The 72,089-nt window shown below is 34.1% G+C and overlaps 2 protein-coding genes across 2 annotated transcripts; both read left to right on the top strand.

The window, feature by feature from the left end:
* Window positions 1-15,705: 15,705 nt before the first annotated feature.
* LOC141400003 (uncharacterized) lies at window positions 15,706-17,634 on the top strand. Its single transcript, XM_073979400.1, has 2 exons — window positions 15,706-15,834; window positions 15,909-17,634. Exons 1-2 carry the CDS (start codon window positions 15,823-15,825, stop codon window positions 17,454-17,456), a joined length of 1,560 nt encoding a protein of 519 aa, XP_073835501.1. The 5' UTR covers window positions 15,706-15,822; the 3' UTR covers window positions 17,457-17,634.
* Window positions 17,635-27,568: 9,934 nt separating this feature from the next.
* Window positions 27,569-29,769, top strand: LOC141396979 (uncharacterized). Its single transcript, XM_073972727.1, has 3 exons — window positions 27,569-27,665; window positions 27,716-29,014; window positions 29,462-29,769. The coding sequence occupies exons 1-3, from the start codon at window positions 27,569-27,571 to the stop codon at window positions 29,767-29,769; spliced, it is 1,704 nt and encodes a 567-aa protein (XP_073828828.1).
* The last annotated feature ends 42,320 nt before the right edge of the window (window positions 29,770-72,089 follow it).

Here is a 72,089-nt window from a genome sequence, read left to right on the forward strand (position 1 = left end):
TGAGAAGTGTGCAAAATTTTAGTTCGATTGGTCAACTGCAACCGTGTTAAAAATCAGTTACCAGATTTGAACTAAACACACACCAAGGCAAGTTAAATAAAACACTGTAAAAACAGTCAATTCGGCTAGCCTATTCTATAAAAAGTCAATTGAGCTAACTTTTTCTATAGAAAATTCAATTCAGCTAATTTTTTTTATATAAAAAGTTAATTCAGCTAAATTTTCTAGAAAAAGTCAATTCAGCCAACTTTTTCTATGCAAAACGTCCATTGATTCAACTTTTTTATAGAAAAAGTCATCAATTCAGCCAACTTTTCCTATAGAAAAAGTCAATTCAGCAAATTTTTTTTATAAAAAACAGTCAATTCGGCTAACCTATTCTATAAAAAAAGTCAATTGAGCTAACTTTTTCTATATGTTTTTCCGTTTGTAACGCATTGAAATACTCATTTGCGACCCTATAAAGTATATATATTCTTGATCAGGGTAAAATTCTGAGTCGATCTGTGCACGTCCGTCCGTCCGTCTGTGGTAATCACTCTAGCATCCACAAAAATGGAGATAGGACGCTGAAATTTTGGGAAAATGCGTCTTTTGTTTGCAGGCAGTTCGATGATGGGCTACATCGGTCCACGTTTTGGTATAGAACCCATATAACGGTACCCCCCGATTTACGGTATTTTGCCGTTTTTAGTTACATTTTCAGACCGATTTAGCTATAATTTGACATTTAGGGTTCTTAAGTGTCAATAAACTTATATAACAAAAGTTGTGGACATAGGTCCACGTTTTGGTATAGCCCCCATATAACGGTACCCCCCGATTTACGGTTTTTTGACGTTTTTAGCTACATTTTCAGACCGATGTTGCTATAATTTGATATTTAGGGTTCTTAAATGTCAATAAACTTATATAACAAAAGTTGTGGACATAGGTCCACGTTTTGGTATAGCCCCCATATAACGGTACCCCCCGATTTACGGTATTTTGCCGTTTTTAGTTACATTTTCAGACCGATTTAGCTATAATTTGACATTTAGGGTTCTTAAGTGTCAATAAACTTATATAACAAAAGTTGTGGACATAGGTCCACGTTTTGGTATAGCCCCCATATAACGGTACCCCCCGATTTACGGTATTTTGACGTTTTTAGCTACATTTTCAGACCTCCCAATTTCTAGCCCACCAAAAATTGTCAACATACATAGTTAGATATAGGCACCATAAAAAAGGGCCTACGGAATGAAATATTTTATGTACATTATCTGACATTTTAACGTACCCACTTAAAGTTGGGGACAGGAAGGAAAACTAATTATTCCATTTTAGTTCAGAATATTTTATGGTGGAGGGTATGAAAAGTTCGGCCCGGCCGAACTTAACTCTTTTTTACTTGTTTTATATAAAAAGTTAATTCAGCTAAACTCTTCTGTAGAAAAAGGCAATTCAGCAAACTTTTTCTATAGCATCAAACTTTTTTTATAGAAAAAGTTAATTAGGCAGACGTTTTGCTATAGAGAAGATCAACTCAGCGAACGTTTTATATTTTTTCTATAGAGAAGTCAATACAGCCAACTATAGAAAAAGTCAATTCAGCAAACTTTTGTTAATATAAAATAGTAATGCAGCAAAATTGGCTGAATTGAGAAGTCTCCCTTGCCCCTTATGGGATTTTTGTGGAACAATTATATAATGCAGCAAAGTGAATTAAGCAAACTTTGTTTATAAAAAAAATCAATTAAAAGTCAATCCTCTTCTATGGACGAAGGCTATTCAGCACACTTTTTCTATGGAAAAAGTCAATTAAAAAAAATTAAAATGCAATGCAGCAAACTTTTTCTATAGAAGAAGGCAATTCAGCACACTTATTCTATAGAAAAAGTCAATTCAGCAAAATTTTGCTAAACAAAAAGTAATTTTAGCAAACTTGTTTTATAGAAAAAGTCAATTCAGCAAACTTTTATTATAGAAAAAAGCAATGCACCAAACCTTTTCTGTAGAAAAAAATCAATTCAGGAAACATTTTCTATAGAAAAAATCTTTTCAGCAAATTTTTTTTACAAAAAAGTGAATTCAGCAAACTTCTCCTATAGAAGAGGGCAATTCAGCAAACTTTTTCTATAGAAAAGCTCAATTCAGCTACATTTTTCTATAGAAAAAGGTAATTCAGGAAAATCTCTAGAAAAAATCAATTCAAGAAACTTTTTCTATAGGAAAAACTTTTCAGCAAACTTTTTTTACAGAAAAAGTGAATTTAGCAAACTTTTTCTATAAAAGAGGGCAATTCAGCAAACTTTTTCTCTAGAAGGAGGCAATTTAGCAAACCTTTTCTATAGAAAAGCTCAATGCAAACTTTTATAAAAATAAAAAAGTAATTCAGCAAATTGAATTAAGCTAACTTTTTTTATAAAAAAAGTCAATTCAATGTCAATCCTCTTCTATGGACGAAGGCTATTCAGCACACTTTTTCTATGGAAAAAGTCAATTTGGCAAATTATTCTATAGGAAAATGCAATGCAGCAAACTTTTTCTATAGAAGAAGGCAATTCAGCACACTTATTCTATAGAAAAAGTCAATTCAGCAAAATTTTGCTAAACAAAAAGTAATTTCAGAAAACTTGTTTTATAGAAAAAGTCAATTCAGCAAACTTTTATTATAGAAAAAAGCAATGCACCAAACTTTTTCTGTAGAAAAAAAAATCAATTCAGGAAACATTTTCTATAGAAAAAATCTTTTCAGCAAATTTTTTTTTACAAAAAAGTGAATTCAGCAATCTTCTTCTATAGAAGAGGGCAATTCAGCAAATTTTTTCTATAGAAGGAAGCAATTCAGCAAACCTTTTCTATAGAAAAAGTCAATTCAGCAAACTTTTTCTACAGAAAAAGTCAATTAAGGCAACTCTTTCTATAGAAAATGTCAATTCAGTAAATTTTTCTAAAGATAAAGTCAATTCAGCAAACTTTTTCTATAGAAAAAGTCAATTCAGCAAACTTTTTCTATAGAAAAAGTCAATTGAGCCAACTTTTTCTATAGAAAAAGTCAATTCAGCCAACTTTTTCTATAGAAAAAGTCAATTGAGCCAACTTTTTCTATAGAAAAAGTCAATTCAGCCAACTTTTTCTATACAAAAAATTAATTCAGCGAACTTTTTCTAAAGGAAAGGTCAATTCAGCCAACTTTTTCTTAAGAAATAGTCAATTAAGCCAACTTTTTCTTAAGAAGTGGTCAATTCAGCAAACTTTTTCTATAGAAAAAGTCAATTCAGCAAACTTTTTCTATAGAAAAAGTCAATTCAGCAAACTTTTTCTATAGAAAAAGTCAATTCAGCAAACTTTTTCTATAGAAAAAGTCAATTCAGCAAACTTTTTCTATAGAAAAAGTCAATTAAGCAAACTCTTTATATAGAAAAAGTCAATTAAACCAACTGTTTCTGTAGAAAATGTCAATTTAGCAAATTTTTTCTAAAGAAAAAGTCAATGCAGCCAGCCGTTTCTATTGAAAAAGTAAATTTAGCAAACTTTTTCTAAAGAAAAAGTCAATTCAGCCAGCCGTTTCTATTGAAAAAGTAAATTTAGCAAACTTTTTCTAAAGAAAAAGTCAATTCAGCCAACTTTTTCTATAGACGTTTTCAATTCAGCCAACTTTTTCTATACAAAAATCAATTTAGCCAACTTTTTCTAACAAAAAAGTCAATTCTTTTTCTAAAAAATAAGTCAATTCAATATTTTCCATTGAATGGAACAGCAAAACTTTTTCATTGATATAATATTTATTTTTTTCCACATCTTCATAGTCCTAATTAAAGTTACTTTGAAAATTAATGGGAAATTATTAAAGCCAATTTGAAAAAATAAAATGTTAACACAGTTCGTTGATGTTGCTTCGTTAACCTAAAAATTTTGTTTTAAAACTAAAAAAAAAACAAATTTAATCAAAATAAACGTTTTTCAATTGCCAACAAAAACGTGATTCATTCCCTTTAAGAAAGTGATAAACAACAACATCATCAACATTAGCTATGAAAGCGAATGTTGTTGGCCAGATTTTGTTTTTGTTGTTGTTAGATATTGGGCGTTTATGTTGTGATGTAATCATATCTGAGGCAGTCTATATTTTGATATCATTTTCAGCAACAAAATGGAGAAAGAGAAAAAACATTAAATAACACAAGCCTACTTCCCACAATGCGCAACAGTCTGTGGAGAAACAGAAGAAGAAGAAGAAAGATGCATTTTGGGTCTGGAAATAGATGTGTGTTTGCGAGCCTCTTTAGCGTTTAGCATATCAATTTCAATTCCGCCGGAAGTTACACAGGGATGATCAGATTACCCATCGGAGGCAAAAATATAGGAAATAACTTCTTTTTCTTCCCGGGAAACATGGTCCCCTCTGCTTGGCGAACAAATTTTCATATAAAAACTCCATGGATGCAAAGGAAATGCATCAGTTTTCCATTAACCAGCAAAACATTACATCACTCACAGCAGCAGCAGCATCAAAATGCGTTTCTTGTCATTTGAATTGGCCATGATAGTCAATCAGTTGTTTATTTGTCTGATTTGTGGCGGTTGTCAGGCTTTGAAGTTGCCCTGTAATCATGGAAAGCGAGAACTGAAATTTGGTAGTTATGGAGGATTCCAACCAAATTCCCAGCTGAATCAAGTGGATTATTATAGCAACTATTATCAGCAGCAGCAGCAACAACAACAGCTAAGGAATACCTTGGATGATGCCGGATTTACCAGGCAGAATGATGAAAAACCCGTGGTAGAACAACCTCCCCCAAACCTACTGGCGAACAATACACACATCCACAACTTACTGGAATTTAATAACCCACCCGGTCAAATGTTTCATTTGATTTACATGCCGCTGAATGTCAACAAGGCTGCAATGACCCAGGCTTTAAGCTTGTCGAATAATGGCGATTCTAACAAACAAAGTTCGCAAAATGTGCACTACACGGGTCCTCAACAATTTCCCCAGAATCCCACAACAAGTAACCTCCGAGCACAACAAGCTGCCCAAGGGGTTCAAAATCAACCACAACCTCCAGCAGCAACACCAACCATCAACCCCTTTACAAACCAACTTTTCAACTACAATCAACTGTACCCTGGCAGTGCCTATCTAACACCAGCATATGGTCAAAACTACAATACTCCGAACTACATCACACCACATATGAGGTCACCGGCTTCACTTCCAGCTCCAACATATCCCATGAAAGCCAGCAAAATGGAAGCTCCTTTCATACCTTCTCAATTTTTGGGATATTCTTCACCGCAACAGCCGTTGACGGCAACACAAGCACCACAGCAGCAACAACAAGCCCAACACAGCCTTACCACCCCAAGGCCTTTAACAAACAACAACTACAATTATGCTCAACAAACATCATCTCTAAGGTCGCCTGCAACTTCTTCTCAGGCTAATGCCATAAAGCCAGTAAATGAGCCCCAGTACCCGCCCTTACCCTATGCCAATACTGCCAATAATCTGGTTTATATGCCTGGAAATAATTTCTATGATTTCTATAAAAATATGGCAAGATTTTGAGGTTATGTTTTTTTACAAAGACCATTTTTATTATTTAATTATTTATAAAAAATATTTTTATTATTTAGTTAATACTTTTAATTTAATTTAGATATTATAAAGAATTAAGGATACAGCACAAACTTTCATTTTAAATAAAATGCTCATGAAAACCTTGGCTGAATTGGTATTTACTAGAGAAAAGCTTTGATTATTGGGCTTTTCTATAGAATTGATTGTTTAAATAGAAAAAGTTGACTATATTCACTTATTCTAAAAAGTTTGCTGAACTGATTTTTTTCTATAAGAATTGGCTAAATTTACTTTTCTATATAAAAATGTTGGCTGCATTGCCTTTTCCAATATGAAAAAGTTGGATTATTCGACTTTTCTTATGGAAAAAAGTTTGCTGAATTGACTTTTTGATAGAAAATGTTGGTTGAAGTGACCTTTTCTATAGAAAAAATTAGCTAAATTGACATTTTCTACAGAACAATTTAGCTGAAATAATATTTTCTACAGAAAAAATGGCTGTATTAATTTTTTCTATAGAAAAAGTTCGTTGAATTGACTTTCGCTACAGGAAAAGTTAGCTGAATTGACTTTTGCTAAAGAAAAAGTTAGCTGAATTGACTTTTGCTACAGAAAAAGTTAGCTGAATTGACTTTTGCTACATAAAAAATTAGCTGAATTGACTTTTTCTATAGAAAAAGTTAGCTGAATTGACTTTTGCTACAGAAAAAGTTAGCTGAATTGATTTTTTCTATAAAAAAAGTTAGCTGAATTGACTTTTGCTACAGAAAAATTTAGCTGAATTGACTTTTTCTATAGAAAAAGAAAGCTGAATTGACTTTTGCTACAGAAAAAGTTAGCTGGATTGACTTTTTCTATAGAAAAAGTTAGCTGAATTGACTTTTGCTACATAAAAAGTTAGCTGAATTGACTTTTTCTATAGAAAAAGTTAGCTGAATTGACTTTTGCTACAGAAAAAGTTAGCTGAATTGACCTTTTCTATAGAAAAAGTTAGCTGAATTGATTATTTTATAAAAAAGTTAGCTGAACTGGCTTTTTCTGTAGAAAAAATTGGCTGTATTGGATTTTTCTATAGAAAAAGTTTGCTGAATTGATTGTTTTCTATAAAAAAAATTTAGCTGAATTGACTTTTCTATAGAAAAATTATGCTGAATTGACTTTTCCTATAGATAAAAATTGCTGAATTTATTTTCGTATAAAAAAAGTTTTCTGAATTGATTTTTTTCTATAACAAAGTAAGCTGACGTGACTTTTTCTATTGAAACAGTTGGCTGAATTGACTTATCCTATAGTAACAGTTGAAAAATGTTTGCTGAATTGACTTTTTATATAGAAAAAGTTAGCTGAATTGACTTTGTCTATATAAACTGTTGTTTAATTGAATTTTTTGAATTGACCTTTTCTATAGAAAAATGTCGCTGAATTTACTTTTCTATAGAAAAAGTATTCTGAAGTGACATTTCCTTTAGGTAACTTTTGCTGAATTGACTTTTTCTATAGAAAAAGTTTGCTGAATTGATTTTTTCCTATAAAAAAGCTAAAACTTGCTGAATTGGCTTTTTCTATAGAAAAAATTGGCTGAATATAATTTTTCTATAGAAAATGTTTGCTGAATTGACTTTCTCTATAGAAGCAGTTAGCTGAATTGACTTTTGCTACAGAAACAGTTAGCTGAATGGACTTTTTCTATAGAAAAAGTTAGCTGAATCGATTTTTCTATTAAAAAGTAAGCTGAATTCCCCTTTTCTATAGAAAAATTTGCTTTATTGGATTTTTCTATAGAAGAAGTTTGCTGAATTGGTTTTTTTTTCTATAAAAAGGTTAGCTAAATTAACTTTTTCTATAGATAAAAATTGCTGAATTGACTTATTCTATGGAAAAAGTTAGCTGAATTGATTTTTCTATAAAAAAATTTAGCTGAAGTGGCTTTTTCTATAGAAACAGTTGGCTGAATTGACCTTGTCATAGAAAAGTTGGCTGAATTGATTTTGTCTATAGAAAAAGTTGTTCAATTGACTTTTTCTATTGAAACAGTTGGCTGAATTGACCTTTTCTATAAAAAAATTTCGCTGAATTGACTTTTTGTACAGAAAAAGTTGTCTAAATTGACTTTTTCAATAAAACAAAGTGTACTGCATGAATTTTTCTATAGAAACAATTCGTTGAATTGCCTTTTCCCATAGAAAAAGTTTGCTGAATTGACTTCTTCTGCAGAAAAACATGACTTTTTCTAAAAAAAAATTAACTGAAGTAACTGAAAGTTGTGTGAATTGTTGGCTGAATTGACTTTTCCTATAGTAACAGTTGAAAAATGTTTGCTGAATTGACTTTTTATATAGAAAAAGTTAGCTGAATTGACCTTGTCATAGAAAAGTTGGCTGAATTGATTTTGTCTATAGAAAAAGTTGTTCAATTGACTTTTTCTATTGAAACAGTTGGCTGAATTGACCTTTTCTATAAAAAAATTTCGCTGAATTGACTTTTTGTACAAAAAAAAGTTGTCTAAATTGACTTTTTCAATAAAACAAAGTGTACTGAATGAACTTTTCTATAGAAACAATCCGCTGAATTGCCTTTTCCTATAGAAAAAGTTTGCTGAATTGGATTTTTCCATAGAAAATATTGCTGAATTGACTTCTTCTGCAGAAAACATGACTTTTTCCATAAAAAAATTAACTGAAGTGACTGAAAATTGTGTGAATTGATTTTTTTTCTACCGAAAAAGTGGGCTGAATTGGATTTCTACTTACTTACTTACTTACTTAGCTGGCCTTTTACAGAACATTTGTTCCATAAGCCGAACTAAGAAAAAATCTCCAATCCTCTCTGTTTGCTGCTGTATTTTCCCAATCTGGGATGTGTAGCTTTGTGATATCTCGTTTCACTTGTTCGCTCCAACGAAGCTTTGGCCTTCCAGATCTGCGAGAACCTCCATGCGGCCCGTATTTATACGCCTTTTTAGCGGGTTCATCATCACTCATTCTTATAACATGGCCTAGCCATCGCAATCGTTGTATCTCGATTCGTTCAACTATATTGATGTCATTGTATAGTTGATACAGCTCGATGTTCATACGACGCCGATATTCGCCGTCAACACAGATTGGCCCATAGATCTTTCGTAGAATTTTTCTCTCAAACACACAAAGCACTGCCTTATCTGCTTGAGCAAGTACCCATGCTTCGGAACCATACATTAGCACGGGTAGTATCAGTGTTTTGTACAGTGTTATTTTTGTTTGACGAGAGGTGGCTTTATTCCTAAACTGCTTACTCAGCCCAAAGTAGCATCTGTTAGCCAACACTATTCTTCTTCGTATTTCACAACTGATGTTATTTGTTGTGTTTATGGCGGTGCCGAGGTAGACGAAGTCCTTTACTACCTCAAAATTATAGGTACCAACATTCACAGATGGTGCGGTGTTTATGGACATATTACGCGTCGATACCATCAACTTGGTTTTTACGCCGTTTACTGCCAGACCAACTTTAGCAGATTCTCTTTCGACTTTTGCAAAGGTGTCAGTTACTTCCTTTACCGATCGACCCATGATGTCAATGTCGTCGGCATAAGCCAGTAACATGTGGCTGTTCGTGTATATTGTTCCATTTCTTTTGACCTTCGCGTCTCGTATGACCTTTTCCAGTAGGATGTTAAATAGATCACACGACAGGCCGTCTCCTTGTCTGAAACCTCTTTTGGTAGTAAACTCTTCGGAGAGGTTCTTTCCAATTTTAACTGAGGATCTCGTCTCAGTTAATGTCATTCTACAAAGTCGAATGAGCTTTGCAGGAATACCAAAATCAGACATGGCTTGGAACACCTTTGAACGTATAGGGCTGTCGAATGCTGCTTTATAATCGACGAAAAGATGGAAGGTGTCGATCTGCATTTCTTGGGTCTTTTCCAGGATTTGTCTCAAGGTAAATATCTGGTCAATTGTGGATTTGCCAGGTCTAAAGCCGCACTGATAGGGTCCAATAATTTCATTGACCATAGGCTTTAGTCTCTCACACAATATGCCAGATACTATCTTATATGCAATAGGGAGCAGACTTATGCCCCTATAATTGGAGCACACAGTCTTATCACCCTTCTTGTGGACTGGACATAGGATGCTCACGTTCCAATCGTCGGGTACGCGTTCTTCCTGCCAGATGGTGCTAACTAGCTGATGCATACACCTTATCAGCGTGTCGCCTCCGGTTTTGAACAGCTCGGCTGTTAGGCCATCTGCTCCTGCCGCCTTATTATTCTTCAGCCGGTTTATTGCTGTCCTTACCTCATCTTGGCTGGGCGGTATACATTCAATACCATCATCTGGGATTGGATCTGTGGTATCTTCGCCGTCTTCACTGCTATCGGATACCAACAGTTTGGAAAAATGTTCTTTCCATATCCTGAGCACACTATCTGTATCAGTTACCAAATTACCTTGTTGATCTCTACAGGAGGATATTCCTGTACCAAAGCCATCAGTTTGATGCTTCACTCTTTGGTAGAATTTTCGGACTTCGTTCTGTCTCCTGTACATCTCCATTTGTTCACACTCCCTCTTTTCCATTTCTCTCTTTTTCCTGCGGAAAAGACGTTTCTCCTCTCTCCTTTTCTCCCGATACCTCTCTCGTGCGCTACGCGTTGCTACTGATTGTAAAGTAGCCCTATATGCCGCATTTTTTTCTTCGGTAGCAGCACGGCACTCCTGGTCATACCACGGATTCTTTGGTGGAGGTCTCTGGTATCCAAGTACTGATTTTGCGGCTGTTTGCATGGAGTGGGCAATATTTTGCCATTGTGCTGATATGTTATCGGGACGAGAAGCGCTATCATTAAGCAATTGGGTCAGTTGAGTGGAATATGCTGTGGCTATCTGTTGTGTTTGCAGCTTGGCGATGTCCAACTTTCGTGTTGTGTCTGTCCGTGCTTTATTTGCAACGTTTAGACGGGTACGTACCTTTGCTGCAACGAGGTAATGGTCCGAATCTATGTTTGCTCCTCGGAACGATCGTACATCCAACACGCTCGATGAATGTCTTCCATCTATCACAACGTGATCAATTTGATTTATTGTTCTTTGGTCTGGAGACAGCCAAGTGCCCTTATGAATATCGAGATGCTTAAATCTGGTACTGCTAACTACCATGTTTTTTGCCGCTGCGAAGTCTATCAGCCTCATTCCATTGTCTGATGTTTCACTATGTAGACTGAATTTCCCAACTGTTTGTCCAAAGATATTCTCCTTTCCAATTTTGGCATTAAAATCGCCTAGAACAATTTTAATGTCATGGGCAGGACAACGGTCGTATGTTTCTTCTAAGCTCTCGTAGAATATATCTTTGGTCTGTTCGTCCTTGTCTTCGGTTGGGGCATGAGCGCAGATAAAGCTGATGTTGAAGAATTTTGCTTTACATCGAATTGTAGCAAGTCTTTCATTCACTGGGGTGAAGCTGGAGACCAGATGTTTTAACCTCCGACCAACTACAAAACCGCAACCAAACTCATGCTTTGTGTCATGGCAGCTATAATACAGTGCGTCACCTTTAGGTGTTGTTGTGACATCTTTCCCAGTCCATCGTATTTCCTGTATGGCAGTAATATCGGCTTTGTACTTTCCAAGTACGTCTGCCAATGCGAAGACTGCACCTTCTCTATAAAGAGTGCGAACATTCCAGGTGCAGATTCGCAGATCATGGTCCTTAAAACGTTTGCGGGGTTCGTCAACTTTAGAGGGGTTTGTTTTTCTTTTCTTTCGTTTTTTCATAGTAGGCTGTTTTTTTCTAGGGGAGGGTTACTAACCCGACGCCCAAACCCAAGTTTTTAACGTTCTTATGGGTGAACGCGCGGCACATGTTAGCTCACTACCTTTAACGGGTGTTAAAGGCAGTTCCCCAGGTGACACCACGGGGAGGTCAGTGTCCACTTGAGATGAAAGAGGGACCAAGATAAATCCTGGGCTTTGCCATGTTAAAACCGGTCAGGACCGTTCCTTGGTATCTTCCATCCCCTACGTCACTATATTAAAAGTTCGCTGAATTGACTTTTTCGATAGAGAAAGTTAGCTGAAATGACTTTTCCTATAGAAAAATTGCGCTGAATTGACTTTTTCTATAGAAAAAGTTGTCTTAATTGACTTTTGCAATAAACGAAGTGGACTGAATGAATTTTTGTATGGAAATAGTTCGCTGAATTGACTTTTTCTATAAATAAAGTTTGCTGAATTGATTTTTTCCATAGAAAAGTTTGCTGAATTGAGTTTTTCCATAGAAAAACTTTGCTGAATTGACTTTTTCTGTAGAAAAACATGCCTTTTTTATAGAAATATTTGGATGAATTGACTTTTTCTATAAAAAAGGTTGGCTGAATTGTTTGTTGAAGTGAATTTTCCTATAGTAAATGTTTGCTGTATTGCCTTTTCTATGAAAAAAGTAGGCCAAATAGGCTTTTCCTACAGAAAAAATTGACTGAATTGACTTTTCCCGATAGAAAAAGTTGGCTGAATTGAATTTTTGCTATGGAAACAGTTGGCTGAATTGACTTTTCCTATACAAACTCTTTGCTCAATTGAATTTTTCTATAGGAAAAGTTGACTTTTTCTATAAAATTTTGCTGAATTGATATTTTCCATAGAAAAATTTATATTTGAATTGTCTTTCTATAGAAAAAATTGGATGAATTGATATTTTCAATACCAAAAGTTAGCTGAATTGACTTTTGCTACAGAAAAAGTTAGTTGAATTTACTTTTTCTATAAAAAAAATTTTGCTGAATTGACTCTTTCTGTAGAAAAAAGATGACTGAATTGAACATTTTTATAGAAAATGTTGTCTAGATGGACATTGACTATAGAAAAAGTTGGCTGAATTGATTTTTCCTATAGAAAATTTTTTCTGAATTGACTTTTCTATAGAAAAGTTAGCTGAAATTACTTTTTTTATAAAAAAATATTCCCTGAATTATTTTTTTTTTCTATAGGAAAATTAGCTGAATTGATTTTTCAACAGAAAAAGTTAGCTGAATAGATTTTTGCTATAGAATAAGTTCCTTGAATAGAATCTGAACTGTCTGAATTGACATTATTATAGAAAAGGTTTTCTGAATTTAGTTTTTGCATTTTCTATTTAAAAAGTTGGCTGAATTAAATTTTTCTATGAGAAATGGTTAAATAGACTGGTTAAATAGACTTTTTTTAGAAAAACTTGGCTTAATTGATTTATTCTGTAAAAATGTTGGCTGAATTGAATTCTGTTATAGAAATGACTGAATGACTGAATTGACTTTTCTATAGAAACAGTTGTCTGAATTGACTTTTTCTATAGTAAAATTTAATTCAGCGAACTTTTTCTATAGAAAAAGTCAATTCAGACAACTGTTTCAATAGAAAAAGTCAATTCAGTCAACATTTTCTATAGAAAAAAATCAGTTCAGCAAAAAAAGTTGGCTGAATTGACTTTTTCTATAGAAAAAGTTCGCTGAATTGAATTTTTCTATAGAAAAAGTTCGCTGAATTGAATTTTTCTATAGAAAAAGTTCGCTGAATTGAATTTTTCTATAGAAAAAGTTCGCTGAATTGAATTTTTCTATAGAAAAATTTCGCTGAATTGACTTTTTCTATAGAAAAATTCCCTGAATTGATTTTTTTATAGAAAATGTTTGGTGAATTGGCTTTTCTAAAATTGATCCTGAATTGATTTTTTCTATAGAAAAGTTTGCTGAATTGACTTTTTCTATAAAAAATTTTTCTGAATTGACTTTTTCTATGGAGAATGTTGGCTAAATTGATTTATTCTATGGAGAAATTTGGCTAAATTGACTTTTCCTTTAAAAAATGCGCTGAATTTACTTTTTCTATAAAAAAAGTTCGCTGAATTGACTTTTTCTATAGAAAAATTCGCTGAATTGATTTTTTTATAGAAAAAGTTCGCTGAATTGAATTTTTCTATAGAAAATGTGCGCTGAATTGAACTTTTCTGTAGAAAAATTTAGCTGAATTGATTTTTTCTATAGAAAAATTCGCTGAATTGATTTGTTCTACAGAAAAAGTTCGGTGAATTTTTCTATAGAAAAAGTTCGCTGAATGGAAAAAGTCCATACAGAAAAAAAAATCCTGAATTGACGTTTCTATAGAAAAGTTTGCTGAATTGATTTTTTTCTATAAAAACAGTTTGCTGAATTGACTTTTTCTACGGAGAATGTTGGCTGAATTGATTTATTCAATAGAGAAATTTGGCTGAATTGATTTTTCCTTTAAAAAAATTTCGCTGAATTTACTTTTTCTATAAAAAAAAGTCTGCTGAATTGACTCTTTCTGCAAAAAAGTTGACGGAATTTATTTTTCTATAGAAAAAGTTGACTAAATTAACTTATTCTTGAGAAAAAGGTTGCTGAATTACCTCCTTCTTGAAAAAAAAGTCCGCTGAATTACTTTTTCTTGAGAAAATGTTCAACAAATAAAATTTTTTTGAGAAAAAAATTCGCTGAATTAACTTTTTCGTGAGAAAAATTAAGCAGCATAAACTTTTTCTTGAGAAAAATTGTGCTGAATTAACATTTCCTTGATAAAAAATCCGCTGAATTAATTTTTTTTTGGGGAAAGTTTCGCTGCATTTTGACAAAAAGTCCGTTGAATTAACGTTTTCCTGGGAAAAAGTCCGCTGAATAAACTTTTTCAAGGGAAAAAGTTTGCTGAATTGCACATTTTCTTGAGAAATTAATTAATTGATTTGAATTTTCTCTTGAAATTGTTTTTCTATAAAAAGCCTTCGCTGAATTATTGTTTTCCACAGAATAATTATATGAGTTTTGGTTTTCTTTAGGATGAGGTTTCAGAACTTCCGTTCACTATAAATAAAATTGCTTAAATTCTTGTTTTCTATAGAAAAAATGGTTGTGTGGCATTTTCTGTTTTCAAAATAGTTTTCTTGTATATTACAAAAGAATTCTGTTATATATCTCATTATTTATGGTTTTATTTTGTTACCTCTTTGTTTTTGCTTATTTATTGCGTGAGGTCAAAGACATTATTTTACCACATTTAATTGCCACAAAGGAATAATTCTATGTTAATACCCAAACGTTGTTATGGTAATTAAGTCTTTTGAAGCGTTTTTCGTTTATATTCAACGAGAAGAAGAAGAAGTCGACGAAACTTCAAAACAAACACCAAACAAACAAAAAATTCCCATTTGCAAAGCACCAATGTGTAGCTGGTGATGACCTTGTGAATTGTGTAATAAAAGTGAATATGCATGTGGTAGACAAAGAGACAGACAAAGACGCGTAGACCCAAAAAAGCGATTAAAACCAATTTGCCACAAGAAAAATAAACAAATTTGGCAGCTGTGTTAATATGTTTACAATGAGTGGTGGGGTGAATAATTTGGTTTTAAATGTCAGAGGAAAAAAACTTCGGTTCTCACATGAATAAAATAAGAAAAGAAGATTTTTAAAGTTTTTTTGTGTTTTGAAAAGAAAGAGCAGTGGGACTTTCTGCTAATTATAAACCAACATAAATTTTGAAGTTTTGCTCTTGTATTTTCTTCCAATACTTCTTTCCTTGAATGTGTTTTAGTTGACTGAAAAGGTTCCACTGTCTACCAGTGGTCATATTATTGCCAAATTCATTATCCATTGGCCTCCTAAGAGACAGCTTAATATATCTTCCTTGCATGTGAAAACTGTTGCTTTTCCTCCTCACCAGCAATAAGGAACCAATAGTGGAAAAGAAGAAGAGCAATTGGAAAACATTGCAGATGGCCACGCACAATTGTTGCTGTTGTTGTTAATATTGTAAGTTAACAAGCAAATTAAAAAAAATTGTTCACTATTTCTGTTAAATTTCCATTTCAATCAACAATATGCCAAGCTGCCACAAGAGAGCTAAGCTAATGAGCTTTAATATGACACGCGCCAAAGAGAGGTCGATGTTTAACTTAGCGGTGGCAGTAAAGATTAGACCATACCATGGTGTTATGGTATCAACACACAATGGGACATCGTATACTCGCCTTGGCCATCGTAAAGTTGTCATGCAAAAGAGCAGCAGAGGCAAATGTGGCTTCTGTTTGGTTGTCTCTTGCTTTTCTGGTGAGAAAGAAACTGAGTAGGGTTTTGATTTCAGCTATAAAAGTCTGTCACACCGTGATGAGCATAAACACAAACCTTTTGCCATTGCAACCAAGCACTTGTGGATTACAGCGGTGGGTTGCTTTTGAATTGAGAAGGATTACGAATAGGCGGAACAAAGGATACCATGAAGATATTTGTAAGTTGGGAAAATGTTTCAAAAAAAAAAAATATTTTTTTGATGATTGTTTTTATTTTGTCTTGTCTTTTTAGTGTTTGACTTTATTATTGGTGGCTGTGGCTTATGCCGATGTCAGTGAGAAGAAATTGGAGAAAAAGTCCCCTGATCAGGCCTCGGATAAAAGCAGTGATTCTAAACCCAAGAGAGATGCCTCATTTTTGGTGGGCAATCATGGCAGCTATCATGGACCCTCTTATAAATATTTGCCACCCAGCCCTGTAGCCAGTGTTTATGATTCTTATAGTGGTCCGGCAATTGCTGCTTCCGTATCTTCCGGTCATCATCATCGCCATGGTTACCATTCCGGTGGCCATCATTCTGGTTTGGGAAGCGGTGTTAAATTTGTGGGCGTTAGCCATGGTTTTGCTGGTGGTGCTGGTGCTTCTTATCCCGGTAGCTATGCTTCTGGTCCCTCCTTTAGCAGTTCGTCTGTTGGTCATGGTTCCAGTTTTGGTCATGGATTTGGCCATGCCATTAAGAGTCATGGTCCCACCTATGTTATTGGTCATGCTGGAGCAGGTAGCGGAGGTCATGGAGCGGTCCATTCCTTGAGTGGTGGTCATGGTTTTGCTTCTAGTGGTTCCTTGGGTCCCAAAGTTATTTCTGCTGGTCCCAGCTACTCGCTGAGTGCTGGCCATATTGGTGCTGGTTCCGGTTTGGCAAGTGGTTATCATTATTCCAAGGGTATTGGCGGTTCTTTGTCATCTGCCGCTGGTCATGGAGGTGTATTCAGCTCTACCTCAGGAGCCTCAGCTGCTGGTCATGGTGTATTTTCAGGTTCTTCTGGTGCTGGTCATGGTATATCTTCTGGTCATGGTATTTCTTCTGGTCATGGAGGATTTTCATCTTCCGGCGCTGGTCATTCTGTGTCCAACTTTGCTGGTTCTGCCGCTGGATTCTCGGGTCATGAAGACCACCACTCCGACCATGTACACAATGGAAACCAAGAACATCATTACATTTTGAGTACCACTCAAGATTCCGGTGTTTCCGCTGGAGATTCTGGTTATCACTATCAAGCTCCTGAAGCCACATATTTGCCACCCCCAGCCTTGCCATCCACCAGCTATGGTGTACCAATTTCAACAGTAAGTGCCACATATACCCCCAACTATCACAGCCAAGGAGCATCTGTGGATGATGGCCCAGTTTATGCTGCCGGCCACAAGGGTTTGGGTCACTTCAGTTTCACATCCAACAAACCCAATGTTTTGCACACCAATATCATTGATTCTGGTTTCAAGTCACCCTCCTACAGCAAGGTGCCCTTCAAGCCTTCCACATTTTTGGGAGCCAAATTTGAGGGCTCATCAAATGGAGTAGAGTCGCACACACCCAATCAACAATATTTGCCACCCTCTAATGCTGGCGGCCAGGTGGAGGCCAGTGGTTATGATTATCCCGTACCCTCAGGAGCCACCTTGGAATATCATGATAACAGCTATCAGCAATCAGGCGGTGATGTCGGCCAACAACAACCTGAGGCAAATTATTTACCACCTCATCATGATGGCTCTTCACAAGGTACACCCAATGCCCAATATTTGCCCCCTGGCAGTGGTAACTCATATGGCCATTAAGCATTCGAACCCATTACCATCCCCGCACCACCATCCCCAACAAAATATCATTCATCTTTTTTAACTATCCTTCTTAACTTAACTTAAGTGCTGCATTTAATTTATTTTTTTATAAACAACGACAACACACACACAAAAATGTATTATAATTTAAGTGAATAAATTGTAAATACCTAAATGATTGAGCTTGTTCGTTCGCCATTGATTTATAATTCATCTCACATTTGGCACAATAAGAAAAACTTTCCAACTTTTTATGGTGAGTAAGCAAATCAAAGACACACAGCAGATTGATGGCTTAGATTAAATGCATGGCATTTGCCAACTACACAAAAAGGAATAACCATAAATAGCTGAATTTGCCATACTGGGCCAAAAAGTTTTTTGCTAAGAATATTTATTTATGACTTGATGTTGTCACACCACAACTGTGTTGGATTAATTTGTGTTGCTCACAGAAAACGTTGCCAACATATTAAATTAGTTTAACTATTGAAAGGGAAATCCAACAACAAATGCAAATTAGTTCAGTTGGTGGTTACAGGGAATATTAATTTTTTTCCTCATGAAAAATCTTTCACCTGTTACATGCAGGTATTTTCTTTTCAATAACATTGAAAAAGAAGTACATTTCTAAAGTCTTTTTTCGGGGTTGCATGTATGTGTCTTAAGTCTTTTGTTTGTTGATTGTGCCCCAAACCGCTTGTTTCCCAAGTCTTTGTGTATTAATTTTCGCTCTCTTTTATGTTTGTGTCTTAAGTCTTTTGTTTGAAGTTTTAATTCAAGTTCAGAGTTCGTGTCTTAAGTCTTTTGTCATGATTATTAAACAATTTAATGGTTGTGTCTGCTGGTCTTTTGTTGAAAATTATTTCAAGTTCGTGGCCCAAGTCTTTTGTACGAAAAATTTTCACAATTGAGTGCATTTTGTATCTAATTTCATAATTACTTTCCATTAAATCAATTCAACACACACACACACACATTGAAACCCCCTCATAAATCTCTCCATAATTAAAGTTGGCTTTTGAGCGACATAGTTGTTAATTTAATAGCTGTTATGTGATGTGATTTGTAATAGAAATTAAATAAAAATAAAAAAGTTTTAAACCTTATAACATCTAAGATTATCACACACACACACACGCATACACTCGCCATGACATGACGTCACAATGCATTAAACCACCGCTCATCTTTACACATATGCTGATATTTGTCCAAACCAATGGAAATTGTATATCCATCCACTGCCATTTACTTACTAAGAGATCTTTATTAGCTAACCAATGACAGAAAGTGAATGTCAGTGAACATTACCTTACCTTAACGTACCTTAGGAAGAAATAGAAAATCGTAACATGAGTAAAAGTAGTGGAGAAATTGTTTTAGTTGTTGTTGTTTTAAGAGGGTTGTTTACATACATATGTTCACTACACAAGTTATGCAAATGCAATAAAACTTTTTAATGGAGTAATAAACACAATATTATAAATCATGTTATTTAAATACAAAATTTAGCTAAATTTTAAAAATTTAAAATAAATTTAAAGAATTTCAAATAAATTTAAAATGTTAAAGAAATTTTTAATATTTATTTTCCTTATTTTAATAATTTTAAATTATTAGCTAAAATTTTTAGTAAATTAACATTAAATAGAAAAAAAATTAAATTAATTTGTAATATTTAAATAAATTGAAAACGTTAAGGGGATTTTACGATAAATTATTTCATTTATTCTAAATAAATTTTTTTATCAATAATTTTAAAAATGCTTTATTTAAATGAAATAATTTATTTTATGATTTTATTTTAATTTTTTTATTTATTAATTTTTTTAATACTAAAAATATATTTATTTTTGTTATACCCTCCACCATATGGAGGGTATAATTAAATTTGTCATTACGTTTGTAACACATCGAAATATTCGTCGGAGACCCTATAAAGTATATATATATTGTTGATCAGCATAAAATTCTATGTCGATTTGACCATGTCCGTCTGTCTGTTCAAATCAAGATACAGCTCGCAATTTTAAAGATAGAGAGTCAAAATTTGGTACAGAAGTTTTTATTACTTGCAGGATGGTTGGTATTGAAAATGGCTTCATTTTGTCGGTATCGGTCCACACCTTCATATAGCCCCCATAGAACGGTACCTCCAGATTTTCGGTATTTTGAAGGTTTTAGCTTTATTATCCTACCAAACTGGCTGAAATTTGCTACGTAGTCTTCTTTAGGGATATAAAACTTTCCCCTAGAATTTTGTCGGTATCGGTCCACACCTTCATATAGCCCCCATAGAACGGTACCTCCCGATTTTCGGTATTTTGAAGGTTTTAGCTTCATTATCTCGCAATTGTAACGATAGAGAGTTAAACTTTGGTACAGAAGTTTTTATTACTTGCAGGATGGTTGGTATTGAAAATGGGATATATCGGTCCACGTTTTGATATAGCCCCCATAGAACAGTACCTCCCGATTTTCGGTATTTTTAAGGTTTTAGCTTCATTATCCTACCAAAATGGCTGAAATTTGGTACGTAGTCTTCTTTAGGGCTATAAAACTTTTCCCCAGAATTTTTTCGGTATCGGTCCACACCTTCATATAGCCCCCATAGAACGGTACCTCCCGATTTTCGGTATTTGAAGGTTTTAGCTTTATGATCCTACCAAAATGGCTGAAATTTGGTACGTAGTCTTCTTTAGAGGTATAAAACTTTCCTCCAGAATTTTGTCGGTATCGTCCACACCTTCATATAGCCCCCATAGAACGGTACCTCCCGATTTTCGATATTTTTAAGGTTTTAGCTTCATTATCCTACAAAAATGGCTGAAATTTGGTACGTAGTCTTCGTTAGGGGTATAAAACTTTCCCCCAGAATTTTGTCGGTATCGGTCCACACCTTTATATAGCCCCCATAGAACGGTACCTCCCGATTTTCGGTATTTTGAAGGTTTTAGCTTCATTATTTCGCAATTTTAAAGATAGAGAGTCAAACTTTGGTACAGAAGTTTTTATTGCTTGCATGATGGTTGGTATTGAAAATGGGATATATCGGTCCACGTTTTGATATAGCCCCCATAGAACGGTACCTCTCGATTTTCGGTATTTTTAAGGTTTTAGCTTCATTATCCTAAAAAAATGGCTGAAATTTGGAACGTAGTCTTCTTTAGGGGTATAAAACTTTCCCACAGAATTTTGTCGGTAACGGTCCACACCTTCCACACCACAAAACTGTTCGCCAAAAATATGTCTGTACAGGTCCACGCTTTCATATTGCCCCATTTCTGACTAAAATTCGTCGGTATAGGTCCACGTTTCGCCCTATTGAACGGTACTTCCCGATTGTAATACTGAAGATTGTGACGTCAATATCCAACCGAAATGGCTGAAATTCGTTATTCGTCTTCCAAGAGTTATAAAATATTCCAGAAGTGTATTATCAGTATAGGTCCACGTCTTCCTATATCCCCATAGAAGCGTACTTCTTGATTTTCGGTATTTTTTAAGTTTTAGCCACTTTCTCTTACCGAAATATAGGACATTTGGTAGTTAGTCTTCTTTGAGCCTAAAAACTTTCCGTCAGAAATTTGTCGGTATAGATCGACGTTTTGAAATAGCCCCCATAGAACGGTGCCTCACATTGTTTTACCGAAATTGTTGAAATTTAGTATTAAGTCTTCTTCATACACGAAAGGAAACTATTTCTTCCATTTTACTTCATACAACTTGTGGTGGAGGGTATAACAAGTTCGGCCCGGCCGAACTTAATGTCGTTCTTACTTGTTATCATTAAATTAATTATTTTATTTATTAATTGTTTTAAATTTCTTTAATAATTTTTCATTAGTTAATTTTTAATATTAATAATATATTTTATTTTTATTATTAAATTAATTATTTTATTTATTAAATTTTTTAAGTTTCTTTAATATTTAATATTTATTTTTGTTATTAAAGAAATTTAAAATAATTTATTTAATGATAAATTAATTATTATAAATTTCTTTAATAATTATTCATTAATTAATTTTTAATATTAATAATATATTTATTTTTATTATTAAATTAATTATTCTATTTATTAATTATTTTAAATTTCTTTAATAGTTTATATTTAATTTTTGAAAATATATTGAATTTTATTTTTTGTTTTTTAATTAAAAAATAATTTTCAATTTCTTTAATGTTTTAGATTTATTTTTACTTTTGAAAATAATATTTTATAACTTTTCTAGCAAAGTGCCCGCTACTTCGTATGCGGAAAGGATATAAAACACAAATAAACAATATATAATGTGGAAATGGCGAACACTGAAAATTTTGTTGCATTAATACCAGTTTTAATCAATATTTATTTTTATTTTAGTACTGTTCGTATATCACCTTTACACATTAACAGCGAGACCAACATTGCACACCAATACTCATCCAAATTGTACCAATCTTAGTACCATTTCGTATTCTTCGTACCCATATGTAAGATCTTCAAAAACTACCTCAATCCTTCACTTTAACAGTAATCTTAATTCCGAATTTCACGACTCCAGCCCTATCCGTTAAACCAAATCCAAATTGTAACAAATTTTGAACAATTTAGAACTTTCGTACCCATATGTACGAATTTTCCTTCCTCAATACAACAGGCCTACAATAATCATAATTTCAAATTGCAGGATACTACCGCTATCCGTTCACCTAAATCCATATTGCACCAAATTTAGTACTTTTCGTAACAATAAGTACGATTTTTCAAAACTACCTGGAATTTTAGGATTCCAGCTCTATTAATTCAACCAAATCCAAATTGTATGACTTTCCAAAACTACCTGAATCCTACACTTCTACAGTAATATTAATTAACGAAGTCAACCGAAATATTGGAATAAAAATAAAAATTTTAAACTAAACATAAACAACGTCTTTTCACTGACCTTTAGCCGAAATATACATCAAATATAAATTACCATATAGCAGGTCAACAATACATAACAACAACATTAATTCCAAATTTCAGGATTCCACTTCTATCCGTTCACCCCAAATCCATATTTTACAATATTTAGTACCATTATTTCAGGCCTCAAGCCTGGTTCACCCAAGTCCCCATTGTACCAAATTTAGTACTTTTCATACACATAAGTACGTATTTCCGAAACTTTCCCAATCCTACACTCCAACTGTAATCTCAATTCCAAATTTCAGGTTTCCAGCTCGATCCGTTCACCCAAATCCCTATTGTACCAAATTTAGTACTACTCAGTACTTTTTGTACCCACAAGTACGAATTTAGTACTTTTCGTTGCCATAAGAACGCATTTCCAAAAGTATCCCAATCCCACACTCCAATAGTAATCTTAATTCCCAATTTCACTATTACAGCTCTTTCCGACCACTTAAATTCATATTGTACCAAATTAAGTACCATTTAGTACTTTTCGTACCCAAAAGTACGAATTTCCATCCTACCTCTATCCTACACTCCGACAGTAATCCTAATTCTAAATTTCAGGATTCCAGCTCCATCCGTTCCCACAAATCCAAATTGTACCTTATTTGGTATTATTTAGTACCTTTCGTACCCATATGTACGAATTTCGAAAACTACCTCCATATCTCAAACCTACACTCCAACAGTAATAGTAATTCCAAATTTCAGAATTCCAACTTTATCGGTCAAATACAAATTGTACCAAATTTAGTACCATTTTGTACTATTCGTACACATGAGTACACATTTTTAAAACCACCTCCTTATATCAACTCATCTTCTAAACCTTGATTTTCATTCCAAATTTCAAGATTTTAGCTCTATCCGTTCACGTAATACCAAGTGGTACTAAATTTAGTAAATTTTAGTACTTTTCGTACACTTATAGTTCGAATTTCCAAAAACCCTTTGGTACACCTTTCTAATACCTAATACTAAGGGTACCATATTTAGTACCTTTTAGTACTTTTCGTACCGTTCTAGTTCGAATTTCCAAAAATCCAGCCTTATCTGACACCTTGGGACCAAGAGTGACACTCCCTCAAAATTTCAAGATTCTAGCTCAAGCCGTTTAGCCTGGGCGTTGATTATGAATCAGTCAGTCAGTGAGTCATCATTACTGAACTCTTTTATAAGTATAGATTTATATTTTTAATTTATTTTAATTCATCATAATTACATTATAAATAAAATAATTGACCTGTTTATCGATACAGAGTCGGCGGCAAAGGGAACTGATGAAGTTGCTTGCGCTTAAAGATAATTCCACAATATTTTAAATTTATGTAATTTTAAATTCCCAAAAAAATATGTATTTAACAATTAAATATATATTTTTCATTAATTTAATAATTAAAAATAATAAATAAAAAAATATTAATAGAACACATAATTAAAAAAAAATAAAATTTAAAAATTAAACTTTTAAACTAAATTTTATTTATATTTTTTTTTAATTAATGAAATATTCGTAATACATTTAAAAAATTTTAATTTATTTTTATTACAAAAAATATTTGTTATACTGAATTTAGTGAGAAAATATTTCAAATTCCTTAAAATTTTAAGAATAATATTTTTTAATTTTAATTTTATTATTTTATTTTATACTGATTTCTCCGTTTATTTATTACTTTAAATAAATACTTGATATTAAGAGCAGTAGAAGTTGCTTATGCATAAAAATAATTCTTTAACATTTTAAATTTATTACGTTATTTCTAAAAATATATTTATATAACAATTAAACAGTTAATATATTTTTCATTAATTGTTTATTGATACAGAGTCGGCGGCAAAGGGAATTGATGAATTTGCTTGCGCATAAAGATTCTATTATATTATATTCTATTATATTTTAAATTTATTTTATTTAAAAATTCCAAAACTATATGTATTTAACTATTAAATAATTTTTTTATTAATTTAATAATTTCAAATGATAAAAAAATATTAATAGATCTCGTAATTAAAAAAATCAATTTAAAAATTAAACTTTTAAAATTAATGTTGTTTCAAATTTTTTTATTCATAAAATATTTGTTACTCACTTTTTTTATTTTTTGTACAAAAATATTTTTAATTATTAAATTAGTGAGAAAATATTTTAAATATATTCAAAATTTTGAAAATGATATTTTTAATTATAATATTGTTATTTTATACTTATTTCTCTATTTATTTATTACTTTAATTTAATACTGGATATTGAGAGAGTAAGAATTTGCTTACGCATAAAGATAATTCTTTAACATTTAAAATTTATTTTATTTAAAATTTCTAAAAATATGTTTATTTAACAAGTAAACAATTAAGTATATTTTTTCATTAATTATTGATCGAAACAGAGTCGGCGGCAAAGGGAACTAATGTATTTGCTTGCGCATAAATATAATTCTATTATAATTAAATATATTTTTCATTAATTTAATAATTTAAACAAATATTAATAGATCTTATAATTAAAAAAGTTAAAATTTAAAAACTAAACGATTAAAATTAATTTTGTTTCTTTTTTCAATTAATGAAATGTTCGTTGTACATTTAAAAACTTTTAATATATTTTTATTTAAAAAAAATATTTTTAATAATTTATTTAGTGAAAAAATATTTCAAATATTTTTAAAATTTTAAAAATAATATTTTTTAATTTTTGTTTTATTATTTTATTTTATACTTATTTCTCTAGTTATTTATTATATTAAATCAATACTGGATATTAAGATCATAGGAAGTTGCTTACACATAAAGATAATTGTTTAATATTTTAAATTTATTTTATTTAAATTTTCTAAAAATGTTCATTAATTGTACCTAGGGTACACACAAATTTTGGCTTATACATATAGCGCTTCAACGAAAGGCGTGGGGAAGGTGGGGCACTTCCTCCTCCGAAATTCATAAAATATACACAACAACGGCAAACATTGAGCTTTTGCAGCAAATTTGATGGAAATCGGTTCAGTAGTATTGGAGATATAACATTTAAAAAAAAGGTGTTGTTAATGTCAAAGTCCTGTGTCATAGATGCCCTTTTTGGCTTTTGGCAACTCAGGCTTTCTGACATTCTATGTAACTATTTTTCTTCGCACTACCGCTCACCTACACATACATGTATGCGTTCTGTCGTCTGTGCTTTCTCGGACTTTCTTACTTTCTTTTTGTTCAACACAAATCACTTGCTATTCAACCATCCATTCGGTAAGCATCGATTTCCATCAAACTTATTTTCTACTGTTCTCAATAAAAAGAGCAAGATTCTGTTCAAAATCACATATTGATTCTGCCTGTGTTTTTATTTTCTTTTATCTTTTCACGAAATCCATCTGGGAGAAATATTGTGTTCCAAACAATATTTCTTTGGTTCGGGTATTAAGCTTTTCTTCCATTTCTACAGGAAAACATCCAACGCTCATACTTGGTGTTTTCATTTGGTCCATTCGAGCCGTATACAAAACCAGCTCCCGAAATTACTGTTCCAGCTTGGATTTTCATCCTATACATCCTAAAATTTTTCCATCATTTCATCCATCAAAACTAAGGTAAGTTTGTGTTTTCGTTCAATTTCAAAAGTGCAAATTTTTCTACAAACAAAAAGTGCATTTGCCGTCGGCAAAACAACATTTCATATTTCTTTCAATACGCGGTTTCGGTGGAAGAGTGTTCTTTCGTTCTATTTTCTAAGAGAAAAGTGCAATTGTGTTTTTTTTCTATTAAAATTTCCTATTCATAGGTTATTTTAATAAAGATTAATATTTTCTCTTTATTTCATTAAATTTCATTGCATTTGTTGTTGCATAAGAGAAGTTTTCTACTCTTTTCCTTCATTAAAACATAATTGCATTATTTCTCATCCTTTTGTGCTTCATTCCCGCATAAATTCGAAATTCGCGCTGCATTACTTCGTGTGTGTTAGTGCTGTTTTACATTTAAGCGACTTGTCTTACGATTTTTTGTCTCCTCTTTGCTCATCTTCGTAAATTTCACACACAGGGTTGCATTTTTTTGTAACATGGTACCAAGTGTACATTTTGTTAAAAATACTTAATGTAAAAAGAAGGTATTTTATAAAAATATGTTATACAAATTTTAAAATGCTTATAACAAATAATCATTTTATGCTTTAAATGATTTTTTATGCACAAAATTCATTGCAAAACTAAATTTTGTTTCAATTTCTCTTACTATGTTTTGCAACTCTGCCTAACAAGAATAACCACCACAAAGAGGAGACAAAAAATCGTAAGACAAGTCGCTTAAATGTAAAACAGCACTTATTTACCAACAAGTGACAACAACAATTCTTATATTTTCTTTATTCTCTCATTGTATTCCTTCCCGCTGGTGATATTTCAGTATTTTTGTTGTTGTTACTTGTTTTCTATTCCCTCTTATACGATCATATGCTAATAGGGTTCTACGCATCGATTTTCGACTCTTAGAGCACAATCAAAATACAGGGTTGTCAAAATCGACAAAATTCGACTTTGATATTTTGAAATTCGACTTTCACACTGGGGTCTCGAATTCAATTTTTTCTTTCCCAAATAACTTTAGTTATTTGAATTTTTTCATATTTTTTGATATTTTCTATTCAAAAACAATTAAAATTATTTAATTTTCCATTCGCATTGATACGATAAAATATTTTTTGAAACGTTATTCAAGTTTTTGAAAATATTTTAATTTTTAACGTATAATTATTTTTTCATAAGTGTGATTTTGGAGTACAAGTGTATTTATTTATCATAAAAATACTTGTGTAAAAGGTCTAATTTATTATCAAATTCTTGAATTTAGATTTTTCCACAATTTCAAGGATTTTTTAATATATTTCTGCCGTTTTAGTTGTCCGCTTTCTCTAAAGCTGAAAGAAAAACCGCATTTTCCAGAGTTCTTTGGTTTCATTATCACATTTATACTTTTCGTTTTTGTTCATTCTTTTTTCGATTCGAAGTTATTCTCAAAATGTCGCTTGATTCTTTCATTCGCTTAGCTGACACCCTCGTGGGATTTGATGCTGATCTTGCTAATAATATTCTTCCAGTCAACTCTATTCACTTAATTCGGCTCCATACCGATGAAATAAAGTCCTTATGGACTAGAATTAAATCAGAGTATGACACTTTTGTTAAAGAATACGTTTCAGAAGCCCACGACGAAGAAGAATCAGGTGACGAAGATCAAGCTTCTGAACTTGATACAATTCGCTCTAAGTTCAAAACCATTTACCTAACTTATTGTAAGTGTATTGCCAAATTGTCAGAAATTTCAGACGAACTGCAGGCAGCTGCCGCTCCTAAGCAATCTCCCGCCCAGTCTAGTCCAGCTCCTCAATCCCATTCCTCCAACTTTCCCACTAGTTATTCTTTCAACTTGCCGCCATGCGATACTGAAGTCTTTTCCGGGGATTACATGACATGGCCCACATTCCGGGACATGTTCACGGCTATGTACATAGATAATTCCCGTCTCAGTCCTGTGGAAAAATTATTCCATTTAGTTCAGAAGACCGAAGGCGAAGCAAAAGAGATCGTTCAGAAGAGCCCTCTAACCAATAGCGGTTTCTCTCAAGCTTGGTCCAATCATTCCGATCGCTATGAAAACAAGCGAGTTCTCGTTAATGGCCAGCTTAAAGTTCTATTCAATTTGCCCATTGTTCATTCCGAGTCTTCTCAGGGTTTGAAACGCCTTCAGCGCGATATAAACTCTTGTATTTCCGTTCTGAAGACTTATGATATTGATGTGGAGAGTTGGGATCCGATTTTCGTTTACTTATGTTCAAACAGGCTTCCTGATTCCACACTCACGCTTTGGGAACACACTCTTTCTGATAAGTCCAGTATTCCACGGTGGGCGGAATTGGACACATTTCTGACCAATAGATTCCGTACGTTAGAGTCTGTTTCCGAGATGCGCAGAGGTGTTCCTGGTTCCAGTCATAAGGAAAGTTCGTCCGACGGGAAATCTAAGCCGTCAAAAATATTCAATTCGTTTCAGAGTAAAGTCTCCGATCCAAAGTGTCCCTTGTGTCCGAATGAGGTTCACATTATTCGAAAATGTCCAAATTTCCTACGCATGAATCCTGAGGCTCGCAGTTCTGAGATTAAACGACAAGGTTTATGTTTCAACTGTTTTTCGAAAACACACTCCCTTAAGAATTGTCCAAGCAAGCATAATTGTTATACTTGCAATAAGCGACACAATACTCTTCTTCACAAGAGTCTATTCAATTTCGCTTCCTCCGTACCGTCAACTGTGTCCGACATAGCTTCAAATCTCAATCCCAACTCCGCTTCCTTCTCTCATTCAGCTATACAGTCCACTAGCAGCGGAGCCGGGAATGTGCAAAACTACTTTTCATCCAACATTCAGGGAGTTTTGTTGGGTACAGCTATGGTACAAATTGTACATAAGGGAGTTACTTATTCAGTCCGTGGCTTGTTTGATTCCGGTTCTGAAGGCACATTCATCACAGAACGTTTATTCAATAAACTTAAGTTACCATACAAGCGCACAAATGCACAAATTTCAGGTTTGAATAATTCCAATTCTGCCAGTGTACGTAAGCAGTGCACTTTCATTCTTTCTTCCAAACTTGATCGCGATTTTGCGTTGACAATGTCCGCTTTTGTTCTTCCAAAGCTGTCAGGTAATCTTCTCAGCAATTCTCTCCCGACATCGTCCTTCAAAGATCTTCCTAATATAGCGTTGGCTGATCCACATTTCTTCAAGAGCACTCAAGTCGATTTGCTTTTTGGAAGCGACGTTCTACCGTCTCTGATGCTTTCAAATTCAATGTCTGGGGTTTGTGGCTCTCTTCTTGCTCAAGAGACTATCTTCGGATGGATCTTGACAGGTCCAATTGGCAATATTTCGTCCAGGTCAGTCAACATTGTTTCAAATTTCTGCAAAATCTCTTCGCATAAAGAGGATTCACGTTTCCTATCTCCTTCCGATTATTGTTGTGAAGATCTTTTCAAATCCACTAAATCCACCAATCCACTTCCAGTTCATCCAGATGATTTCAAGAGTTCAGTTCCCGACGTGGAAGTTCATGATTTCCAGTTGGCAAAACTAGGTGTAAATTCAGCACCTTACCTTACTCGTTGGGAAAAACCTAAAGCTATTCAAAGAACTTTCGGTTCTCGATGGCAGAACGAAAATTCCGAGCCCCACGTCAGCGTCGATTCTGTAGTAGCCGTCACCGATGACAATCTTCCATCGAACGTGTGGCGCCTTGGGCGCATTTCAAAAGTATACATGGGTTCAGACGGACGTGTACGAGTCGTGGATGTAGTTACCCAACGGGAACTATAACCCGGCCCATCACGAAACTCGTCGTAATATCCGCCCAAACCTAGTACTTCTTTTTAGTACTATTCATTCGTTCTGATGTCCAAGCTATAACAATCCGTTATATTCGTTCTGATGTCCAATCTATAACAATCCGTTATATTCTTTCTGATGCTCAATATATAACAATCCGTCATATTCGTTCCTGCTACGTATACTAGAGCCATATGTCCAGCAAATCTAGCCACCCCGTGCTATATCCATCGCCCGCTCCAGAGAACCAGAATCCGGCGTTGTCTTGCCGCATCTACCAAAGCAGTCATCCGTTGGTCCTGATCGTCGCTTTGAAGACTCCTGCCATCCATCCATATTGCAATGACGACTCCAGATGCTTTCAACACTCCTTCATGGACATTATATTCCACGGCACCACATTCAGTGAAGTTCCAGTCCTGCTTTTACTATAGTTACTTCTATTCTGAAGTAACTCGTTTCTATTCTGAAACATTATTATTTCTATTCTGAAATAATACTCCTCTATTCTGAGACTGAACATTCTGAATTCCAAAGAAAAATTTGCACTGATCTGTTCTTATTCCTATTTCTATGGACGAAACACAAACTTTCCTTTTCAGCTACATATATTTACATCAAACATTCCAATTTTTTCTTTCAATAACTTCAGCTACATTCATATTATATTGTAATCCGCAAAAGTGCACACGACATATAATTTCTGACTTTTCTTTCATTGCAGTCAGACTGCAAGGTGGGCGGTAATGTTAATGTCAAAGTCCTGTGTCATAGATGCCCTTTTTGGCTTTTGGCAACTCAGGCTTTCTGACATTCTATGTAACTATTTTTCTTCGCACTACCGCTCACCTACACATACATGTATGCGTTCTGTCGTCTGTGCTTTCTCGGACTTCCTTACTTTCTTTTTGTTCAACACAAATCACTTGCTATTCAACCATCCATTCGGTAAGCATCGATTTCCAACAAACTTATTTTCTACTGTTCTCAATAAAAAGAGCAAGATTCTGTTCAAAATCACATATTGATTCTGCCTGTGTTTTTATTTTCTTTTATCTTTTCACGAAATCCATCTGGGAGAAATATTGTGTTCCAAACAATATTTCTTTGGTTCGGGTATTAAGCTTTTCTTCCATTTCTACAGGAAAACATCCAACGCTCATACTTCGTGTTTTCAGGTGTGGTCGGGTCTTTAGTCCCCAAAGAAGTCCTACACTGTAGATAATTGGAAAAAAAATGTCGCGTAAATTTTTTTTCATAAAAACCTAAGTTGGCTTATGACAGCATTTAATTTTTGTTCATAAGATATGGCGTTTTTTAAATATTGCAAAGGGAAGTGCCCCGACTTTTTCAATATTTAATAAATATGCATCCTATTTCCACCGGAGGCCATCCCTCTACATTCCCTGACAATTTCAGGAAAATCGGTTCAGTAGTTTTGTAGATGTAACATATTTTAAAAAGTGGGCGTGGTCAAGTCTTTGGTTCCTAAAAAAGAGACACAACCTCAATTATCTCGCAACTTAATTTCCAAAACGCCCCCATCCGAAACTACATTTGTAGCCTATTTTCACCGGGGGCCATCCCTGTACCCATGGCAATTTCAGGAAAATCAATTCAGTAGATTTTTGTAGAAAAGATTAAATTTAAAATTGGGCGTGGTCAAATTTTCTTTACACAAAAACCTAAGTTGGGTTATGACGAACATTTCAAAAAAAGAATTACCCAAATCGGTCCAGCCGTTCACAACTGATGCCAATACCAACGAACGACATTTGATTTTTATTTATATAGATTTCCAAAAAAAAAAAATATATATATATATATATATATATATATATATATATATATATATATATATATATATATATTTATCAATTAAAAATATTGTACATTAATTTAATAATTTAAAAATAATAAATAAAAAAATATTAATAGATTTCATAATTAAAAAAAAAATAAAATTTAAGAATTAAACTTTTAAACCTAATTCCTTTTCTATTTTTTAATAAATGAAATATTCGTAATATAATCTTTAATTTAATTTATTTAATTATTTTTAATTAATTTTTATTTAAAAAAATATTTTTAATTATTAAATTAGTGAGAAAATAAAATTAATTTTATTTCTATTTTTTTAATTAATGGAATATTTGTAATTTGTTTAAAAACTTTTAATTTATTTTTATTAAAAAAATAATTACTAAATTAGTGAGAAAATATTTGAAATATCTTTAAATTTTTAAAAAGTAAGTGATATCCAAAACTTCAAAAAAACTGAAGGCATTACAATTCATGAAGGAAACCCCCCTTCGATTGTATATGTGTATGTATTGAGAAAATGATTCCTAGACAAGACACTAGGGTGACTTGATAAAGAAAAAGACTTCCATAAATACTTCATAATTACAAAATTGTAAAAATGTTTGTATAAATAGAAGTTATCAAAATCAGCCTTTGTCTTCTAGCCATTAGCATTCAAATACGCCTGATGAGCCTGGCTTAAACCACCAGGCGAAACGATCGTAGCGTAATGGTTGAGTGTGTGGTATTTCGCTAGAATTCATTTTTCAATACAAAACTCCTTAGGCCATATTAGCTCGATTAATCCAATTAATTAATTAAAAACTTTCATAAATAATGGCCTTCGTCCTAAAAAGACAATAATAAATAAAAAAAGTAATATCTTTTAATTTTAATTTTATTATTTTTTTATACTTATTTCTCCATTGATTTATACTGGATATTAAATTAATACTGGGTATTAAGAGCATAAGAAGTTTGTTTTTTATATTTCATTAATTTTATAATTTAAAATAATAAATACAAATATTAATAAATCTTATAATTAAAAAAAATAAAATTTAAAAATTAAACTTTTAAAATTAATTTTATTCCTAATTTGTTTAATGAATGAAATATTCGTAATTTTTCAATATATTACTTTAAATTCATACCGTTTCATTGGAAAGTTAATTATACCCTATACCACAATGTGGAAAAGGGTATAATAAGTTTGTTTTCCCAAAAATTCATGTAACGCCGCGAAATATTCGTCGTAGACCCCTCATGTGGTATACCAAACTTCATATCTCGACGAGATAAAGCGATTTAGCGATGTGTGTCCGTCCGTCCGTCCGTCTGTCCGTCCATTAAAAATTGTAATCAAGCTAGAGGCCGCAATTATGGACCGATTGTCACGAAATTTAGTATGGAGGTCGGGTTTGGACCAGAATAGAACTGATTAGTTTTTGGCGATGATCGTGAAATGTTAAAGGGATGAAATGGACCAAAAACAAAATTTTTGCTCGATTTTGTAGCCGCTCTGTAGGTCGCAATAATAGTCCGATCGGCGCGAAATTTTAAACGTAGTTTTGGTTTGAGATGAAGAAGTAGCGTGCAAGTCAACGGTATGATCGGATAATATTTAGCGGGTTAAATTGATCAAAACTTTTGTGTGAAAATTGGTAAAATTTCTAATGCACATCTTATAACAGCTAGCCCGGAAAGCTAGTGCACAGGGATAGTGGTATAGGGTATCACATGGTCGGCCCCGTCCGACTATAGTCTGTTCTTACTTGTTTGTTTATAGATTTTGTAGTCGATATAAAATTCAGCAAACCTTTTTTTATAGAAAACGTCAATTCAGCAAAGTTTTTCCGTAGGAAATATCAATTCAGCGAACGTTTTCGGCAAAAAAGTCAATTCAGGACCGTTTTTCTGTAGAAAGTCTCAATTCAACGAATTTTTTTCTATAGAAAATGTCAATTCAGTGAACCTTTCCTATTGGAAAAGTAAATGCAGCAAAATTTTTTCTAAACGAAACCCCAATTTAGCGAACCTTTTCTTTTGAAGATTTAAAATCTATGATTTAAGATTTAAAGTCTATGAAAAAATCTTCGAACTTTTTTTATGTAAAAAGTCAATTCATAAAATTTTTATGGAAAAATCTATTCAGCAAACTTTTTCTTTTTCTATATAAAATTGCGAAATTTTACTCTGAAAAAGTCAAATCAGCGATCTTTTTCTACGGAAAATGTCGATTCATTGAAAATTTTCTTTGAAAAATGTCATTTAGCGAACTTTTTTCCATGGAAAATGTCGATTCAGTGAAATTTTTTTCTATGGTAAATTACAATTTAGCAAACTTTTTTCCATGGAAAATGTTTATTCAGGAAACTTTTTTTCTGGAAAAAGTCAATTCAAAACTGTATCTATGGAAAAAATCAATTCAGCCAACTTTTTCAATGGAAACGATGAATTCAGCCAATTCAGCGAACTTTTTCTACACTAAATATAAATTCAGCGAAATTTTCTTTGAAAAAAGTCAGTTTTTGAATGTAGAGAATTATTTTGAATAGAAAAAATTTAATTCGGTGAACTTTTTCTATATTAAAAGACAATTCAGCGAATTGTTTCTTTAGAAAAGTATCAATTCATCGATATTGTTCTTTAGAAAAGGTCAATTCAGCGAACTTCTTTTATGTAGAGAGTAAATTTAGCTAATTTTTTTTCTATAGAAAAAGCCAATTCAGCAAAATGTTCCTTTAGAAAAAGTCAATTTAGCGAAGAGAAAAATCCTTTCAGCTAACTTTTTTTTTAGAAAAAATCAATTCAGTGAATTTATTTAAAAAAAAAGAAACAATTTTTCTATAGACAATATAATTTATGGAATTTTTTATAGAAAAAGTTAATTCAGCAAACGTTTTCTTTAGAGAATTTCATTTTAGCAAACTTTTTCTATAGAAAAAGTCAATTCAACGAACCTTTTTATGGAAATGGCGAAGTCAGCGAATTTTTTAATACAGCTTAAAGTTTCTATAGACATGTTTAATTGCACGGTCTTCTTTAATAGAAAAAAAAACCTAGTTCGAGTTTAATGTTTCTATAGCAAATCTCAATTTATTTTTGTTTCAAAATTGTTTTTCCTCAAAATGTAATCACTAAGTATCCAACACTTTAAAGAATCCAATTAAAAGTAATTAATAATAAATATTTTTTCCACTTCCCATAACTTATTTTATTAAAGCATTAAAAATCATTCAACCATTTAAATATATCAAATGCTTTAAATTAATTTAATATATCACCCGTTTAGTTCCACAAGACCACCAATATAACAAAGCAACAACAACAACAAGGCGGTTACAAAACTGCATCACAATATTTCTGTTTCTGTTTCTTTTTATGATTTTCTGCTTTAAACCTTTCTGGTTAAGTGGTTAAGGTTTATCTGCATATAAACCACAGTAGAGTAGTACCATGGAGAGTAGTTTGAGAAAAACCATAAACGGCAACAACAACAAAACTATTACTTAGTTTCTATTATTTAACACTTTGATGTGGCAAAGTCATGGCCGCTATTACTTGCAATGTGTGTGTGTGTGAGTGTTTGTGGGGGTATGTGCGATTGTGCGAATTGCATGTAATATGGTAGAGTCGTTTTTACAACGCATCATTGATATTTGTTCGATATTTTGAGATAATGATGAAAGCTGCGGTAGCAGAAGTAAAAATAACAGCAGCATTTCTCCTCTAGAGTTGACAGTTTTCGTTGTGTTTTTAGGATATTCACATTTGCTGCAGTAAATGTTAGCTGAATTGTGTTTTCATTTTGCTGAATTGACAATTAATAGAAACAACTGGCTGATTTGAGTTTTCCTATAGAAAAAATTTACTTTTTTATAGAAAAACTTAGTTGAATTAGCTTTTTTCTAGAAAAAGTTAGTCGAAGTGATTATTTCTAAAAAAAAGTTGGCTGAATTGATTTCCCCATAGAACAATTTAGCTGAATTGGCTTTTTGTATAGGAAATGTTAGCTGAATTGATTTTTCTATATACAATGTTAGCTGAATTGACTTTTTATATAGAAAAAGTTCGCTGAATAGATTTGATCTATAGAAAATGTTTGCTGAATTGAATTTTTTATATAAAAAATGTACGCTGAATTGAATTTTTCTACAGAAAAAATTAGCTAAATGTAATTTTCTATAGAGCATTTTCTATACAAAATATTCGCTGAATTGAGTTTTTTTATAGCAAATGACGTTTTCTATAAATAATGTTCGCTGAATTGACGTTTTCTATAGAAAAAGTTGGCTAAATTGACTTTTTTATGGTAAAAGTTAGCTGAATAGACTTTTTATAGAAAAAGTTCGCTGAATTGACTTTTTCTATAGAAAAAGTTCGCTGAATTGACTTTTTCTATAGAAAAAGTTCGCTGAATTGACTTTTTCTATAGAAAAAGTTCGCTGAATTGACCTTTTCTATAGAAATAGTTCGCCGAATTGATTCTTTCTATAGAAATAGTTTGCTGAATTGACTTTTTCTATAGAAAATGTTCGCAGAATTGACTTTTTCTATAGAAAAATTTGCTGAATTGACTTTTTCTATAGAAAAAGTTCGCTGAATTGACTTTTTCTATAGAAAATATACGCTGGATTTTTCTTTTTCTATAGAAAATATTCGAAAATGTCAATTGAATTGATTTTCTATTTAAAAATTAGCTGAATAGAATTTTAATATCGGAAATAGTGGTAGCTGAATTGGCTTTTTCTACAGAAAAATTTATCTAAAGTGACTTTTTATATAGAAAAATGTAATTTTTCAATAGAAAATGTTAGCTGAATTGACTTTTTCTATACAAAATGTTTGCTGAATTGAGTTTTTTTTATAGCAAATATTCGCTGAATTGACGTTTTCTATAAACATGTTCGCTGAATTGACATTTTCTATCGAAAAAATTGGCTGAATTGAATTTTTCTACAGAAAAAAATAGCTAAATGTAATTTTCTATAGAGCATTTTCTATACAAAATGTTCGCTGAATTGAGTTTTTTTATAGCAAATGACGTTTTCTATAAAAAATGTTCGCTGAATTGACGTTTTCTATAGAAAAAGTTGGCTAAATTGACTTTTTTTATGGTAAAAGTTAGCTGAATTGGCTTTTTATAGAAAAAGTTGGCTGAATTGACTTTTTCTATAGAAAAAGTTCGCTGAGTTGATTTTTCTATAGAAAAAGTTCGCTGAGTTGACTTTGTCTATAGAAAAAGTTCGCTGAATTGACTTTTTCTATAGAAAAAGTTCGCTGAATTGACTTTTTCTATAGAAAAAGTTCGCTGAATTGACTTTTTCTATAGAAAAAGTTCGCTGAATTGACTTTTTCTATAGAAAAAGTTCGCTGAATTGACTTTTTCTATAGAAAAAGTTCGCTGAATTGACTTTTTCTATAGAAAAAGTTCGCTGAATTGACTTTTTCTATAGAAAAAGTTCGCTGAATTGACTTTTTCTATAGAAAAAGTTCGCTGAATTGACTTTTTCTATAGAAAAAGTTCGCTGAATTGACTTTTTCTATAGAAAAAGTTCGCTGAATTGACTTTTTCTATAGACAAAGTTCGCTGAATTGACTTTTTCTATAGAAAAAGTTCGCTGAATTAACTTTTTCTATAGAAAAAGTTCGCTGAATTGACTTTTTCTATAGAAAAAGTTCGCTGAATTGACTTTTTCTATAGAAAAAGTTCACTGAATTGACGTTTTCTATTAAAAAAAAGTTCGCTGAATTTACGTTTTCTATAGAAAAAGTTCGCTGAATTGACTTTTTGTATAGAAAAAGTTCTCCGAATTGACTTTTTCTTTAGAAAAAATTCTCCGAATTGACTTTTTCTATAGAAAAAGTTCTCGAATTGACTTTTTCTATAGAAAAAGTTCTCCGAATTGACTTTTTCTATAGAAAAAGTTCTCCGAATTGACGTTTTCTATAGAAATAGTTGGTTGAATTGATTTTTTCTATAGAAAAAGTTCTCCGAATTGACTTTTTCTATAGAAAAAGTTCACTGAATTGACGTTTTCCATTAAAAAAGTTCGCTGAATTTACGTTTTCTATAGAAAAAGTTCTCCGAATTGACTTTTTCTTTAGAAAAAGTTCTCCGAATTGACTTTTTCTATAGAAAAAGTTCTCCGAATTGACTTTTTCTATAGAAAAAGTTCTCCGAATTGACGTTTTCTATAGAAAAAGTTCGCTGAATTGACGTTTTCTATAGAAATAGTTGGTTGAATTGATTTTTTCTAAAAAAAAAGTTCGTTGAATTTACTTTTTCTATAGAAAAAATTCGCTGAATTGACTTTTTCTATAGAAAAAGTTCGCTGAATTGACTTTTTCTATAGAAAAAGTTCTCTGAATTGACTTTTTCTATAGAAAAAGTTCGCTGAATTGACTTTTTCTATAGAAAAAGTTCGCTGCATTGACTTTTTCTATAGAAAAAGTTCGCTGAATTTACGTTTTCTATAGAAAAAGTTTGTATAGAAAAAGTTCTCCGAATTGACTTTTTCTTTAGAAAAAGTTCTCCGAATTGACTTCTTCTATTGAAAAAGTTCTCCGAATTGACTTTTTCTATTGAAAAAGTTCTCCGAATTGACTTTTTCTATAGAAAAAGTTCGCTGAATTGACGTTTTCTATAGAAAAAGTTCGCTGAATTGACTTTTTCTATACAAAAAGTTCGCTGAATTGACTTTTTCTATAGAAAAAGTTCGCTGAATTTACGTTTTCTATAGACAAAGTTTGTATAGAAAAAATTCTCCGAATTGACTTTTTCTTTAGAAAAAGTTCTCCGAATTGACTTCTTCTATTGAAAAAATTCGCTGAATTGACTTTTTCTATAGAAAATGTTCGCTGAATTGACTTTTTTATAGAAAAAGTTCGCTGAATTGACTTTTTCTATAGATAAAGTTCGCTGAATTGACTTTTTCTATACAAAAAGTTCGCTGAATTGACTTTTTCTATAGAAAAAGTACGCTTAATTGACTTTTTCTATAGAAAAAGTTCGCTGAATTTACGTTTTCTATAGACAAAGTTTGTATAGAAAAAATTCTCCGAATTGACTTTTTCTTTAGAAAAAGTTCTCCGAATTGACTTCTTCTATTGAAAAAATTCGCTGAATTGACTTTTTCTATAGAAAATGTTCGCTGAATTGACTTTTTTATAGAAAAAGTTCGCTGAATTGACTTTTTCTATAGATAAAGTTCGCTGAATTGACTTTTTCTATAGAAAATGTTCGCTGAATTGACTTTTTCTATAGAAAATGTTCGCTGAATTGACTTTTTCTATAGAAAAAGTTCGCCGAATTGACTTTTTCTATAGAAAAAGTTCGCCGAATTGACTTTTTCTATAGAAAAAGTTCGTCGAATTGACTTTTTCTATAGAAAAAGTTCGCTGAATTGACTTTTTCTATAGAAAAAGTTCGCCGAATTGACTTTTTCTATAGAAAAAGTTCGCCGAATTGACTTTTTTTATAGAAAAAGTTCGCCGAATTGACTTTTTCTATAGAAAAAGTTCGCCGAATGGACTTTTTCTATAGAAAAAGTTCGCCGAATGGACTTTTTCTATAGAAAAAGTTCGCCGAATGGACTTTTTCTATAGAAAAAGTTCGCCGAATGGACTTATTCTATAGAAAAAGTTCGCCGAATTGACTTTTTCTATAGAAAAAGTTGGCTGAATAGACTTTTTCTGTAGAACAAGTTGGCTGAATTGACTTTTTCTATAGAAAAAGTTCGCTGAATTGACTTTTTCTATATAAAAAGTACGCTGAATTGAGTTTTTTATAGCAAATATTCGCTGAGTTTACGTTTTCTATAAAAAATGTTCGCTTAATTGACTTTTTCTGTAGAAAAAGTTCGTTGAATTGACTTTTTCTATAGAAAAAGTTCGCTGAATTGACTTTTTCTATAGAAAATGTTCGCTGAATTGACTTTTTCTATAGAAAAAGTTCGCTGAATTGACTTTTTCCAAAGAAAAAGTTCGCCGAATTGACTTTTTCTATAGAAAAAGTTCGCTGAATTGAATTTTTCTATGAAAAAAATTTGCTGAATTGAATTTTTCTATGAAAAAGTTCGCTAAATTGAATTTTTCTATGAAAAAGTTCGCTAAATTGACTTTTTCTATAGAAAAAGTTCGCTGGATTGACTTTTTCTATAGAAAAAGTTCGCTGGATTGAATTTTTCTATAGAAAAAGTTCGCAGGATTGAATTTTTCTATAGAAAAAGTTCGCTGGATTGACTTTTTCTATAGAAAAAGTTCGCTGAATTGACTTTTCTATAGAAAAAGTTCGCTGGATTGACTTTTTATATAAACAAAAGTTCGCTCGATTGACTTTTTACATAGAAAAAGTTCGCTGGATTGACTGAAAAATTCGCTGAATTCACTTTTTTTATAGAAAAAGTTTGCTGAATTGACTTTTTTTATAGAAAAACTTTGCTGAATTAATTTTTTCCGTCAAAGCTGCATAGCTGAATTGACTTTTTCGGTAGAAAAAGTCCGCTAAAATATATTTTGCTAAAGCAAAGGTTGTATAAATTTAGTTTTTCTATAGAAAAAGTTTGCTGAATTGAATTTTTCTCAAACAAATTTAACTGAATTGAATTTTTCTATAGAAATAGTTTGCTGAATTGACATTTTCAATAGAAAACTTAACTGAACTGACTTTTTCTATAGAACAACTTAGCTGAATTGACTTTTCTTAGAAAAAGTTAGCTGAATTGAATATTTCTATAGAAAAAGCTCGCTGATTTGACTTTTTCTACAGAAAAAGCTGCTGAATTGATTTCCTTTATAGAAAAATTTGGCTGAATTGATTTATTAATAGGAACATTAGCTGAATTGATTTTCCTATAGAGAAAGTTTTCTGAATCGATTTTCTTATAGAAAACATTAGCTGAATTGAATTCTTCTATAGGAAAAATTTGCTAAATGGACTTGTTCTATAGAAAAAGTTCGCTGAATTGAGTTTTTCTATAAAAAATGTTCGCTGAATTGATTTTTATAAAGGAAATGTTCGATGAATTTACTCTTTCAATAGAAAAAGGTTGCTGAATAGACTCTTTCTATCGGAAAAGTTGGTCAAATTGAATTTTGCTATCGAAAAATTAGCTGAATTGACTTTTCTCTAGAAAATGTTTCCTAAATTGATTGACTTTTTTTATAGAAAAGATTGGCTTAATTAACATCTCTATAGAAAAGTTCACTGAATTAAATTTCTCTATAGAAAAAGTTACCTGAATGAATTTCTTTCTACAGAAAAAGTTAGCTGAACTGGCAGTTTCTATAGAAAATATTCGCTGAATTTCCTTTTCTATAGAAAATATACGCTAAAAATTTGCTGAATTTTTCTATAGGAAATGGTGGCTGAATTGGTCGTATTTTTTATAAAAAAAAGTTAGCTGAATTGATTTTTCTATAAAAAATGTTAGCTGAATTGACTTTTTCTCTAGAAAAGGTTAGCTGAATTGCTTTTTTCAATAGAAAAAGTTGGCTGAATTAACTTTTTCTATAGAAAAGTTAGCTGTCTTCTTGAATAGAAAAAGTTAGCTGAATTGCTTATTTCGATAAAAAAATTGGCTGAATTGACTTTTTCTACAGAAAAAGTTGGCTGAATTGACTTTTTCTATAGACTTTTTCTATACAAAAAGTTTGCTGAATTGACTTTTTCTATAGAAAAAGTTGGCTGAATTGATTTTTTCTATAGAAAAAGTTGGCTGAATTGACTTTTTCTATAGAAAAAGTTGGCTGAATTGACTTTTTCTATAGAAAAAGTTGGCTGAATTGACTTTTTCTATAGAAAAAGTTGGCTGAATTGACTTTTTCTATAGACTTTTTCTATACAAAAAGTTTGCTGAATTGACTTTTTCTATAGAAAAAGTTGGCTGAATTGACTTTTTCTATAGAAAAAGTTGGCTGAATTGACTTTTTCTATAGAAAAAGTTGGCTGAATTGACTTTTTCTATAGAAAAAGTTGGCTGAATTGACTTTTTCTATAGAAAAAGTTGGCTGAATTGACCTTTTCTATAGACTTTTTCTATACAAACAGTTGGCTGAATTGTCATTTTCTATAGAAAAAGCTGGATGAGTTGACTTGTTCTACAAAAAATGTTCTCTGAGTTCACTTTTTTATAGAAAATGTTATCAGAATTGACTTGTTTAATAGAAAAAGTCAGCTGAATCGACTTGTTCTATAGAAAAAGTTAGCTGAATTGACTTTTTCTACAGAAAAAGATAGCTGAATTGACTGTTTCTATAGAAAAAGTAAGCTGAATTGACTTTTTCTATAGAGAAAATTTTTTCAATTGACTTTTTATTGAAAATGTTGGCAGACTTGACTTTTTCTCTAGAAAAAGTTAATTGAATTGACTGTTTCTCCAGAAAAAGTTGGCTGAGTTGTCACTTTCTATAAAATAATATACAAATGATTTCATTCGAATAATTTAAGGTAAAGGTTGACACATTCCACTTTGAAATTATCTTAATTATTTTTTCTATTATTTCATTGGCTTGAGATTCATTAAGAAAAACTACTTCTGAGCGGAAAGTTGGTTGTCTTAGTCATCATAACTAGAATTTAATGCGTTTCTCTAACAATCGTTTTTGCTAGTTTTTTATTTGTTTCTTCATATTAACCCTAGTTAAAAACACATTTAAGTTCTTGTTGCCTTTGTTTTGATCGTTGCTTTCGTAAACAAAGTAAATGACCTCTTGGCTAACATAATGGGCTACCTAGACAACTACATAGTTATGTTCTTTTAACATATAAATAAGGTATCACGTGAGGTTAAGAGGTTTGTAAAAAGTAATGTTTATAAATACAGTAAAACATCTTTCATAGAAATGCTTTGTAGGAAGATAAACAAATTCCTCGAATTGTAAGTTAATCAAAGAATAGATACATAAATGAAATATTTTTATAATCAAACTAACTCTTCCTTAGAAATCCCTGTCCTTTATTTAATGGTCCTGCTCAAGTACATCAACAATAAGGATATGACTCTCCCTCCTTCCTTCTAATTCCGGGAAGTTGTTGTTATACGCTTGCAAAACTGTTTCTCTCCACTTTATCCATCCATTTCGCCAATCCATTCTCTCTGTCTTAGTATAAATGCTTCCGTTTCCATTTGACATGAAACACATATCGATCATAAAATAAAAATTATTTCACAGATTTACATTAACTAATCCCACTACTTGTTTTCCCTTACCAACAATGAAAAAATTTAACATTTCTATTGTTTTTTAATTTGTGTGTTTATTTTTCGCATTAAGTTATCGTTATTTGTAAATCTGTTATTGTTTTTCTATCGTACATTTCAAATTGATGGCAACATTTTACGGTAGCTTTATATTTGCCATTTTTCGGTGGTTTTATTTTATTTCGTTTCTTTTAAGTGTTTCACTAACTATCCGGCCAAACACTTTGCATGGATTGACAAGCATAGATCATTTATCATTATAATGACAATATACATACAGGCATATATAGCAATGTAATATGTGTATGTGTGCGTGCTTTGACTTTAGTCACTCATTCGATTGCAAATGTTTCCACGAATCACGTTTGTTGCCCAAGTCTTTTTGTTTGTTACAATTTTTAAACCATTCCAAACAACATCGTTTCTTTTTCTTCTTGCTAATATTTATGTGTGCGCATTTCAATACATTACCTGAGTTATTGAAAGCATTTAAATGTAATTTATTTCCAATTCAAATGTTAATGAGTTCATTAGTTAGTAGTTAAGAAAAAATTGGGAATAATTTGTTAATAAATATTTAACATTTTAATAAATTAATCAATTTAAATAACAAAATTGAGCAATGAAAACTCTGAGTTTAATACACCTGTCCCAAAACACAGGAATTAACAAAACTATCCTTCCAAAAATCATTTAAAGCCTTTTCAATCAAAACGTAATACGTAATACTAAAAAATTGTTGTGGAAATTGAAGCTTATTTGCTTCCTCTGGTAGGTGGTCAGTGACCCCTTGTGATGTGTCACGTTGCTGGAGTGGAATCATATAAATTTTCTGCAAAGTAATTTTAAGAAATTCAATAATACAGGTAATCTGTAAGGGAAAATGTTATAAGCAATTTAAACATGCTGTTCTTATCAGTTTCTTGGCATACTTTTAGGCGTAATCTAAAAGTAGCTTATTTTTATTGGTTTATTGCCTTTTCAATCATTAAAACCATGAAATTATATCTGTAAATCACCACAAATAATTGAAAGTGTAATGAATTTCATATTGTCTACTAAACGGATGTGAAAAAAATTAAACAGAGCTTCAAGAAGCAACAGTCCGCAGGCATTTTTCAACAAATATTTCAGGAGACTATTGTGCATGTGTTCCTACATCTTTGGAACTAGCCATCTACGAAATTATTACCAAGTAATTTGTAAACTACAAAACGACTACCTATTTCCACTCAACAATTTAATCAATAACAATCTGGAATATAGTCAGTAATCCCTGAGGAAGGAATAAATTTTCTACATTATCTATAAATAAAACAACAACTGTGATGCACTTTTCTTTGAGCGGAAAATTCATATTTCCCATTTCAAAAAGATTTTTATATTGTTTACAAAGAAATAAAAACATTTCCTGAAATTGTTTACCCTCCACTACACGAAAGCCTATTGAACAACGTTGAGCCAAATTTTTCTATAGTAAAAGTGAATTCAGCGAACTTTTTCTGTGGGAAATGTAAAATTTGCGAACTTCTTTATGGAAAAGTAAATTTAGCGAACTAATACTAAATTTCAGCAATTCGGTAAAACAATGTGAGGCACCGTTCTATGGGGGCTATTTCAAAACGTCGATCTATACCGACAAATTTCCGACGGAAAGTTTTTAGACTCAAAGAAGACTAAATACCAAATTTCCTATATTTCGGTAAGAGAATGTGGCTAAAACTTAAAAAATACCGAAAATCAAGAAGTACGCTTCTATGGGGATATATGAAGACGTGGACCTATACTGATAATATTCTTCTGGAATATTTTATAACTCTTCGAAGACTAAATAACGAATTTTAGCAATTTCGGTGGGATATTGACGTCATAATCTTCAGTATTACGAAAATCGGGAGGTACCGTTCTAAGGGGGCTATATCGAAACGTGGACCTATACCGACGAATTTTAGTCGGAAATGGGGCAATATGAAAAAGTGGAACTGTACCGACAAATTTCTGGCGAACAGTTTTATATCACATTGAATACTAAATACCAAATTTCAGCCATTTTGGCGGAATATTGAAGCCACAACCTTCAAAATACGAAAAATCGGGAGGTATCTTTCCATGGGGGCTATATGAAGGCGTGGACATATACCGAAAAATTTAAAGGGGAAGTTTGAGTACCCCCAACGAAGTCAAAATACCAAATTTCAGCCATTTCGGTGGAATATTGAGGCCACAACATTCAAAATACCGAAAATCGGGAGGTACCGTTCTGTGGGGGCTATTTGAAGGCATGGACCGATACCGACAAAGTTCTGGGGGAAAGTTTTGTACCACCAACGTAGACTAAGTACCAAATTTCAGCCATTTTGGTAGGATAATGAAGCTAAAACCTTTAAAATACCGATAATCGGGAGGTATCGTTCTATGGGGGCTATACCAAAACATGGACAGATATATCCCAATTTCAATACCAACCATCCTGCTAGTAATAAAAACTTCTGTACCAAATATTGACTCTCAATCTTTAAAATTGCGAGCTGTATCTTGATTTCAACAGACAGACAGACGGACGGACAGACGGAAATGGTTAAATCGACATAGAATTTTTCGATGTGTTACAAACGGAATGACAAATTCGATTATACCCTCCATATGGTGGAGGGTATAACCTGAAAACTTTTTTTATGGAAAACTGTCAAGTCAGCCAATTCTTATACCCTACACCACTATGTGGTATTTGGCGAAAAAGGTTTATAACGCATCGAAACAAGTTAAAAAGTATCAGTCGGCTTTCCGACAGAGATATACCCTCAGCCTGTGCAAATTGGAAACTTTTTTCACAAAAAAAAACTTATGTATTTAGGGGGTTTCAAAATTTTGGTCGTATGAACCGACAAAAATGTTGATTAAAGTTCAAAAATTTTGCGGAAAAGGTACTTAAAGGAATGGACCGACATAGACCATGGGGATGCCATAGGGGGTTTTTACACCCTTCGGACTGTTTTCTCGAGAAGTATGGACTTGCCCCTGAAACAACTTTTACCATCGTAATTGAGGCAGCGAATGTAAGTTGCTTCAACAAATTTATAGCAGGTCTTAAAGTGAACTTATCCAAAATTTTGTGTGGGAGATACGGGATAGAGTGGATATTTGTCCACTCCATATTCCATATTCGAACCTGATCTATATCTGGTAGATATTACGAGAATGTGTAAAGTATGGACCAAATCGGTCACTCCCATCAAGAGTTATCGTGCGCACAATTTTTCCGAATATTTTTGAACTTTTGTGGGGTAGGTACCTGAAGGAGTGGACCGATATGCCTTATCTACGAACTTAAAGTACGTTTGGAAACAATATTACGAAGGCCAAATTTTGGACGGAATCGGCACTTCCGTTCGAGAATTATCTTGCGCTTCCACCAATAAACATGGTTTCATAGGGTTTGTTTTTCAACTTTCAGGCTATTTTTGCAGGAAGTATGGACTTGCCCTTGAAGAAACTTGTACCTTCGTATAGGGGACAGTAAATACAAGATGCTACAACAAAAACCAAGGCGATTCGAGAGCAGGTCCTAAACTGAACTTTTCCGATATTTTGTGTGGGAGGTACTCGAAGGAGTTTACCGATTGAGTCCATATTGGAACCTCATCGAAATCTGGTAGAAATTTCATAATGTGCAAAGTATGGACCAAATCGGTTACTCCCTTCAAGAGTTATCGAACGCACAGATTTTCTGAACATTTTCGAACTTTTGTGGGGGAGGTACCGGAAGGAGTGGACCGATATAATCCATCTTTGAACTTGAACTGAGTTTGGACAAAATATTACGAAAGCCAAATTTTGGACCGTATCGGCAGATCCATTCGGGAGTTATCTTGCCCTCCAACCACTACACACGGTGTCATAGAGTTTTTTGTAACTTTCAGGCTATTTTCTCAGGAAGTATGGACTTGCCCCTAATGAAACTTACAGCGTCGTATAGAGGCCAGCGAATACAACTTGAGTAAACAAAAATCAAAGCGATTCGAGACCAGGTCCTAAACTGAACTTTTCCGAAATTTTGTGTGGGTGGTACCCGAAGGAGTGAACCGATTGAGTCCATGTTGGAACCTCATCTAAGTTTGGTAGAAATTACACGATGTGCAAAGTATGGACCAAATCGGTTATTCCCTACAAGAGTTATCGTGCGCACAAGTTTTGCGACAATTTTTGAACATTTGTGGGGAAGGTACCTGAAGGAGTGGACCTATATGGCCCATCTTCTAACTTAAATCGAATCTGGACAAAATATTTCGATACCCAAAATTTGAACCGAATCGTTTGATCCGTTCGAGAGTTATCGTGCGCACCAGCCAGCCAGACAGACGGACAGACAAACAGACAGACAGACGGACGGACATTGCTAGATCTACTCAAAATTGTCTGAAACGGATATCGTACAAACATACTTGGGGTCTAAAACCATTATTTCGATGAGGCACATTTTTGGTCGTATCAAAGTGTAAATACCCTCTTTAGCCTAAAGGCTGATGGTATAAAAATTAAACAGAACTCCAAGAAGCAATAATAGTCCACAGGCATTTTTCAACAAATATTTCAGGAGACTATTTTGCACGTGTTCCTACATCTTTGGAACAAGTCATCTACGAAATTATTACCAAGTAATTTGTAAACTACAAAACAACTGCCCAATTCAACTAAAGAATTTAATTAATAACGACAACAATCTAGTATGTAGTCAATAATCCCTGAGAAGGAATGAAATAAATAAATTTTCTAAATTATCTGTAAAAAGCAAATAAAATATTAAAATGTAAATTTTACATTGTAAAACAAAAACTGTGGTGCGCCTTTAGCGAGCCATTACTAGCAGCATGTGTATGTGGATGTTTGTGAGCGTATGTGCGAATTGCATGTAATATCCCTGTAGGAAGCATGAGGTCATGTGTCGACATGTCACCACTTTGTCTACTATTATGGTGACAAAGTCAACAATTGATACTTTTAATAATAATAATCTTCTTTTTTTCTTCATTTTCTTTATTGTTTGTTGTAAAATAATTTTGGCAGTTCGTGAAAAAATAGTTTTTGTTAAAAATCAACACATCAAAATTCAGCGAATCGCCTGATAAAACGTCTAATGCAGCAGAAGAAGAAATATTTTAAGCAAGGCGATGATATTTCTGACAATGAAAGTGATTTTGTTATTATTTAAATGTTAAAATGTTTAGCCAGCCAGATAAAAAACTGTAATACACAATTTGTTCTTTTTTTAGCATTTTCAATATTTTATGTTTTTTTTAATAAAATATATCGACACCTCCAATAATAGTATGCTAAGTCTAAAAAGTGAGTTTTGCAGGAGAAGCTCTCAAAGTGTGGAAATCTTTTTGAACTTCAGTACTATGTTAAGTCAATATTTGTTTATAACTTCTGTTCGGATTGACCGATCATTACCAAAATTTGACAGAATTTAAGTTAAAGGACGTTCGACACCTCCAAATAATAGTTTGCTAATTCTGAACAGTGAGTTTTGCAGGACAAGCTCTAAAAGTTTGGAAATTTCTTTAACCTTCAGTACTATGCTAAGTAAATATTTGTTTATAACTTCTGTTCGGATTGTCCGATTATTACCAAAATTTGACAGAATTTAAGTTAAAGGACGTTAAATATAAAAATGTAAAGAACTTGAAAACATGCTAAGTCGACTTAGCATACTATTGTTTGGAGGCGTCGATATGTACTTTACAAAGTACATATACTATTAAGTTCATCGTCATATTAAACGTGCTATATAGCTTTTTATGATGTTTGGTTGCGGATTCGTAGTTGGTCGGAGGTTAAAACATTTGCTCTCCAACTTCATCCCAGTGAATGACAGACTCGCTGCAATTCGATTAAAAGCAAAATTCTTCAACATTAGCTTTATTTGCGCTCATGCTCCCACTGAAGACAAGGACGAACAGACCAAAGATATATTTTACGAGCGCTTAGAAGAAACTTAAGACCGTTGCCCTGCCCATGACATTAAAATTATACTAGGCGATTTTAATGCCAAAATTGGAAAGGAGAATATCTTTGGCCCATTCAGTCTCCACAGTGAAACATCTGACAATGGTATGAGGCTGATAGACTTTGCAGCTGCAAAAAACATGGTAGTTAGCAGTACCAGATCACCAGATCAAAGAACAAGAAATTAAATGATCACGTTGTGATAGATGGAAGACATGCATCAAGCGTGTTGGATGTACGATCGTTCCGAGGTGCAAACATTGATTCGGACCACTACCTTGTTGCAGCAAAGGTACGTACCCGTCTAAACGTTGCAAATAAAGTACGAACAGACACAACGCGGAAGTTGGACATCGATAGGCTGCAAACACAAGAGATAGCCACAGCATATTCCACTCAATTAGCCCAATTGCTTAATGCGAGCACTCCGCAAAATCAGTACTTGGATACTAGAGACCTCCACCAAGGAATCCATGGTATGACCAGGAGTGTCGTGCTGCTACCGATGAGAAAAATGCGGCATATAGGGCTACTTTACAATCAGTAGCAACGCGTAGCGTTGCGGGAGAAAAGGAGAGAGGAGAAACGTCTTTTCCGCAGGAAAAAGAGAGAGATGGAAAAGCGGGAGTGTACACAATTCCAGATGTACATGAGACAGAATGAAGTCCGAAAATTCTACCAAAGAGTGAAACATCAAACTGATGGCTTTGGAACTGGCACATCCTCCTGTAGAGACCAGCAAGGTAATCTGGTAACTGATACAGATAGTGTGCTAAGGATATGGAAAGAGCATTTTTCCAAACTGTTGGTATCCAATAGTAGCGAAGTGGACGAAGATACCACGGATTCAATCCCAGAAGATGGTAATGAACAATGAACGGAAACAAAAAAAAAAAACGATTCCCGTACCAATCACACAAAGCCACAAACTTTTCAGCTTCTCTGAATCGTTTCATTCTCACAACCAAAACAAAAACACAAACTTTTCAATGTAAAAAGATGGAAACCGTACGATTGCTGAAATCTAACATCGGCTATGCTTTGCTGAGTTGTTTCATTCACCACCGAAACGACAAGTATTTTTGGGAAACGTTTGCCGTGCGTATTGTCAATGACACACTCAGACACACACACACACATGTGATTGCTTAACAACCCTATAAGTTAGCATCAGCATACCACAGTGAATTTTATCAACCACCAAACGTTTTTGATTTATTCACATGTGTTTAGTACTATTCCGTTTTCTATCTGCTCTTTTGGAGTTGAGTACTTTTCGCTTTTCGTTTTGTTCGTACTCACGAATGTAAACAAAACTAAACAGCGAGCTCGGCCAACGTGGGTTATGTTTCGTTTTGTATTGTTCCTATGGAAAATACGAAACGAAACGATTGGAAATGTTATTTAAAATATTTTTACGTACGCTGGTAATGAATGTATAACACCCGGCCAAGTTGAGGTAAAGACAACAATAAACCGGCTGAAGAATAATAAGGCAGCAGGAGCTGATGGCCTACCAGCCGAGCCGTTTAAAACCGGAGGCGACACGCTGATAAGGTGTATGCATCAGCTAGTTAGCTCCATCTGACAGGAAGAACGCGTAGCCGACGATTGGAACCTGAGCATCCTCTGTCCCGTCCATAAGAAAGGAGGTAAGCCTTCATTCTCCAACTATAGGGGCATAAGTCTTCTCCCTATAGCCTACAAGACTAAAGCCCTTGGTCAACGAAATAATTGGACCATACCAATGCGGCTTTAGACCTGGCAAGTCCACCATTGATCAGATATTTACTCTGCGGCAAATCCTGGAGAAGACCCAAGAGATGCAGATCGACACCTACCACCTTTTTGTCGATTATAAAGCAGTCTTCGACAAGCCGCTACGTTTAAAGGTATTCCAAAGCCACGTCTGAATTTGGTATCCCCGCAAAGCTCATTCGGCTTTGAAAAATGACTCTAACTGACACAAGATATTCAGTTAAAATAGGAAAGAATCTCTCCGAAGAGTTTTGTACCAAAAGAGGTTTCAGGCAAGGAGACAGCCTTTCGTGTGATTTTTTCAACATCCTGCTAGAAATGGTTATACGAGAGGCAAACATCAAAAGAAGTGGCACAATCTACACCAATAGCCACATGTTACTTGCTTATGCTGATGATATAGACATCATGGGACGATCAGTAAAAGAAGTAACCGATAACTTTAAGAAGGTCGAAGGAGAATTTGCTAAAGAAGGTCTGGCAGTAAACGGCGAGAAGACCAAGTTGATGGTGTCGACGCGTAATGCGTCCATTAAGATCGGACCAACTGTTGAAGTTGGTTTCTATAATTTTGAGGTAGTAAAAGACTTCGTATACCTCGGCACCCCCGTAAACACAACAAACGACAAAAGTTGTGAAATAAAAAGAAGAATTGTATTGGTCAACATATGCTACTTTGGCTTAAGTAAGCACTTCAAAAACAAAGCCACAACTCGTCAAACAAAAATAACGCTTTACAAAACACTGATACCACCCGTGCTGATGTATGGTTCCTAAGCCTGGATACTTGTGCAAGCAGATAAGGCAGTGCTTGGCGTGTTTGAGAGAAAAATTCTTCGAAAGATCTGCGGACCAATCTGCGTTGACGGTGAATATCGACGTCGTATGAACCACGAGCTGTATCTGCTATACAAGGAGATCAATATAGTTAAGCGTATCAAGATGCAGCGATTGCGTTGGCTAGGCCATATAATAAGAATGAGCGTTGATGAACCCGCTAAAAAGGCGTATAAATTCGAACCACATGGCGGTGCACGCAGATTTGGCAGGCCAAAGAATAGATGGCGCAAACAAGTGAATGAAGAGATGACAAGGCGCGGTATTCTAAAAAGCGAAGAACGAAACAGAGAGAATTGGAGATCTTTTCTTAGCTCGGTCTATGGAACAAATGTTCTGTAATGGGCCAGCTAAGTAAGTATGGAAGAGCATCAGATGTCTTCTAATAGAAGACAAAGATGTATTCTAATAAAAGACAATATGGTCTTCTATTAATAGGCCTTCATATTTTCTTAGAGAAGACCAGAATTCTTCATATAAAATATATTAAGATATTCTTATAGAAAAGACAAAGGTTATATTTTAAATGACCATAACGTATTTTTTTGAAGACCAAAACGTCTATGAATAGAAAACACTAAAGGCCTCGGCACATACGGTGCGTTGAGTGACACTTTGTGACACGCGTTGTTCCAAAAAAGTTAAATTATATTTAACTTTAATGCGACAGCCATAATGTTGTTTTTCAAAAAACTCGGCGTCGCTTACACTTTTTTCATGCGGTTGTTGTAACGCGTCACTCAACGCACCGTATGTGCCGAGGCCATAAGGTCTTCTTCCAAATGACCACAATTTTATCTTATGGTGGAACAAAAGTCTTCATTTATAAAATCTATTTATAGGAAGCCAACCAGTCTCTCTAAAGAAGACCGTCACAACATTTCCTCTCGTTTTTTATTTCTCGCCTACAAAGCAACTAAATCCTCTATGCATTTCCTTGTTCAAATCCATCAATAAAAATTCATTCATCTGCCATTCATTAAATAATCTGCACTAGTTGTTTGGAGACATGAAATGAACAAAAAAAGAAAATAACAAATTACAACATAACTAAGTTAAACATCTTTTCATGCCGGCAGAAATTGCCGGCGGCGGAAACTATTTAATAAATTACAACAATTGTTAACAAGAAGAAAGAAAATCTTTTATAGAAAATTATAACAAAATGCAATGGAATGTACAACTATTTCCACCAGCTATGGTCAGCAGCCATCACATGCCACTCTTGGTAATTCACTTAAACCCAAAGCATATTCGTACATGATGGGTTGTCCGAAATGAAAACAATGAAAAAGATAATACACACAAACACGCATTTGTTAACTGCTAAATACCGGTCAAAATGTTTTTTTCTTCTGTTTAAACAAAAATTTGTAATAAGCGTAACGAGAAAAACCAGTTTATTGTCACGTGCAATGAACTTGTTGAATTTTCCGGAACATATTTATTGATATAATTATTTTAAAAAAAACTTAACCAGTTTAGGCTGGTTAACAAATATATGGGTCTACTCGACTACCAGTCGAGGTGTCTAGAAATTTTGACAAAAATGCCAATTTTGTTAAAATACTAACCCCACAACTAACATTGACCTCTAATTTGTTTAAAATTGTATAATTTTATTGTAACAAAATCTACATCCAATTTTCTGCAGACAAGTTTTTTCTAACAAAGTCAACATACTTTCAATTTCATTTGCTTGTTGGAAAAATGTTGGCAATGCTTCACGTTTTACTCTTAAAGGAAAATTGTAAATTCATGGCTACGAAACACGAGAAAAAAACAGACGATTGACTGCCGCTTGTAGCAGTTGCATGCCTGCTTGTTTCGGCCTTATAAAAGCTGTTGTCAACATGTTGGCTGGCGTTAAAGAAAACTTATAACTCAAAGGTGTAACAATCATCCATGGACTTCGTCCAAGGCCAAAAGGATTAAGTGTGCAAATATTTTACAACAAAAGGTGAACAAATTAATACAAAATATTTCTACAACAAAAACGCATTGACAATACAAGAGGTGTCACAGTGCAATTTAAAAAATTTCAAAATGAAATTAACAAAACAAAGGAGATAAATAAGTCAATGGATAAAGAATGTGACCCAGGAATATATGAAAGTGTGTGCAGAAAACATTTGTAAATTGAAGCCACAATAATGTGTAAAGTGTTTCAAAACTTATGTAAAACGACATTCGTAATTAAATCCAAAGGAAAATGAATATCGAGTACTCCCTGCTTCAGTATTAAGGACTAGTTTTCTCTATAAAATCGTATTTAATGTTAATATGAAAATATAAGAGCGGCTGAAGAGGTTGGGGCTATCCTGACCCTTAACACAATGAGATTTTTATTCTTTAACTAACTGTTTGTGGCTAAAATGTTGGAATATTTTAAGTTAAAATTAAAAATTTTGTGTCTTTGGTCTTTTTATATTATTCTATAAATTAAAGCATACTTTTAGGCGTAACATACCAAATGTATCTAGGCCTTTGATATGGCCTGTTTATTCCAAATTAGGGGAACGAGGACTTAATAGAAAACCATTCGAGACTATGACAGTCACTGAAGATGTCCAGGAAGGAGACTTTTGGAAGAACTGAAGGGAGTCGTTATAGACGAGTTGAAAGAAATCTTTATAGACGAGATGAAGAGGGTCTTTTTAGACATGCTGAAGAGCGCATTCTTAGACGAACTGAATTGTATTTTATAGACGAGCTAAAAGAAGTCTTTATAGACGAGCCGGAGGGAGTATTTTCAGATAAGCTGGAGAGAGTCTTTGTAGACGAGCTGTAGTTAGTGTTTATAGACGAGCTGAAGGCAGACTTAATAGACGAGCTAAAGGATTCTCTATGTACGACTAGAAAAGTGTCTTTATAGATAACTAAAGAAATCTTTACAGACGAGAAAAGGAAAATCGCTATAGACGAGCAGCAGGCAAACTTTATAGACGAGTTAGAGGGAGTCTTTATGGACGAACTGAAGGGAACGAGACTTTAAGAACGAGGTGGAGCAGGATAAATATCACTCCATGTACTACACACCCTTTTTGAAAGAAAGGGTGCTCCTGTAGACCCATTCTGAAAGAAAGGATGCTTCTGTAGACCCATTCTGAAAGAAAAGACGCTTCTGTAGACTCTTTCTTAAAGACAGAGTGCTTCTTCATACCCTTTCTAAACGAAAGGGTGCTTCTATAGGCCTTTCTGAAAGAAAAGGTGCTTCTGAAAACACTCTCTGAAAGAAAAGGTGCTTCTGAAAACACTCTCTGAAAGAAAGGGTGCTTCTATAAACCTTTTCTGTAGAAACGGTCCTTCTATAAACCTTTTCTGTAGAAAGGGTGCTTCTATAAACCTTTTCTGTGGAAAGGGTGCTTCTATAAACCTTTTCTGTAGAAAGGGTGCTTCTATAAACCTTTTCTGTAGAAAGGGTGCTTCTATAAACCTTTTCTGTAGAAAGGGTGCTGCTATAAACCTTTTCTGTTGAAAGGGTGCTTCTATAAACCTTTTCTGTAGAAAGGGTGCTTCTATAAACCTTTTCTGTAGAAAGGGTGCTTCTATAAACCTTTTCTGTAGAAAGGGTGCTTCTATAAACCTTTTCTGTAGAAAGGGTGCTTCTATAAACCTTTTCTGTAGAAATGGTACCTCTATAAACCTTTTCTGTAGAAAGGGTGCTTCTATAAACCTTTTCTGTAGAAAGTGTGCTTCTATAAACCTTTTCTGTAGAAAGGGTGCCTCTATAAACCTTTTCTGTAGAAAGGGTGCTTCTATAAACCTTTTCTGCAGAAAGGGTGCCTACATAAACCTTTTCTGCAGAAAGGGTGCTTACATAAACCTTTTCTGCAGAAAGGGTGCCTACATAAACCTTTTCTGCAGAAAGGGTGCCTACATAAACCTTTTCTGCAGAAAGGGTGCCTACATAAACCTTTTCTGCAGAAAGAGTGCCTACATAAACCTTTTCTGTAGAAAGGATGCTTCTATAAACCTTTTCTGTAGAAAGGGTGCTTCTGTAAACCTTTTGCGTAGAAAGGGTGCTTCTGTAAACCTTTTGCGTAGAAAGGGTGCTTCTATAGACCCTTTCTACAAGAAAGGGTGCCTACATAAACCTTTTCTGCAGAAAGGCTGCTTACATAAACCTTTTCTGCAGAAAGGGTGCCTACATAAACCTTTTCTGTAGAAAGGGTGCTTCTATAAACCTTTTCTGTAGAAAGGATGCTTCTATAAACCTTTTCTGTAGAAAGGGTGTTTCTGTACACCTTTTCTCCAAGAAAGGGTGCTTTTGTAGAATTTCTCCAAGAAAGGGTGTTTCTGTACACCTTTTCTCGAAGAAAGGGTGTTTCTGTACACCTTTTCTCCAAGAAAGGGTGCTTTTGTAGAATTTCTCCAAGAAAGGGTGCTTTTGTAGACCCTTTACACAAGAAAGGGTGCTTTTTAGACCCTTTATCCAAGAAAGGGTGCTTTTGTAGACCCTTTCTCCAAGAAAGGGTGCTTTGTAGACCCTTTCTCCAAGAAAGGGTGCTTTTGTATACCCTTTCTCCAAGAAAGTGTGCTTTTGTAGACCCTTTCTCCAAGAAAGGGTGCTTTTGGAGACCCTTTCTCCAAGAAAGGGTGCTTTTGTAGACCCATTCTCCAAGAAAGGGTGCTTTTGTAGACCCTTTCTCCAAGAAAGGGTGCTTTTGTAGACCCTTTCTCCAAGAAAGGGTGCTTTTGTAGACCCATTCTCCAAGAAAGGGTGCTTTTGTAGACCCTTTCTCCAAGAAAGGGTGCTTTTGTAGACCCTTTCTCCAAGAAAGGGTGCTTTTGTAGACCCTTTCTCCAAGAAAGGGTGCTTTTGTAGACCCTTTATACAAGAAAGGGTGCTTCTATAGACCCTTTACACAAGGAAGGGTGCTTCTATAGACCCTTTATACAAGAAAGGGTGCTTCTATAGACCCTTTATACAAGAAAGGGTGCTTCTATAGACCCTTTATACAAGAAAGGGTGCTTCTATAGACCCTTTATACAAGAAAGGGTGCTTCTGTAGACCCTTTCTACAGGAAGGGTGCTTCTGTAGACCCTTTCTACAAGAAAGGGTGCTTCTGTAGACCCTTTCTACAAGAAAGGTTGCTTTTGTAGACCCTTTCTACAAGAAAGGTTGCTTTTGTAGACCCTTTCTCCAAGAAAGGGTGCTTTTTTAGACCCTTTCTCCAAGAAAGGGTGCTTTTGTAGACCCTTTCTCCAAGGAAGGGTGCTTTTGTAGACCCTTTCTCCAAGAAAGGGTGCTTTTGTAGACCCTTTCTCCATGAAAGGGTGCTTTTGTAGACCCTTTCTCCATGAAAGGGTGCTTTAGTAGACCCTTTCTCCATGAAAGGGTGCTTTTGTAGACCCTTTCTCCAAGAAAGGGTGCTTTTGTAGACCCCTTTCTTTAAGTAAGGGTGCTTTTGTAGACCCTTTCTCCAAGAAAGGGTGCTTTGGTAGACCCTTTCTCCAAGAAAGGGTGCTTTTGTAGACCCTTTCTCCAAGAAAGGGTGCTTTTGTAGACCCTTTCTCCAAGAAAGTGTGCTATTGTAGACCCTTTCTTCAAGAAAGGGTGCTTTTGTAAACCCTTTCTCCAAGAAAGGGTGCTTTTGTAGACTCTTTCTCCAAGAAAGGGTGCTTTTGTAGACCCTTTCTCCAAGAAAGGGTGCTTTTGTAGACCCCTTTCTTTAAGTAAGGGTGCTTTTGTAGACCCTTTCTCCAAGAAAGGGTGCTTTTGTAGACCCTTTCTCCAAGAAAGGGTGCTTTTGTAGACCCTTTCTCCAAGAAAGGGTGCTTTTGTAGACCCTTTCTCCAAGAAAGTGTGCTATTGTAGACCCTTTCTTCAAGAAAGGGTGCTTTTGTAAACCCTTTCTCCAAGAAAGGGTGCTTTTGTAGACTCTTTCTCCAAGAAAGGGTGCTTTTGTAGACCCTTTCTCCAAGAAAGGGTGCTTTTGTAGACCCTTTCTCCAAGAAAGGGTGCTTTTGTAGACCCTTTCTCCAAGAAAGGGTGCTTTTGTAAACCCTTTCTCCAAGAAAGGGTGCTTTTGTAGACCCTTTCTCCAAGAAAGGGTGCTTTTGTAGACTCTTTCTCCAAGAAAGGGTGCTTTTGTAGACCCTTTCTCCAAGAAAATGTGCTTTTGTAGACCCTTTCTCCAAGAAAGGTTGCTTTTGTAGACCCTTTCTCCAAGAAAGGGTGCTTTTGTAGACCCTTTATACAAGAAAGGGTGCTTTTGTAGACCCTTTCTCCCAGAAAGGGTGCTTTTGTAGACCCTTTCGCCAAAAAGGGGTGCTTTTGTAGACCCTTTCGCTAAGAAGGGGTGCTTTTGTAGACCCTTTCTCCAAGAAAGGGTGCTTTTGTAGACCCTTTCTCCAAGAAAGGGTGCTTTTGTAGACCCTTTCTCCAAGAAAGGGTGCTTTTGTAGACCCTTTCTCCAAGAAAGGGTGCTTTTGTAGACCCTTTCTCCAAGAAAGGGTGCTTTTGTACACCTTTTCTCCAAGAAAGGGTTCTTTTGTAGACCCTTTATACAAGAAAGGGTTCTTTTGTAGACCCTTTATACAAGAAAGGGTGCTTTTGTAGACCCTTTCTCCCAGAAAGGGTGCTTTTGTAGACCCTTTCGCCAAGAAGGGGTGCTTTTGTAGACCCTTTCGCTAAGAAGGGGTGCTTTTGTAGACCCTTTCTCCAAGAAAGGGTGCTTTTGTAGACCCTTTCTCCAAGAAAGGGTGCTTTTGTAGACCCTTTCTCCAAGAAATGGTGCTTTTGTAGACCCTTTCTCCAAGAAAGGGTGCTTTTGTAGACCCTTTCTCCAAGAAATGGTGCTTTTGTAGACCCTTTCTCCAAGAAAGGGTGCTTTTGTAGACCCTTTTTCCAAGAAAGGGTGCTTTTGTAGATCCTTTCTCCAAGAAAGGGTGATTTTGTAGACCCTTTCTCCAAGAAAGGGTGCTTTTGTAGACCCTTTCTCCAAGAAAGGGTGCTTTTGTAGGCCCTTTCTCCAAGAAAGGGTGCTTTTGTAGACCCTTTCTCCAAAAAATGGTGCTTTTGTAGACCCTTTCTCCAAGAAAGGGTGCTTTTGTAGACCCTTTCTCCAAGAAAGGGTGCTTTTGTATACCCTTTCTCCAAGAAAGGGTGCTTTTGTAGACCCTTTCTCCAAGAAAGGGTGCTTTTGTAGACCCTTTCTCCAAAAAAGGGTGCTTTTGTAGACCCTTTCTCCAAGAAAGGGTGCTTTTGTAGACCCTTTCTCCAAGAAAGGGTGCTTTTGTAGACCCTTTCTCCAAGAAAGGGTGCTTTTGTAGACCCTTTCTCCAAGAAAGGGTGCTTTTGTAGACCCTTTCTCCAAGAAAGGGTGCTTTTGTAGACCCTTTCTCCAAGAAAGGGTGCTTTTGTAGACCCTTTCTGAAAGAAAGGGTGCTTTTGTAGACCCTTTCTCCAAGAAAGGGTGCTTTCGTAGACCCTTTCTCCAAGAAAGGGTGCTTTTGTAGACCCTTTCTTCAAGAAAGGGTGCTTTTGTAGACCCTTTCTCCAAGAAAGGATGCTTCTGTACACCTTTTCTCCAAGAAATGGTGCTTCTGTAGACCCTTTCTCCAAGAAAGGGTGCTTTTGTAGACCCTTTCTCCAAGAAAGGGTGCTTTGTAGACCCTTTCTCCAAGAAAGAGTGCTTTTGTAGACCCTTTCTCCAAGAAAGGGTGCTTCTGTAGACCCCATCTACTAGAAAGGTGCTTTTGTAGACCCTTTCTACAAGAAAGGGTGCTTTTGTAGACCCTTTCAACAATAAAGGGTGCTTCTGTAGACCCTTTCTACAATAAAGGGTGCTTCTGTAGACCCTTTCTACAATAAAGGGTGCTTCTGTAGACCCTTTCTACAGGAAAGGGTGCCTTTGTAGACCATTTCTGAAAGAAAAGATGACTCTATAGACCCTTTTTGAAGGAAAGGGTGCATCTGTAGACCCTTTTTGAAGGAAAGGGTGCATCTGTAGACCCTTTTTGAAGGAAAGGGTGCATCTGTGGACCCTTTTTGAAGGAAAGGGTGCATCTGTATACCCTTTTTGAAAGAAAACGTGTATGTACAGACGCTTACTGAACGAAAGGGTGCCTCTATAGACCCCTTCTTAAAGAAAGGGTGTCTCTATAGAACCTTTCTACAAGAAATGTTGCTTCTGTAGACCCTTTCTACAAGAAATGGTGCCTCTGTGGACCCTATCTACAAGTAAGAGTGCTTTTGTAGACCCTTTCTCCAAGAAAGGGTGCTTTTGTAGACCCTTTCTCCAAGAAAGGGTGGTATTGTATACCCTTTCTCCAAGAAAGGGTGCTTTTGTAGACTCTTTCTCCAAGAAAGCTTGCTTTTGTAGACCCTTTCTCCAAGAAAGGGTGCTTTTGTAGACCCTTTCTCCAAGAAAGGGTGCTTTTGTAGACCCTTTCTCCAAGAAAGGGTGCTTTTGTAGACCCTTTCGCCAAGAAAGGGTGCTTTTGTAGACCCTTTCTCCAAGAAAGGGTGTTTTTGTACACCCTTTCTCCATGAAAGGGTGCTTTTGTACACCCTTTCTCCAAGAAAGGGTGCTTTTGTACACCCTTTCTCCAAGAAAGGGTGCTTTTCTACACCCTTTCTCCAAGAAAGGGTGTTTTTGTACACCCTTTCTCCAAGAAAGGGTGCTTTTGTACACCCTTTCTCCAAGAAAGGGTGCTTTTGTACACCCTTTCTTCAAGAAAGGGTGCTTTTGTAGACCCTTTCTCCAAGAAAGGGTGGTATTGTAGACCCTTTCTCCAAGAAAGGGTGCTTTTGTAGACTCTTTCTCCAAGAAAGGGTGCTTTTGTAGACCCTTTCTCCAAGAAAGGGTGCTTTTGTAGACCCTTTCTCCAAGAAAGGGTGCTTTTGTAGACCCTTTCTCCAAGAAAGGGTGCTTTTGTAGACCCTTTCGCCAAGAAAGGGTGCTTTTGTAGACCCTTTCTCCAAGAAAGAGTGTTTTTGTACACCCTTTCTCCAAGAAAGGGTGTTTTTGTACACCCTTTTTCCAAGAAAGGGTGCTTTTGTACACCCTTTTTCCAAGAAAGGGTGCTTTTGTACACCCTTTTTCCAAGAAAGGGTGTTTCTGTAGACCCTTTCTCCAAGAAAGGGTGCTTCTGTAGACCTTTTTTCCAAGAAAGAGTGCTTCTGTAGACCCTTTCTCCAAGAAAGGGTGCTTTTGTAGACCCTTTCTCCAAGAAAGGGTGCTTTTGTAGACCCTTTCTCCAAGAAAGGGTGCTTTTGTAGACCCTTTCTCCAAGAAAGGGTGCTTTTGTAGACCCTTTCTCCAAGAAAGGGTGCTTTTGTAGACCCTTTCTCCAAGAAAGGGTGCTTTTGTAGACCCTTTCTCCAAGAAAGGGTGCTTTTGTAGACCCTTTCTCCAAGAAAGGGTGCTTTTGTAGACCCTTTCTCCAAGAAAGGGTGCTTTTGTAGACCCTTTTTCCAAGAAAGGGTGCTTTTGTAGACCCTTTTTCCAAGAAAGGGTGCTTTTGTAGACCCTTTCTCCAAGAAAGGGTGCTTTTGTAGACCCTTTCTCCAAGAAAGGGTGCTTTTGTAGACCCTTTCTCCAAGAAAGGGTGCTTTTGTAGACCCTTTCTCCAAGAAAGGGTGCTTTTGTAGACCCTTTCTCCAAGAAAGGGTGCTTTTGTAGACCCTTTTTCCAAGAAAGGGTGCTTTTGTAGACCCTTTTTCCAAGAAAGGGTGCTTTTGTAGACCCTTTCTCCAAGAAAGGGTGCTTTTGTAGACCCTTTCTCCAAGAAAGGGTGCTTTTGTAGACCCTTTCTCCAAGAAAGGGTGCTTTTGTAGACCCTTTCGCCAAGAAAGGGTGCTTTTGTAGACCCTTTCTCCAAGAAAGGGTGTTTTTGTACACCCTTTCTCCAAGAAAGGGTGCTTTTGTACACCCTTTCTCCAAGAAAGGGTGCTTTTGTACACCCTTTCTTCAAGAAAGGGTGCTTTTGTAGACCCTTTCTCCAAGAAAGGGTGGTATTGTAGACCCTTTCTCCAAGAAAGGGTGCTTTTGTAGACTCTTTCTCCAATAAAGGGTGCTTTTGTAGACCCTTTCTCCAAGAAAGGGTGCTTTTGTAGACCCTTTCTCCAAGAAAGGGTGCTTTTGTAGACCCTTTCTCCAAGAAAGGGTGCTTTTGTAGACCCTTTCGCCAAGAAAGGGTGCTTTTGTAGACCCTTTCGCCAAGAAAGGGTGCTTTTGTAGACCCTTTCTCCAAGAAAGAGTGTTTTTGTACACCCTTTCTCCAAGAAAGGGTGTTTTTGTACACCCTTTTTCCAAGAAAGGGTGCTTTTGTACACCCTTTTTCCAAGAAAGGGTGTTTCTGTAGACCCTTTCTCCAAGAAAGGGTGCTTCTGTAGACCCTTTTTCCAAGAAAGAGTGCTTCTGTAGACCCTTTCTCCAAGAAAGGGTGCTTTTGTAGACCCTTTCTCCAAGAAAGGGTGCTTTTGTAGACCCTTTCTCCAAGAAAGAGTGCTTTTGTAGACCCTTTCTCCAAGAAAGGGTGCTTTTGTAGACCCTTTCTCCAAGAAAGGGTGCTTTTGTAGACCCTTTCTCCAAGAAAGGGTGCTTTTGTAGACCCTTTCTCCAAGAAAGGGTGCTTTTGTAGACCCTTTCTCCAAGAAAGGGTGCTTTTGTAGACCCTTTCTCCAAGAAAGGGTGCTTTTGTAGACCCTTTCTCCAAGAAAGGGTGCTTTTGTAGACCCTTTCTCCAAGAAAGGGTGCTTTTGTAGACCCTTTCTCCAAGAAAGGGTGCTTTTGTAGACCCTTTCTCCAAGAAAGGGTGCTTTTGTAGACCCTTTCTCCAAGAAAGGGTGCTTTTGTAGACCCTTTCTCCAAGAAAGGGTGCTTTTGTAGACCCTTTCTCCAAGAAAGGGTGCTTTTGTAGACCCTTTCTCCAAGAAAGGGTGCTTTTGTAGACCCTTTTTCCAAGAAAGGGTGCTGTTGTAGACCCTTTCTCCAAGAAAGGGTGCTTTTGTAGACCCTTTCTCCAAGAAAGGGTGCTTTTGTAAACCCTTTCTACAAGAAAGGGTGCCTCTGTAGACCCTTTCTCCAGAAAGGGTGCTTTTGTAGACCCTTCCTCCAAGAAAGGGTGTTTTTGTAGATCCTTTCTCCAAGAAAGGATGCTTTTGTAGACCCTTTCTCCAAGAAAGGGTGCTTTTGTAGACCCTTTCTCCAAGAAAGGGTGCTTTTGTAGTCCGTTTCTCCAAGAAAGGGTGCTATTGTAGACCCTTTCTCCAAGAAAGGGTGCTTTTGTAGACCCTTTCTCCAAGAAAGGGTGCTTTTGTAGACCTTTTCTCCAAGAAAGGGAGCTTTTGTAGACACTTTCTCCAAGAAAGGGTGCTTTTGTAGACCCTTTCGCCAAGAAAGGGTGCTTTTGTAGACCCTTTCTCCAAGAAAGGGTGCTTTTGTAGACCCTTTCTCCAAGGGTGCTTTTGTAGACCCTTTCTCCAAGGGTGCTTTTGTAGACCCTTTCTCCAAGAAACCCTTTTGTAGACCCTTTCTCCAAGAAAGGGTGCTTCTGTAGACACTTTCTCCAAGAAAGGGTGCTTTTGTATACCCTTTCTCCAAGAAAGGGTGCTTTTGTATACCCTTTCTCCAAGAAAGGGTGCTTTTGTATACCCTTTCTCCAAGAAAGGGTGCTTTTGTATACCCTTTCTCCAAGAAAGGGTGCTTTTGTATACCCTTTCTCCAAGAAAGGGTGCTTTTGTATACCCTTTCTCCAAGAAAGTGTGCTTTTGTATACCCTTTCTCCAAGAAAGGGTGCTTTTGTATACCCTTTCTCCAAGAAAGGGTGCTTTTGTATACCCTTTCTCCAAGAAAGGGTGCTTTTGTATACCCTTTCTCCAAGAAAGGGTGCTTTTGTATACCCTTTCTCCAAGAAAGGGTGCTTTTGTATACCCTTTCTCCAAGAAAGGGTGCTTTTGTATACCCTTTCTCCAAGAAAGGGTGCTTTTGTATACCCTTTCTCCAAGAAAGGGTGCTTTTGTATACCCTTTCTCCAAGAAAGGGTGCTTTTGTATACCCTTTCTCCAAGAAAGGGTGCTTTTGTATACCCTTTCTCCAAGAAAGGGTGCTTTTGTATACCCTTTCTCCAAGAAAGGGTGCTTTTGTATACCCTTTCTCCAAGAAAGGGTGCTTTGGAGACCCTTTCTGAAAAATGGTGCCTCTATAGCATATCTAGCATATCTATAAAGTTTTCTGAAAGAAAGGCTGCCTCTATAGACCTTTCTGAAAGAGATGTATATTTCATGAACGAACTAGTTCAATTGAACGATTCATTGAATAGAGCGTATGAAATAGATCAGTCGATATAGCTCATTATAGTTCGGTAGTTCACTGAGCACCAACCGAAAGATGACAGAACCATCAACGAAAGGGCGATTCAATTTAGTTCAGAACGTCACGTATGCATAATGCGACGCCGTTGACTAAGTTAACTGATGCCTTTGCAATGTGATGAGTTTTGTAGTTTACCCACACACGCACGCAAAATATTATCTCAAGGCCTATAGTAGGTCAGAGTTCTGTTAACAACCTTTGACAACAAACATAATAGATTTTACATTATTGTGATTTAAGTTTCTTTGTATTTTAAATCACAATAATTTTTGGCAGCAAACATAACAATCAGCTTGTCCGACTGTGTAGACTGTGATCATTCTGTTCTTTGTTTCGTTTTGTTTTGTGTTTGAGCGAACGATTCAGAATCGGTGAATGAAGAGCGAAAAGACAGCTGACCTGCATAGCTTATCAACGAACGATTGAACTACTGAACTAAAAGACCGCCCTAGTTCACTTAAAAAAGCTGAACTAAAAAGAGCGATCAGCTAAAAGAGCTAAATAGTACAACTCTGTTAAACATTGTAAAGTTTCTTCCAAACGTGCATTAAGTTCCAAGAAGTTCTATACCAGACAACATTTTCGGTTACCTCCCTCACAAAGGTTCAACATTTTCGTTTATGTACATTATAAAGGGTGATCGAGGATAGGTTTTAAATTTTTTACCGAAGATACTCCTTGTCGTCCTGTTTACAGTGATATCATGTGTTTCATGTGGAGCTGCCTACATCGATATAATTTGTTTCATCCATGCTTCCTGACATAGTGATCCAAAAGCTTTATAGAATAATACGATGATCAATTAAAATGACTGGTGGAAGGGAATGACTCCCAAAATTATATCCTATTCCAAGATGGACTATATCGTTCCATTTCTTCAAGTACCACCTCCGCAAAAGTTAACACTTTTGTGATTCAATCCAGTTTGAAGCAACTCATCCGTGTTGAAATTTTAATAAACGGATGGTCGTAGTAATCTTGACTACAATATTATGTGTTTTTTTGCTAGGGAAGTCAATTCTTCTTGAGATATAGGCCCCGAAATATTCCTATGTTTAGGGCCATACCTTCATACATTTCTCGCAGTAAAGATCGTGTGAACTTTGTAACAGCGCTGTGATTTTATTCCCGATAGTTTTCCCGATTTTTATGCCTCCTACGCCAAGGTCATTATCGGTCTATCATCATTCCAATTCAAACAATAAATCAATTAAAAATCTTTAGAAACTACTCACCACCACTTAAAATGATCGGCTTATTTAGATTTATATAAGTGACTCTGTGAAGTATTTGATTGATTTCTTTTATTTATTAATTTCGTTTTTACAGATAACAGCAACAACAACTGAAGTGAGCTGAGAGCTGAACAGATTAACCACTCAATAACTTAAAATGTACCTGAAACATTATTCACATCAATTACTTTTACTTTTATTGGCTTTGCCGCCAAACATTTTTGCTGGACCAGTTTCCAATCCAGAAATTAACAGTAAAACGGTCAACACAAATAATCTACAACAACAACAGCGCCTGCAACAACACAAAACATCAGATGCCCACTTGAATACGTTGAGTGTTTTTGCCACAAATTATGACATAATTAATCAAAACAACCACAATCACAACAACAATAATCACAATAACAATATTCACAACAACAACAATGATGAATTTAAGCCATCTTATAAATTACCAGATATTGAGACCAATTTTACACCCATACAAAATAGCAATAGTATTGCACCAGAACTTATTGGTCCCTCGGTTATGGGTGGTGCCCATTCGCCCTTGCTAATGCAATATTTGCCACAAACCATAAATGATGGTGGTGTACAGTATTTACAGCTGATGGTACCAATTGGACCATATTTGGGACCATCTAGTGCAGCATTTACACCTACCCTTGCTGCTCCACCCCATTCTTTTGATTATTCATCGAGGCCAACAACAATGCTCTCCGCCATGCCTGTTAATATACCACCCCCAGCCCAAGGGCCTTTGGTAGATGTGCCACCATCTCCCCTTCCTGCCTATGGTATACAATCTTATGGTGGCCACTTACAACCCTACCCGAAGCAGAATTATCGCATAAATCGCGAGACCAAAGATCGTCCAAATTTAAATGGTTTAAGTTTGAATATGAATGAGTACATACCAGTTCCAACGCCACAGGGACAACAGCAGACACAGCCAAATTTTGCCAGAGGTAGGCCATGAAGGAAGGACGAGGAGGAGGAGGGCAAAATGTTACATGATGCAGGGCCAAAGGTGTTTACTATTTAAGCCATATTTTTTCTACTTTAACAAAAACTATTTATCTAAAATTATGATTATGATGAATAACCGAAATAAAGAATTCTTTAAAATATCCACTACTATTAAACATATTTTCTAAAAGAATCCACGGCTATTAAAAACATTTTTTAAAAGGATCCACGGCTATTAAAAATATTTTTTAAAAGAATCCACAAATATTAAAATTTTTTTTAAAAAACTCACGACTATTAAAAATATTTTAAAAAAAAAATCCACGACTACAAAAAATATTTTTTAAAAAATCCACGACTACAAACAATTTAAAAAAAAAGTCCACGACTACAAAAAATATTTTTTAAAAAATCCACGACTATTAAGAAAATTTTTTTAAAAAATCCACGACTATTAAAAATATTTTTTTAAAAAAATCCACGACTGTTAAAAATATTTTTTTAAAAAAAATCCACGATTTTAAATATTTTTCTGTTCATTGTTACTATTAAAAAACTTTTTCTTTTAAAAATCCACGACAGTTAAAAATATTATTTAAAAAAAAATCCACGGCTAATAAAAATATCTTTTTAAAAAATCAACGACTATTAAAAAAATGTTTAAAAAAATACACGACTATTAAAAATATTCTTTAAAAACCCACGACTATGAAAAATATATTTAAAAAAAATCCCTGACTGTTAAAAACAACTTTAAAAAATCCACGTCTCTTAAAAATATTTTCTAAAAAAACCACGACTAATTAAGGCACTTTTAAAAAAAAATTCGCGACTATTAAAAACCTTTTTATTTTAAAAATCCACGACCATTAAAAATATTTTTTAAAAAAATCCAAGGCTATAAAAAATATTTTTTAAAAAAAATCCAAGGCTATAAAAATTATTTTTTTAAAAAATCCACGGCTATTAAAAATATTTTTTAAAAAATCCACTTCTGTTAAAAATATTTTTTTAAAAAATCCACGACTGTTAAAAATATTTTTTAAAAAAATCCACGACAATTAAAAATATTCTTTAAAAAATCACGACTATTAAAAATATTTTTTAAAAAAATCCACGACAATTAAAAATATTTTTTAAAAAAATCCACGACAATTAAAAATATTTTTTAAAAAATCCACGACAATTAAAAATATTTTTTAAAAAAATCCACGACAGTTTAAACTATTTTTTAAAAAATCCACGACAATTAAGAATATTCTTTAAAAAATCCACGACTATTAAAAATATATTTTAAAAAAACCATGACCGTTAAAATTTTTTTTTTTACAAATCCACGACTATTAAAAATATTTTTAAAAAATCCACGACTCTTAAAAATATTCACGGCTATTAAAAATATTTTTTAAAAAATCCACTTCTGTTAAAAATATTTTTTTTAAAAAATCCACGACTGTTAAAAATATTTTTTAAAAAATCCACGAATTTAAACATATTTTTTAAAAAAATCCACGACAATTAAAAATATTCTTTAAAAAATCACGACTATTAAAAATATTTTTTAAAAAAATCCACGACAATTAAAAATATTTTTTAAAAAAATCCACGACAATTAAAAATATTTTTTAAAAAAATCCACGACAGTTTAAACTATTTTTTAAAAAATCCACGACAATTAAAAATATTCTTTAAAAAATCCACGACAATTAAAAATATTCTTTAAAAAATCCACGACTATTAAAAATATTCTTTAAAAAACCACGACTATGAAAAATATTATTTAAAAAAATCCACGGCTAATAAAAATATTTTTTTAATAAATCCACGACTATTAAAAATATTTTTAAAAAATCCACGACTCTTAAAAATATTTTTAAAAAAAACCATGACTAATTAAAATATTTTGTAAAAAGTCCACGACTATTTAACGGCACTTTTTAAAAAAATCCGCGACTACTAAAAACCGTTTTCTTTTAAAAATCCACGACTGTTAAAAATATTATTTAAAAAAAATCCACGGCTAATAAAAATATTTTTTTAATAAATCCAAGCCTATTAATATTATTGAAAAAAATCCACAGCTATTAAAAATATTTTTTTAAAAAAAATCCACGTCTATTAATATTTTTTAAAAAAATCCACGGCTATTAAAAATATTTTTTTTTTTAAAAAATCCACGACTATTAAAAATATTTTTTAAAAGAATCCACGGCTATTAAAAATATTTTGAAAAAAATGCACATATCCGCGACCATTAAAAATATTTAAAAATATCCAAGACTATTAAAACAAGTAAAAAAGTATCAGTCGGCTTTGCCGACAGAGATATACCCTCAGCCTGTGCAAATTGAAACACTTTTTTCACAAAAAAAAGGAGGGGGTTTTTACATCCTTCGGGCTGTTTTCTCAAGAAGTATGGACTTGCCGCTGAAACAACTTTTACGATCGTAATTGAGGCAGCGAATGTAAGTTGCTTCAACAAAAATCAAAGTGATTCAATAGCAGGTCTTAAAGTGAACTTATCCAAAATATTGTGTGGGAGGTACGGGATGGAGTGGACAAATATAGTCCATATTCGAACCCGATCTATATCTGGTAGATATTATGAGAATGTGTAAAGTATGGACCAAATCGGTCAGTACCATCAAGAGTTATCGTGCGCACAATTTTATCTACGAACTGTGAATTTTGTGTGGGAGGTACCGGAAGGAGTGGACCGATATAGCCCATCTTCGAACTTAAACTAAGCTTGGGCAAAATATTACGAAAGCCAAAATTTGCACCGAATCGGTTCATCCGTTCGAGAGTTATCGTGCGCTCCAGCTCCAAATCAATCGGCTCCAAATTGTCTGAAACATATTTCGTCCAAACATACTTGGGGTCTAAAACCATTATTTCGATGAGGCACATTTTGCCCGTATGAAAGTGTATATACTCTCGTTAGCATAAATGCTGAGGGTATAAAAAATTCCACAACTATTAAAAATTAACTTCTAAAAATATTCTTGTATGTATGTATATATTTCATCTTTATTTTTTCATAAACGTTACAAAATATTACTTAAATTATTATAATCATATTTGAATGAAAAATAAAGATGATTACAGCATGGTTCACATGAACCGTCTGCCGGAAAATTGAGTTTTGTAAGTTAATCAATAATTAAATTGTCTAACTAAAAAATCTCTATAATTTAATGCTTCCTTTAAAAAATTATATAAACAAAACCAGGAAATATCTTCAGCACCATTTAATTGAGATATTATTTCTATACGATTTAATTCGCTTTTCTTAAAATATTTTGTTCTCAATCTTTTAAGGACTGGACACCATCCGAGGAAATGTTCTATAGTCTCATCTTCACTCAGGTTGCATAAGGAACAGATTCGTTGGTTTATTGTTCTAAATATTGTACCATTTAAACATAAGAGGTCTCCTCTTGCTCGCAACAATAGACAGGCCCAATATTATGATTGAAGCTGCTATATATTCTTTGTACACTATTTTGCGCCTTAAGGATGTTGTTGTTCACACTCGTGTGTTTGATAGTATCTAGTAATTTACTACAAGCATTATACCACGTTCTCTTGTTTTCCATCACATTTTCCACTTGCACATCATTTGTTAAAAGCTTTGACTGAAAATCCTTGTACCAACATATATTTTTGTCTTTAATCAAACAAACACTTTGATACATACTTTAAATGGAGAGTGTACATGTAAAAATAATCTTTCTCGTAACCAGTTTCTAAGGCTAATACATAATTGGGTGTATGTTCTGGCAATTTTAGTATCCGTTTTATAAAAAATCGGTATAACTTTTCAACTTCATCAAAATAACCGTTCCCCCATATTTGAGTTCCATAACTTTGTATCGATCTACAGACTGCAAGAAACATTTTCCATTTTGCATGTAAAGATATATTTGTTTTCCCAATGAAATCTCTCCACGATATATTTACGCATGTTTTTGATGCATTGCACAGTGTGCGATTTTCCAAAAAACCTGGCCAACAATCGAAAAAACAAATTTATCAATTTACACTAAAAAGGGTCAGATATTGTTTATAGGATCCCAGTGCGTGTAGTTATAAAAAAAGATATACATTTCTTGTTTAATAAGTGGGTATAAAAGCAGGTCGAAGTGACCCTATTTGGAATTTTATTTTTTTTAATATTTAAGTTGTTTATAAATCTATGATAATATGCAAAATAAACAACGGTTATTAAATATTTTCTTTTTGTAATTGTAATGAAAGGTATGTAAAACGTATTTAAGATGTTCAATGTCGCCAAATAATTGTGCGTTCTTTAATAATTGATGTCCGTACTTGTTAATTTTTTTCAAGATCAATTTTCACAATAAATTATGAAAATAGTTGTGAGTAAGATCGAGTTGGACCGTGTAATTTATCATTTCATAAAAAAGGAAAGGTTTTTTACCAATTTCCATCGAAACATCCTGCACATATTGCACTTTTCGTTTTTATGTGATATTTTGTCTTGCAGGTATATACAGATTTTCTTTCATTCAGAATGTCAGAATATAGTATAGGGTCACTTTCTGGCGTTTGGGCATAATTTAGAGTTTTGATATATTTTAAGACCTATAGTAAAATTTTATGGCAAACAAATTTCTAGAATATTTTGGTCTGATCCGATTACATTTTATAGGAGATTTTAAAGATTTGTGGAAAAAGGGACCAAAAGGACCCCTTTTATGACTAGCACGAGGGTTAATTTTTTAAGACAAATATTCCTTGCCAAAGACATTATACACCTAAAGTGCAAGGATTCCAAGTGATCTTAACTCAAATATTTCCAAAACTGTAGAAATTGTGGAAGCTTGCACACCTATTTTAGTTTCTTGGTTTTTTGGCAAAATTGATACCGATATTTCCTTGGTATGTAATGCAAATAGAGGTTTCATTTCTTTGGTGACTTATAGTGAAATTTAGCAGAGAACATTTTTGTATTTGACGCCATTCTTCTAAAATGATGCTTTGTATGACTATTTTGCCAAAACTTTGATGAAGTACGACATTAACCAAATGTTTTTCTAATTTGCATATTTCTGGAGTAAAAATTGATGGCGAAGAAATTTGTAGAATATTTTGATCCGATAAGATCACATTTTATAGGAGGAGGGACCAAAAAGACCCCTTAAATGACCGCATTTTTAGAGTTTTGGCCAGGTTTTTCGGAAAATCGGACACTGTGCATTGGTTTTACGTTCTATATGTTTCGTGAAAGAGAGTCTAGGTGTTAATGTCATACCAAGGTATTGATACTCATTTACAGTCCTGAGCAATTCTCCATTGTAAGTCCATTTTTCGCTTTCTGCCAATCGGCCGCCTTTCTGAACACCATGATTTCCGACTTTGTTTGGTTGACCATTGTTTATCATTGATTGTTTATCATTTTTTGCATTGTGTCAACATCGTCAGCCAATAACACAATATCGTCTGCGTACATCAATAAGCGTATGTTCATTTCATCAATGTATAAACCTTCTTCGAGAAACTCATGCAGATCGTTTAGATATAGTGAAAATAGTACTGGCGACAACAAACAGCATTGTTTAACACCATATTTGGTTTCAAAATGTTCCGACAATTCCTTGCCAGTCCAAATGACAGATTTTGTGTACATGTATACATTCTCTATGAAGTTAACTGTTTTCGTTGACAAGCCCAGGCTATTTAGTTTATATATAAGACGTTGTCTTGGTATAGTATCAAATGCCGGCTTACAGCGTGTTTTTGTAAAATGTTTTTGCCCATTCGTTCGTCGATTTCATGAACGAAGACACAATTTGGTTTTCATAGCGGTTGACGTTTGTATTCGTGTGACAAACAAATGAAAGCTTTTTATTTTCGTAATTTTTTTGGTTTTCGTAACAAAATCAGACGAACGAATACGTCAAAAATAAACGAATGGAAAAGACCCATCGTTTTGAATGAAAACTAAATAATTTGAGTAATAAATGGCACAAAACACACGCAAACTGGAAGGGAATTCAATTTTATTTATTTTCATAGAAGCACACGCGTATATGTACATCCGTTTCTTCATATTATCACAATTATTTTGGACAAATTTGATTACATTTTTTTCTTATTTTTTGTTGGTCATCTGTTTATCGGGGTTGCCATCAAGTAGCAAA

Source organism: Musca autumnalis, unplaced genomic scaffold (genome assembly GCF_047663935.1).
Source record: "Musca autumnalis isolate F117 unplaced genomic scaffold, ASM4766393v1 scaffold_3, whole genome shotgun sequence".
Taxonomy (NCBI): domain Eukaryota; kingdom Metazoa; phylum Arthropoda; class Insecta; order Diptera; family Muscidae; genus Musca; species Musca autumnalis.

Coding starts and splice junctions, on each gene's coding strand:
- LOC141396979 (XM_073972727.1), top strand. CDS start 27,569: ATGACACTTTTGTTAAAGAATACGTTTCAGAAGCCCACGACGAAGAAG. Junction 27,666..27,715: donor CTTGATACAATTCGCTCTAA/GTTCAAAACCAT, acceptor CCAAATTGTCAG/AAATTTCAGACGAACTGCAG. Junction 29,015..29,461: donor TTCCAATTCTGCCAGTGTAC/GTAAGCAGTGCA, acceptor ATCCACTTCCAG/TTCATCCAGATGATTTCAAG.